A 72,089-nucleotide genomic window follows, 5' to 3' on the forward strand; every position below is an offset into this window, starting at 1 on the left:
CCACGGGTGACCCTGTACATATGATGACAAGGATTTAGTTGCCAGTAATGGGAAAGGACAGACACTAACATTTACTAACAGTGCACTACTTGGCCAGGACCTAGTCCTACATTTTCCCCATTTAATGCCCAGAAAGTCCATGAGGTGGGTATTACTTTTCTTTCTGCACATGAGGAGATGGGGAGGAATTCAGCAAGCAAGTTGTCTATGGCCACTCTTTCCACTACAGCACGTGCAGATAAAGCTATCCCAGAAAACTAGCTGCACAGAGGCAGAGCAATGCTGAACGAAAAAAATCTAAGTAGTTGCCATAATAATAAGTAGTTGCCATAATAATATTATTATTGTTTAGTATTACCTAATGATTTGTTTGGTTTGCAATACCAATATAACTGTTATTATAGTTTTATATATCTATATATAAAACACATTATAGTTATATGTAAGTATGATGAACACATCATAGTTATGTGTAACTATGACATAACCAGTATAACTATTATCAAAACAGAGCTATTATGGCAATTTTGAGTCAGAAATAAAATAATGAAGAAAATCAATAAAACAGGGGCGCCTGGGTGGCTCAGTGGGTTAAGCCTCTGCCTTCGGCTCAGGTCATGATCTCAAGGTCCTCCGACAGAGTCCCGCATTGGGCTCTCTGCTCAGTGGGGAGCCTGCTTCCCCCCCCCTCTCTCTGTTTGCCTCTCTGCCTATTTGTGATCTCTGTCAAATAAATAAATAAAAGCTTTTAATTAAAAAAAAATCAATAAAACAAAAAAACCCTGAGACCAAGAGAGAATTCTGAAGCCAGTAACATTTATTAAAGGCATTCTGTTTATAACATTTCTTATCAGTGCACATGATTCTAAGAGCAAATATATTTTCATCATTTGTTTGAATACTGTATAACAATTTACTTAAAAGTATAAATATATATGTATATACAAAAATTACAAAGACATTAATAATAGGTTTTTGACCAATGAAGTCATGAATTTTGAAAGCAGGAAGTAAAGACTAAGTACCAAACATTAACATGTTTAAACTCTTTAAACTACTGTATTGACACTTTGGAAAGTTCCTCAAAGAAGTACAATCTGCAGGCAAAGTTCTATGTACATTGACACTTCATGAAACTTGATAGCAAAAGTGCCACTTGGCAGAGCGTTGACTATTAAAAATACTTAGCAAACTCAACACCCAAAGAACAAATAATCCAATCAAGAAATGGGCAGAAGACATGAACAGACATTTCTGCAAAGAAGACATCCAGATGGCGAACAGACACATGAAAAAGTGCTCCATATCACTCGGCATCAGGGAAATACAAATCAAAACCACAATGAGATATCACCTCACACCAGTCAGAATGGCTAAAATCAACAAGTCAGGAAATGACAGATGCTGGCGAGGATGCGGAGAAAGGGGAACCCTCCTACACTGTTGGTGGGAATGCAAGCTGGTGCAGCCACTCTGGAAAACAGCATGGAGGTTCCTCAAAATGTTGAAAATAGAACTGCCCTATGACCCAGCAATTGCACTATTGGGTATTTACCCTAAAGATACAAATGTAGTGATCCAAAGGGACACATGCACCCGAATGTTTATAGCAGCAATGTCCACAATAGCCAAACTATGGAAAGAACCTAGATGTCCATCAACAGATGAATGGATCAAGAAGATGTGGTATATATACACAATGGAATACTATGCAGCCATCAAAAGAAATGAAATCTTGCCATTTGCAACAACATGGATGGAACTAGAGCGTATCATGCTTAGCGAAATAAGTCAAGCAGAGAAAGACAACTATCATATGATCTCCCTGATATGAGGAAGTGGTGATGCAACATGGAGGCTTAAGTGGGTAGAAGAATAAATGAAACAAGATGGGATTGGGAGGGAGACAAACCATAAGTGACTCTTAATCTCACAAAACAAACTGAGGGTTGCCGGGGGGAGGGGGTTGGGGAGAAGGGGGTGGGATTATGACATTGGGGAGGGTATGTGATTTGGTGAGTGCTGTGAAGTGTGTAAACCTGGTGATTCACAGACCTGGGGATAAAAATATATGTATATAAAAAATATATGTTTATAAAAAATAAAAAATTTAAAAAAAAAAATACTTTTAGAACTTCAGAAAGAATACAAGCTCAAATGCCAGAAAGAAGAGAAAAAAAGAAAAAGAAAATTAAAGCAAATTTGCTGCACTGCACCATTTTAAAGCACCTGGCAATACTGCACATGGTTTATTAACATTGTTCTGGCTACAGTAACCAGTAGTAGTTACAATCTCTTCCCAAAAAGGAAATTACTGAACTTATTCATGGTACTAATATCCAATTTTCACTTCTCAGGCAAAAGTGGTATTTGCAAGTGAAAGGGGCACATGAAAGGATCAGTTTATTTAAAAGAATCATTCTCCAGGAACTGCTCAATATCACTCAAACAGAATCACTAAGTATCTTTCCAGATTCCACATATGCCTGTGGTCAAAATGTCAAACTATTTCCTTAATGAAAGGTCCCAAAAGGAGAATATTGTCTTTATTACCTGATTGCAGATCAACTGTGAGATATAATAAGGATCTTTAACCTTTACCAAATCACGTACAAACTCTTTCATTACACCTTAACAAAACAAGCATTATCAAGAAAAGGTCCAGCCTCTGATTTCTTAACCCCATTCAAAAGATGATTCTGGCACTATTTTATTGGTTTTAAACTATATTCATACAGCTCCCATTAATAGATAATATAGTCAACTATTATACCAGCAAGCCATTTTATTAATATATATTCAAGTAACTATTTCTATTTGGAAAGAAAAGGAAACTGCCCTTGAACACACTGTTCAAAAAGATAACCAGTTAACCTTTCAAGAAAACAGTTTTAGATCTAACAATGTAAGTTAAGCTGCCTTAGTAACACCTACAATTGGCAATTTCACCATAAACCTCATTGTAGCTATTTGCAGAGGAGAGAAGGCACAGGCATAAAGGTAACTGATTATTTGTGTGTTTCCACTCATGAGAAAATAACTTAATAGTAACTATAGTAACCATTTACAAACAAGCTGAAGAACCAACCAGAAATAGTATATCAATGTGAAAAATAAACATTTAAAATAGTATATCAATGTGAAAAATAAACATTTAAAATTAAAGGCAATGAGAAACTGGAGAAATGACCATTCACTTGTTTTCGAACTCCTAATTTCATTATCTTGCCACCATGTTCCAATACGGTGAATGCCTATTTAAAATTATCTGCCAAGAAACTCCTAAATGCACATTCTGAAATCAGAATTCCATAATGCTTATACTCTCCATTCCCAATGGAAGGCCATCAAACAGATGTGGACTTCTTTGAAACATTTATGCTGACTTCCGGCTTTTTATATTCTCCTACATAAGGAAAATTGCCTACCCAGTGTTCTCTCTCTTTCATGGATGGTCATAAAGTGCCTACATATCAGAATTCACACCCACTGAATCCTACTGGGCATGCTGTCCTCTGAGGTCACTGCTGGGGACGAGCCATGGAGTTCAAAGACACGCTTTGGTACACCTTTATTCCTAATGGAGTCGGTCCTGCTTGATTTAGATTGCCGTCCTTCTTCTCTGGTATTTTGATTACAAGTTTCCCAGGGATTCAACAAATCAGCTCTTTCCTCTGATTCAAAACATAAGAGGAGTGACTTGGCTAGAGATTCTAGTCCCCCATGGCCAACTCGAGGTAGTCTCTTCTCACAGCTGTCAAGAGAAGTAGAGCACATGCTCAAATCATCATGAAAATCCTTGGCCAAGTTGCAAAGACTTTCAACACAATTCTTGAGAATATTTTTGTCCATGTGGCATCCTATGCAAGAAGAAGAAAAAGTTAATTAACGTTTTAATTTTTCATGAGGTATTTATTACTCTTATATGACTCTACATATCTTTCAGGTCAAAGTAACCCTGTCAAGATAAATCTAAATGACTTAAGATTACTCAGCTTATCTGCTAATTAAACACCTGGGTTTTTAGGATCTAATTATTTAGGCAAAGTACTTAGATATATTAAGTAAGAATATGACCATACAAGTTTCTATAATTAGTGTCAAAGAAGTAGCATTAATTAGACTTTAGTTAATGAATTAGACTAGAAATGAAAAGATATCTGAGAGTTCTTAAACTATTAAATTTTGATTAATTACAAATCCATCTGGAGTATATACCTCTCAGTGCAGAAATAATAATTTGAATAGTTTGCTCCAAGCAATGTTTTAACTTCAGGAATTCCTGTGCAAGATTAATCGTCTTCTTCAAATCTTGGTATCCAGGACCTTCTTGTTGTAGTTCAGTTCTAAAACTTTTCTGTAAATAAAGTTAATATTTTTAAAGATACATAATAGGCTACATGACAGTAAGGCTTAGTCAATATAATTTTAATCACCAGAGTCTTATCTTCAGGAAAGAAAATGAGTTTACTTTCCTCACCAGTGCTTAGTTCTGTTTCCACAAGTAAGACCAACATACAATATTCTACAAGCAAGACAACATACAATAATACAATTAAAAACAGTAATTACTGTTTTTAAAAGAAATAAGAATTTTAAATTAATTTTATTTTTTAAATTAAAAGAATTTTTTAAAACTAAGCTTTATGCCCAATATGGACTTGAACTCACAACCCTGAGTTCAAGAGTTGCATGCCCTTCTAACTGAGCCAGCCAGGAGCCCCAAGAATTTTAAATTAATTTTAAATCAAAGTACAATCATCATATTACATGGGAATGAAATAAAACAACAGTACCCTTTATTATCCAATATCATAAAAGATAAATTTAATTTTTTAGAGTTCAACATTATATATCTCCCATTTATTTTTATTTAAATAAAAATTTTCGAGCCATAGCTATTTCTCTCCTATTTGACACATTGATATACACTTAATTTATATTTTGTTATTTACTTGTGATTTGAAAATAATTTGTCTAATTCACCTATATTTTAAAATCTTCAAGCATATTGATTATTAAACACAATTTTTTAGCCAGTAACTATCTCAGGAAAAGCTGATAGTTACTAAACTAGTAGCAGAAAGAAACAGATAAAACACTATTAATCAATTTCTATACATTATCTTATCTCTTTCTTAAAAAATTAGTTATGATGTCCAAGAGGAAGTAGCTAGAAAACTATGACACATGCTGCAACTAACCAGGCACAAAGGAATTATCTGGCTAAGGATGAAAACTGAAATAAACATATCATAATACTTCGGTTGAACGAAATGCTAAAATACACCAAACCAAAGTAAACATTAAAGCTTCTCTTACTGTTTTCCACTCAGCAAACATGTTTTCAAGACATCCAATCAATCCCATGGCTTTACCTTTCATCTGTTTGGTAACCTATATAGAATATGAACATATTTTACTATATAAATAATTATTTAGAGGTTTAAAAATCCTAGAACTCTATGAGACGAGACAAGCAAGAATTTTAGTCTAAGAAGTCAAAAGACTTGAGTTCTATTATTGGGACTGCAATTAAACAGCCAGTGTACCTAAATATGTAGGCAGAATTTCTTTCAAAATAAATTGCATGTTGATTCTATTTTAACTATAGATACACTCTGATGTTTGTGATAATAACAGCATTTTGTGTTTTTTTTTTTTATTTTTTTTTTTATTTTTTATAAACATATATTTTTTATATACATATATTTTTATCCCATTTAAATATTTATAGGGATGAACTTTCCAAGCCTTCCCTTGAAGAGGGTGAGGTAACTAATTTATCAAGCAGATATTTATGCTCAAAGAACTACATATACATTTTCACAGCAATATAGTTGACATATAATGCTGTATTAGTTTAAAACTGTACAACATAATGATTCAATATGCTGCAAAACCACCGCCACAAGAAGTTTAGTTAACATCCATTACCTCACAGTTACAATTTTTTTTCTTGCAATGAGAACTTTTAAGTTCTACTCTCTTAGCAACTTCCAAATATATAACATAGTAGGTATCATTAACTACTGTCAGTACTTGCCTTCCTATATCTGAGTGATTTCCCTTACATGTTTTATTATATGCTTCTCAATTATAATTCTATGCTGCATATGCAACTGTCTTCATTTTTACAAATATGAAAACAGATTCCAAGCTCCTAAGACTCAGAACCAAGGTGGGAACCCCAGTCTCGGTTTAAAGCCTTTGCTTTTGTACTGCTCAATGCTGCCCCCATGAGGTACCTTTTCACTTAATTTCTGCCGGGGATGGTGTGAGAAGAATTTAATTGGCTTCACCCACACAGCTCTTCCCAAAGTCTAACTTAAAGTTTCTCTATGTGGTTTAAAGAAAAAAAAAAAAAAGGCACACACAAATTCTTTTTTCCCCTGGCTCCAGCTTTACAGTTATAAATCCAATGCCTTATGTTTGAACCCATTTTCCAGTTCTTTGGATTCTTTGTTTTCCTTCCACAGGTTCTTGAGTTTTAACTTAAGAGAATATGACGAGCTAAAATCCCACCATGACTATACAGCGAGGGCATACAGACTATGAGAGAAAGTAATTAAGAGAAAGGGAAGGAGGGGTGCCTGGTTTGTTCCGTGGGTTAAAGCCTCTGCCTTTGGTTCAGGTCATGATCTCAGGGTCCTGGGATCGAGCTGGCTTTCTGTTTAGCGGGGAGCCTGATTCCCCCTCTCTCTCTCTCTGTCTGCCTCTCTGCCTACATTTGATCTCTGTCTGTCAAATAAATAAATAAAATCTTCAAAAAACAAAAAAAAAGAGGAAGGGAGGGAGAAGTTTGCCTGAAAATGCCAATAATACGAATTGTATGCAAAATGGGCCTGACCGTTTTGCTATGCATTTCCTGCAAACTGCAGCCAAGCTGACGTCTGCGCCCCGCCCTACTACTCGAAGCACATTCGGGTGAGCTTACTTCTCATCTACTTTTCATTAATTGACTCCAGGCCCCTTGCACTTACGCCAGTGGATACTATACTTTGCAAACAAGGACAGAGAAAGTGTTTTGGGGACAAATGGTGCTATAGCTGAGCACAACCAAGCTGAAGATGTGGGCAGTGGGCGGTACGAGTCCACTGCCTTCATTCGAAGTTGCGTTACAGAACTGAAACCAGCCTCATGTCTCCTAGGACTAGGCCCATGTATTTTGATTTAGTGACAAAATGAGCTCCTTTTGAATGTGTTTGTATTTTAAAAGCAAAATAACACAAAATGGGAAAGGCAAACATACAGCGAGAGCAAGCGCGAGCCAAGTGAGGCAGGTAAGACCTGCGGGGTAACTGTGTTTAGCATTTCTGTCCACTGTTCTTCATGGCACAAAATCCTCAGAACAATCTTAGGGCATTCGTATGCTCATCCTCACTTTTTAAATGCAACACGTGAGGGGCCCAGGTGAGCAGCTCAAGGCTACACAGGAAACAGGAGAGCAATTTAATGTTCAATGTTTCTTCCAGTTCTGAGCCAGTTTGGGCAGAGATGATAGCCCTTTAGAACCCATGTAGCCTTTTAGTCTGAGGAGGGTTGGAGAGCCCCTCTAGCTTACATGGACAATTTCTCTCCTGATAAGGAAGCTAGACATGCATTAATGAAAAGGTTTTTCTAAAAGGAAAGAAAAAAAACTAACTTACTTGATGCCTTCCTGGAAATGGGCCACAGGGGTGGACGCTAAGGGTCCTCTACCTAATTGTCTTTCCTAGATCAAACAGTATGTATGTAAATGAGTACCTTCCTCCTGGGGGTGAGCTCAGCAAACACAACATCCCCAGGCAGCTCCATCCCAGCTGACTGACTCCAGAAAAAGAAAGGAAATGGACAGAGATGGTTTTAACAAGAAATTGTTACAAGATTCTAGAACTGACAGAGCTCCGAGATTTCACTGCTGTAAAGATTAGAACTTATCTCCTGAGTCCCCACTTCACTAATAATAACTCCCAATAATGAAAATTAACGTGCGTGAACAACGATTTACAAACCTTAGTTTTGTAGCCTGTGGAGTTTAGGTGTCCCATAGGTAGAATATAAAACCCTGGCTCGGATGACTGGACGAGGTCCTCCAGCTCCGTAAAACCCAAGTAATTCCACCCTTGCAAAGTGGGGAGGTTCACCCCTATTCTAAGGAGAGCACCTAGTCCCATACTTGCACTGGGAAATAATTTAGTAAATAAATGACTCACAATCTAGGACATAAGTATTATTACAGTCAACAGGTGAAGGAACAGTCAGAGCATGGACTTGATAAATGATTGCTAAAAACTGAGACTGGTTTTAAACAGTGCCACCTCTAAGACAGCTACTGGGTTCATGTTTAACGTCAGTTAGCTAAAGAAGGTGCTGGGGAAGCATATTTTTGGAAGTCACTCAAATCTTCATTGATTTTGTATCTTGATATGAAATAACAGATATGAATGCTTTTGGCAAAATATTTAGTTTAAAATATGGCATTAGTAAGTGGTAGTTTCTATTCTTAGGTGGAAAAGCAGAGACCTAAACAAGGATCAGGAAGAAAGAGACCAGCAGAAAGTGAACACTAGATGTCACTGCCAGACTCCATTCTGCTCTGGAGTTAATACACAGTGGGTTCACTGACAATAACTGACATAATGATCACATCATTATGTGATCAATAAAAATAAAAAAAAAAAAATTCAACACTAATTAAAGCACATAAATTTATAAGAATCCAATTTAGTTGAATTAAACTATTTTCTAAAAATCAACTTTATAGGCCATCTGGTACTATATAGAATGTACTTTTGTTCCTCTTACCTCATTTTGGGTACACTGACTTAAGAGTTCATGCTGAAGTTCTTTTGCTTTTTCTAGTCCAGAATCTAATAGAATCTTCATTCCTAAGCCTACACCATCACAAAGAGCATCCATGAAGTCCTCCTAGAAAAAGTTTTTAAGCATTAAGTAGAAAATTCGGTGTTTTGTTTTTAAGTTATAAAATAATTATTATATTTTCTGCTTATTTTAGGACTACAGTAAGTTCCTAGTTTATTAAATTCAACTAAAGCTGGAATAAAAACGGTCTGTAAGAAAATCTATCATTTACTATTCCACATATAACATGTAATAAATTTAGCAAATCTCTAATTTAACATTCCACATATAACAGTTAATAAGGAATATTTGTCTGAGGAGGTGGGTAGAGGATGGGTTAGATGGGTGATGGGTATTAAGTGATGAACCACTGAGTTCTACTCCAGAAGCCAATATTGCACTCTATGTTAACTAAGGAAAATTTAAGTTAAAAATAAAGTCATCTTAGAACGCTGTGTTGCTATAACACAGTAACATTCTAATATAATACTGCTCTTAATTGCATGAATACTTAGAGCAAGCAAATACAAATTTTCTAGAATTATGTAGTTCTGTATGTGTTGATTGGCTGTGCAAACCCTCCAGAGTAGGTATGCATCATCAAAGCAAAAATCCAAAAAGCAAAGTGAAGATTCCAGAATTATCCAGTACATTTAACTAATTTAGATTGAAACAGTTTTAAATATTGCCAAACTATGCAGCCCTGGAATAAATCCCACTTGGTCGTGGTGAATAATCCTTTTAATGTACTGTTGAATCCTATTGGCTAGTATTTTGTTGAGTATTTTCGCATCTGTGCTCATCAAGGATATCGGTCTATAGCTCTCTTTTTTGGTGGGATCCTTGTCTGGTTTTGGGATCAAGGTGATGCTGGCCTCATAAAATGAGTTTGGAAGTTTTCCTTCCATTTCTATTTTTTGGAACAGTTTCAGGAGAATAGGAATTAGTTCTTCTTTAAATGTTTGGTAGAATTCCCCCGGGAAGCCGTCTGGCCCTGGGCTTTTGTTTGTTTGGAGATTTTTAATGACTGTTTCAATCTCCTTACTGGTTATGGGTCTGTTCAGGCTTTCTATTTCTTCCTGGCTCAGTTGTGGTAGTTTATATGTTTCTAGGAATGCATCCATTTCTTCCAGATTGTCAAATTTATTGCCGTAGAGTTGCTCATAGTATGTTCTTATAATAGTTTGTATTTCTTTGGTGTTAGTTGTGATCTCTCCTCTTTCATTCATGATTTTATTTATTTGGGTCCTTTCTCTTTTCTTTTTGATAAGTCGGGCCAGGCTATTAAAAGTATGAACTATTTTAAAAGAAAAACAACTTATCCTGTTTAGTTGATACTATTATCAGAAGACTACTGTTCCTCAGATGAAGTCTTCCAAAACTAATATTACCAAATTACCTGAATACCGGCAGCCTTATTGCTACTATTTTCCAGAAAATGCAGCTTGCTCCCTTTAAGAACTGCTAACTGTCCCACATACTTTACAGCTTGTTGTACAATTCGGATTATTTTCGTTTGAGCCTCTTTTACCATTGATGAGATATCTGAACAACATCCCTATAAAACAAAAATGGATCAGTACATCAGATACATGAGATTATAAACAGAGGTAAAGAAAAGACAAGAAAAGCAATTTGAAGAAAATAAATTCTGCGTTCATTCATATCGTGACTATGCTTCATAAAAGTCTCACTCAGAATCAAAAAACATGCAACCCTGTAGCTACTAACGATGATAAAATCACTTGGATACAGCCTCTATGCCCAAAGACCCTACATGCTAATAGGAGACATAAGACAAGTATGCAGTGAACTAAATAGAAGACAGAAGCAATGAGTGAATGCCCCCCACACCAAAAAAGGGAACAAAATGAGGCTCTTTTTTGCCTTTGAATTTTTCCTGTCCCATTAGCCATCTGACAGATGGTTAATAAAGATACTTTCTCTTATCACGGGAGAAGGAAGAGGAAAGGGAAGTGAAAGGGGGAAAACAACCCTTCAAACAAAAGGCTTCTACACCAGAGTACACATGCCCAAGAAGAATGAAGCGTGCCTCCCCTCTGCACCGAGATCTTCTCTTTCTTTCTTTCTTTCTTTTTTTTTTTTTTTTTTAAAGATTCTATTTATTTTCTTCATAGAGAGAGACACAGCAAGAGAGGGCACACAAGTAGGGGAGTGGGAGAGGGAGAAGCTGGATTCCCACTGAGCAGGGAATCGATCCCAGGATCCTGGGATCATGACCTGAGCAGTAGGCAGTTGATTAACAGCTGAGGCACCCAGGCGCCCCCAAGATTTTCTTTCTTTTACCTGCCAACTGCAGTGATTCTTCAGCATACTCCTCTTGGCTTGCTTTCTAGGCCATGCTTATAATACTGCTACAAGGTAAGAATTCTCAAACCACACTTAGGTAGGAAGTATAGTCACTAAATTCAGTTTTGCCAATTTAACATAAGTCTTTCCTGAGCTTGGTCTAATCTCTCCTTCGAGTCACCTGTTCTCTCCATCCTTGATTCTTTACATAAAACCTTTCCCATAGGGCTATAGGTCACAACTCCTAAGTTAAGTTCAAAGTGTTCTTCCTAGAGAATGAGAAGAAGGAAAGAAACTACACACCAGTTACTCTCACAGGCACTTTCTTGTCCATCCATCTGATCCTCATAGCAACCGTGTCAGATAGGCGCTGTTATTTTTGTTTTCCCAAAGAGAAAATGGGGACCTTAAAAATTTAAGCAATTTGCCAAAGGACATAGAACTAATTTAGCATGGGTTCAAACACTGGGTTTCCAAATGCCAATAATGGGTTTGGGGTTTTTTTCTTGTTCCTGAACTGCATCTAAAATCCAAGTGCCAACTAAGTATATCTCACACTCTCTTCCCACCACAACCCTTCGACTAGCTTCCTTCTCCAGGCTCAAGCATAAGCCAGACTCTCGGGCTTTGGCTCCCCAGCTTTGCTCTCTGGCCAGCCTTCATCTTCATGGCTCTGTGCTATCAGAACGTTTCCTTCCTCTGTTACTTCACCCATACTGGTTTGAGGCCCACCTCTCTGTCCTAGGGTCGTTCTGTTTCCTCACTGCTTATATCCAAAGTGATCCTTCATCCAGTGTGAATTTATAATTAATTCAATAACAAGTATCCAACTGAGCATCTTTCATATGAGGAGTCCTTGTGAGAAAAAGACACCTAAGCCACTTTAACTGCCCAAAGCTAACTGCCCATGGAAGTGTATGGGCTTACAGAAATGTTATATTAAAAGGCAAAACAGGGGCGCCTGAGTGGCTCAGTGGGTTAAAGCCTCTGCCTTCGGCTCAGGTCATGATCCCAGGGTCCTGGGATCGAGCCCCGCATCAGGTTCTCTGCTCAGCAAGGAGCCTGCTTCTTCCTCTTTCTCTCTCTGCCTGCCTCTCTGCCTGCTTGTGATCTCGATCTGTCAAATAAATAAATAAAATCTTTTAAAAAAAAAACATAAAAAAATAAAGGTTTATTTCAATTTGACTAGTGAGATTACTTAATCAAACAAACATTTCCAAATCCTATCAAGTAAATAGCCCCTCAGGAAGTATTTGATACAACTAACTTCTACCACAATAATAGAATGTAGAAAGTCTCTTGGTGGGCATAATAACGTAAGTTTTGTTCAACATTTTAGAACATTTTGTTATGAATCTAAGTCACCCATTAAAAACACTGAAACCTATCCCTTTTGATATTTTTATATCTGTTCCCCTCATATATTCAAGGAATTCTTTTTTATTTTTTAAGATTTTATTTATTTAGAGAGAAAGAGCACATGCATATATGCACAAGCAGGGGGAGGGCAGAGGGAGAGAGAGAGAGAATCCTAAGCAGACTCTACACTAAACACAGAGCCTGACACAAGGCTTGATCCAATGACCCTGAGATCATAAAATAAGCTGAAATTGAGAGTTGGATGCTTAACTGGCTCAGCCACCCAGGCACCCCTACTCAAAGAATTCTTACGGAGGAGTTCACTGAAATGGTGGGTGACTAGGTATTATCCAATATCAAATTCCCCACTTCTTTTGTAGTAATAGAATTCTTGATTTTTCCACTAGGTACATATCTGTCCAGAAAAAAAGTACATTTCCCAATAATACTTGTAGCTAGATATGGTCATGTAATGAAGTTCTGACCAAAGATACATAAAGAGAAATGTCATAGGGAAATTTCTAGAAACTTCCCTTAAAGGAAGTTTGGCCTTTCTCTTCTTTGTCACTTCTTCCATCCCACTGCACTGAACTCAGACAGAGCTCCACCACTCTGGTGGACCATGAAATAAAGGGCCATGATTTGGCTTGGTAGAAAGGTATGTTGGAAGGAGCTTGGATCTCAAGGAGTGGAGTAGAGCCACCATGCCTACCCCCAGATTTTATATGACAGAGAGTAAGCTTTTAGCTTACTACTTCTTCAGAGCCAAGTCTAATCTCACTTGATATAAGGTAAACAGAAAAAAAATTATTTTCCTTGCCTGTGCATCGCTGGGCTTGTGACTAATCTAACAAACAACCAAAGCAAGACTTTGCCTTTTTCCCCATAGCCATTACTAAGGGTTAGCATAGTAGAATATGCATAGTAAAGAGCATGAACTCTGGGCCCAAGCCTGCCCGGGTTCAGATCCTAATTCCATCACTTACCGGCTACGCCTATAACACTGGATAAGCTACATACCCTGTACCTCCATTGCTTCATTTATAAAATGGTGATTAATAACAGTGCCCACTTCTGAAGTTGTTAAGAGATTTAAATGAGTTAATATTTGTAAATCACTGAGAACTCTCAGTGCCTGGCACAGAAGCCATAATTAATAGACAATCATAGATAACCACAGTTTCAGAATTATAAAGCAGAAATCACTTCTGAACATTCTACAGATCTAATTTTGGGGAAGATGCAGACAGTAGGTCAATAAATACTTGCTGAATAAATGAATTCTTCAAATGATAATCAGCAAAGCAATTTACCTGTAAAAATAACTGTATGTAGCCTCCTAGTTTTTTGATCTCTTGTCTCAATTCATCCTCAAGCCTTGCTGTGCTGATACAAGGCAGAATTTCATTCAGCCAGTGTTTGATTAGCACCACGAGCTGCTCAAAAGCACAGGTGACCTGGATTGTAAGTGACTGGGTTGTTCGATCAGAAGAGAACACTTTGAAAAAAGAAGGAGAATTACTGGAAGAAATAATCTCCAGATAAAAGAACTCATATATGATCACCATTAAGGTCAGAAAATGCATGCAAAATATTCCTTCAAAAGAATATGTAATGCGCAGAAAATAATCATTCATGTAAGTTAATAAAAGCTGTAAGTTTGCTTACAGTTTTCTTGACTTTCTTCATCTTGTTCTTCATGAGCTTTGGAAATGGCAAATAGTCCGTGATAAATTTTAAGAAAATTATCCATCAGACTGTCAGCCATGGTTTTTTCTTCATCATAACTCTGTCCAAGAAAACTTAAGGATGACCCAATCAATTCTTTGCAAATTCCAGGAAGAAAAGATTCTGCTGAACTTGAGTAAATAGGGCTCGATTTCTCCAGTAATCCTGTATCGGTAGAAAATAGCCATCTTAAGCCTACTTTTCAGGCACAATACTTTCAAATAAATGTATTAACACAAGCATATTATAGACTCATTTGTCAGTAAATTCAAAGTAGGCTGTTCTTATTTCAATGCATTTTTACTTCAATAAGCCTAATTGAAAACACAATTTTATAAAGGAGTCAATTCATCTCTCAGTGTAGTCAATCCATAGGTTAGTAGTTCCTCAACCACAACACAAATAATAGACAATGCAAATCAACTAAGCAACCACTGGTTTACTCTCCTTCCTTATTGACTTTTGGGGAACACCTAAGAAACTCTGAAATTAGTGAAAACAATGGTATTTACACAAAAAATAATATAAATAGAATAAATATAAATATCATAATATAAATTAATTAAATTAATTCGTGAGCTGAAAGTGTAGGCAATACTAAAACAAACTATTAAAAGGAATGTCTCATTAGCTCTACTTTATATCAGTTCCTTATCTAGGCATACTATAATTAAAATAGGCTAAAGCCAATTATTATGTACAGTTAATATATCACATCTCTGGGAGACAGGCTTTCAGACTAATTTTCTAAGCACTGTCCAAACCAGAAGTAAATGGAAACAGCTTAAAGAGCTAATTTGGAACCTCTGGTAATAACTTTATACTGGAATGCTAACTCATGAGTATAATGATTCTCATTTAATAAACAAGGTTATTTTCAGGTTCATAGATGATGAAACACCAAACTAAAAGGAAGGTAGAATAAGGACAAAGGGTGGGGACTATTAAGAGTCTAGGAGAGGGGAACATAGCTGGCTTAGTCATTAGGGCATGTGACTCTTGATCTTGGGGTCATGAGTTCGAGCCCCATGTTTGGGGTATTAAAAAACAAAACAAAATAAAAAGCATTTTTAAAAAAGAGAGTAGGCCTAAGATAAGAATTTGATTTGGGAAGAGAAAAAAGAAAAGCTACAAAATGCAAAGCTCTACCACTTTTTACCATTATTACCAGGATAATAGTGATTATATTCTAGTCATCATGAATAGTTAACAATATATTCTTTGTTCAGTAAGATGATGATGTTAATGCATTCTAAAATCCAACATCAACACTTTACAAAGCATTGCAAAACTCTGGTTTAAAAATACGGCACTTAAGGTGAGAAGTTAGGACACTTGCTCAACTTCCCAGAGCTGCACACTGCACTGTGCCTAGCCCCGTGGCTGCCTGGGCAGGTCCATACTAAAGGCACACATGGTTTGTTTGCCTCTTTGAAAACTGCAAATGAGCAAAGAGCTCTTCATTTTCTTTAATTTTTAAATATGGCCCTTAAAAAGACAGCTTTAATTTACCTGGAAAAATTACTTTTTTTATTTTAAGATTTTATTTATTTATCTGTCAGAGAGACTGCACAAACAGGTAAAGTAATAGGCAGAGGCAGAGAGAGAAGCAGGCTCCCTGTTGAGCAAGGTGCCCGACGTGGGACTCGATCCCAGGACCCTGGGATCATGACCTGAGCTGAAGGCAGCTGCCTAATCAACTGAGCCACCCAGGCATCCTGAAAATTACTTTTGTAAAACATCTTACTCTCAAATAATACTGAATAAACAAGTTGATACACAGATATATAACATTTTATTGTGCTGGTAAACAATAAGCCTTGATACTTTTCTCAGTATACAAGAAAATGTGATGAAAAAATACCTGATGAATGGGAAGAATGCAAATCCTGAATTGGGTGGGCTTGTATGTCATGTAAACAACCAGAAATTCTTCTATTCTTCATCAAGCTCCTGCTCCTAAAAAAAGATAAACCATAAGATCAGTGGTTATATACTACATGGAATAACAATATTAAGAATATTCTTGGAGCACCTGGCTCAATCAGTTAAGTGCCTGCCTTCAGCTCAGGTCATGATCCCAGGGTCCTAGGATGGAGCCCCAAGCAGGGCTCCTTGCTCAGTGAAGAGTCTGTTTCTTCTTCTCCTTCTGCCCCTCTCCCAACTCACGTGTATGCTCTCTCCCTTTCTCTCAAATAAATAAATAAATAAATCTTTAAAAAAATATTCTTGGGGCACCTGGGTGGCTCAGTCGGTTAAGCTTCTGCCTTCAGCTCAGGTCATCATCCCAGGGTCCTGGATTCGAGTCCCGCAATGCATTCCCTGCTCAGCAGGGAGCCTGCTTCTCTTTCTCCCTTTGCCCTGCCCCCTGACTTGTGCTCTCTCTCTCTCCTGCTCTCTCTTAAATTAATAAATAAAATCTCAAACAAAATATTCTTAATTCTCTAAAGAAAATGGGTATGCAGGTGTGTGTTTTCTGTGGAAACATTTTCATCAATAAATAGTTAAATTCATTTGGTTTATGAAGCAAGAACTTTACTATTTATAGGTATCATTCTAAGCATATAATTAAGTAAATGGAACACATATTTATAGAGTAACAGGTTCTAAATACTGTGTTTAAACACAGGAAACATGGTTTTTGGGCTCATGAACTTAAGGTCCATAGGAAAAGAGAGAAATTAGGCAAATAATTACAGTACAGTGATATGCCATGAAAGCAGAGCATGCTCTGCTGGAGAAGAACTTGACCTGGCCCAAGGAGTCAGTGGGGAGGGGGGAGGGGCTCCTGGGACCATGACCTTGAAGGACACATAGGAGTTAGCCCAACAGGGAGGCAGGCTTGGGAAGGAGGGAACGAACAGTGGTTCAGACACAGGCACCAGGATGTGGGAAGCCCCAGTGATCAAAGAATGCACCTTGCATGGTGCATTCAAGGACAGAGTGAGATTCTGAAGGACTGCAGTAGGACAGTGGAGAGGAGCAAGGGAGACGCTAGGGGGTGCGAAGATGCCAGCCTGAGGCTGACCGTAATGCCAATCAAGGAAGCTTGGATTTTATGCTGAGATTAGCGAGGATTCTAAACAAGGAGAAGATCTACATAAAAAAACATTCGAGTAAGCACTTGCTACACAGTGTGAAAAGCAGAATGCCTGTGAAGTGCAGCAGTAACACAAACGGAGGGAATGACTCTATCTTCACTCTCTCTTTCCGCTGCCTCTTTCCCCTCAGCCTATAAAACCACTCTGATCTCTGCCTGGAGTATGACTGGCTGTCTGGCTGTTACTCATTTTTCTTAACTGCTACTGGAAAAAGCAGCCTACTTCCACATTGCCATTCATCTGCCCATTTTTTAAACCACATTGTCAACTCCAGCCCTCGTTGTATCAGTGAATCCTCGAGCTGTGACCTGGATCTAAATCTAGGGGATCCTTTGAAGTCTTTTTCCTAACAGAACTCTCTACCACTGCCGGCCAGAGAAAAATACTGTTTGTTGAAAAGATCATTAAACAAAAACATATTCCATCTGGAGTCATCTAAATGTTTCAAATATATTTTTCCCCATGAATTCCTACAAGAAAAACACAGAAATACAACTCATAACAGGGAAAGGAAATATCAAACCTCAATATGACTGATAATAGGAATAAGAAATACCTCAAAGGTAACAGTTTTTGGTATTTAGGGATAAAAGGGAAGGGTACATTACAGTAAGTCTAAACCAGGGAAATTTATTCTTCTAACACTATCATAGTTAAACAATGTTTAAACTCAAACAAAATGCCTGTCACATTCCCTTCAAAGAATTTTTACTTAACCTCAGGAGAAGTTTTACTTTTGACTGTCCACAGAACAAATCACAATTTATGGGCATCCAAACCAGTCTATTTCATTGCAGAGCGGCTATGGCATTTCGCTGCCAGGTAACGGTTCCATAATTAAGAATCTGTCAGTGTTTCCATTACCCGCAGGCATTCTCAGAGTTTGCAATTCTGTCATAAACATTCTTACAAGGCTGAAACTTCATATACAAGGTCTCTGACCAAGAGCAATTCATTTTTTAAGAAAAATATGATAGTTTTAAATATTAGAAGTTCTCAAGAAAACATCTCTACCACATGAAAACGCCTAATTTCAAAATATCAAAAGAAGTTTTAATTTCCTGGTAATAATTTAAACTTTTGTTGCTTCCCTAGTTATTAACCTAGGGGTTAGCAGACAATAAGATGTAGATCACCAACTTTCAATAAGCTAAAATTTTATGTTCTTTATACATTTTTAATTAATTAAAAAAATTCAAGTATAATTAACATGTAGTGTGTTATATTAGTTTCAAGTGTACAATATAGTTAAATACAGTGATTCAACAATTCTATATATTCCTCAGTGGTCATCACAATAAATGTACCCTTAATTCTCTTCACCTTTTTCACTCATCTCGTTGCTCACTAATGTTCATTAATTATACTGTGATCCATAATTCTAAGTACACCAATGTGTATCTGTTTATAATAAAATACAGTAAGAAACCAATATTATAAAATCTAAATTCATCTCTGATGAATTTGTAGTTCTGGTCTGAATTTGGGGGAGGCTTATGTTACTTTAGGTTACCTTACATACCCTAAGGCCTTCTGCCCAATTTGCTCCATAGGCCATCTTTAGCTCATTTTGGAGAACCCAACACTGTTCTAAAATCCTCAAGATAAATCACCTGAAGATACCACTTAAAGATATCACTGGTATTAAATCAGAAATAAGATCATCGGGGCGCCTGGGTGGCTCAGTGGGTTAAAGCCTCTGCCTTCAGCTTGGGCCATGGTCCCAGGGTCCTGGATAGAGCCCTGCATCTGGCTCTCTGCTCAGCGGGTAGCCTGTTTCCTCTCTCTCTCTGCCTGCCTCTCTGCCTACTTGTGATCTCTCTCTCTGTCAAATAAATAAAATCTTAAAAAAAAAAAAAAATATCATCTCTGTATTCCAAGATTTAATCTTATTTAGCACATATAAACATCCAATATTAAGAACTGCCATTTATTCAACACCTATCCACTGTGGTGAAAGTTCTACATACTTTATCTCGAATCCTTACAACTACTTCACGACATCATCATCAGTCCCACGGTGGTCATTGCAGAAGTAGCGGAAGAAACAATTGTTTTTATATATGACCTCACTTAAACTTAGCAATAGGTGCTGTAGAAATGCATTACTGTCTCCATCTTAGAGATGAGGAAACTGAAGGCTAAAGATGTAATGTCACTTGCCCCTGGGTACACTCGGCATAAATCACTCTATTACACACCTGAAACTAATATGATACTGTATGCTAACTATACTGGAATTGAAATTAAAAACTTAATGAAAAAAGTTAGAACCCAGGACACTGACATGAGCCTGTGACTTTTTCATTATAGTACATTATAAGGGATACAGATATATATCCTGTGCTCAAGAAACTCAGAATCTGTTTAAAGGACGTGCTTTGATTTCTTTCAGCTTGAAATACACAGCTGGTATGTATGTAACACATAAGATAAGATGTATCAATTCTTGTTTCTTGGCTATTTCCAACTGTAGCTTAGCAGTTACCATATAGCAAATAGAAGAGAAGTAACAGGAGGAAGAAATCTTTCTAAAGTAGTTCCATCTCTTTGAAATTTTTAAAATGAGTTTAAAATAATCATAGTCAAAAACAAGAAAGGCCTGAAAAGGTCTGGAAACCCAAATGGATTCTGAGCTGCAGCTGAAGGTGATGAAGTGGGCGGGGTGGGGGAAAAAAGAAATTAACCAGAAAGATTCTGCTCTTTCATATGCAACAGAGCGGCAATGTGGCACAGTGGTCAAGAAAAATCAGGATCTTCAGAGTCACTCAAACATGGATTTGAGGGCCGGCTCTTCCTTTATCAGCTCTGTGAGTTTGGACAACTTATAACCTCTTTAAATCTTCAGCCTCTTCATCTGTAAAAGGTGGGTAATGACAGCACTGATCTCATAGTTTTGTGTAAGAACCACCTGAGATAATACTCAGCAAGCACTAAGTAAATGTTCTTGACAATGATGATGCTTCTGTTGGATGGAGAATGCCATGGACTCTAACATCCTGAAAATTCTTAAATCCTTCCTTCCGTGTTTTAGATCTGAATGTATACACTTGGATGCTCCCTGGGAATCTCAAACTCATTGTGTTCAAAAATAAGTTAATCTGGGATGCCTGGGTGGCTGAGTTGGTTAAGCGGCTGCCTTCGGCTCAGGTCATGATCCCAGCATCCTGGGATCCAGTCCCGCATCAGGCTTCCTGCTCAGCAGGGAGCCTGCTTCTCCCTCTGCCTCTGCCTGCCACTCTGTCTGCCTGTGCTCACTCACTCTGACAAATAAATAAATAAAATCTTAAAAAAAAAAATAAGTTAATCTGACCCTCCATGTCTGGGAACACCACCTTCCTTTAGCCAGTTACCCCTGTGAGACTAGGATTCATCCTTGAGCCCTTTATCACCCTCAACCCCACAGCTAGCCAAATCCTTATTCAATCTTCCTCTTGAATATGCATAAAACCATACTTTCCTCTCCAGTTCTTCTGCCTGACCTGATTCTGGGTCTTTATCAACTGTTCTTCTAGTCTCTTCAATTCTTGTTCTTTGGGGACAAGACAGTATTTTTTTATTCATCTTTGTATCCTCAAGACATAGCAGACAGTAGTCTTGTTTAAAAACCAAATGAAGAAGTATTTGTTTAAAAAGAAGTCTTTGTTTAAAAACCAAACTAAGCAGCTAAATTGGTTCCAAGACCACGACCATTCTATTATACCATTTTGCTCCTCTGTAATCTAAGCATCTGAGGTCTAAACAGAACTAGTTTTTCCTTGAAAAACATCTATTCACTGTGGAAGTCTTTTATGGTTTTAGTTAATAAGCAGAATTTGTCACACATATAAGTTCTCTATCACCATATTTATTCTTCTGTGGTGCTCATACTAACTTGACAGCATTTAAAGTTCTATAACTTACAATAAAATATCATAGAACATGCCAAGTTCTTGAAGAAGGGTAATTTAAAAGTAATAAACACTATTCGTTTTTTATAGGAAATTAGATTTATTCTATTCTCAGTCACTCTTAAGACTTACCTGGTGAGATGCTGACCATTTTTTTCCCATTCTTAGTGACCGATAAACAATTTAATGCCCCAAGTGCTGTAATTTGATCACTAACATACTATATCTCTTATATTACTCAGTCTCTCACAGACATATCCATTATGACAATAGATAGTTCCTTTAAAATAAGGAAATGTCTTTCTTTCTTTCTTTCTATCTATAAATATATACCCAGAACAACAACAATAACAAAAAACAGTAACAAAATGTCTTTACCTCCTTCTAGAAAAGGAAGAAACCGGTGCATTTGTAATGTCAGGTTCCCATTCATCTTCAGGATCACAAAAGACATCATCACTCTTGTTATTATTATTACTCTAAGAAAAATAAAATATATGGTTTCTATTAGTTTACGTTAAAAAATATTTAGCAACTAGGACATCTGGGTGGCTCATGGGGTTAAGCATCTGCCTTCAGCTCAGGTCATGATCCCAGGATCCTGGGATCAAGCCTTACATTGGGCTCCCCACTCAGCGGAGAGTCTGCTTCTCCCTTTCCCTCTCTGTCCCTTCACCTGCTCATGTTCTCTCTCTCTAATACATAAATAAAATCCTTTAAAACATGTTCAGCAACTAAAAGAAAACAAAAATTTAAATTTGTTATATTTTAAATTAAAAATTACAAAATTACAGGTTATCTGACAGAAGTCTAAAAATAACACATTCCTGGGGCCCCTGGGTGGCTCAGACAGTTAAGCATCCAACTCTTCATTTCAGCTCAGGTAATGATCTCAGTGGCCTGGGACTGAGCGCCACACTGGGCTCTGTGTTCAGCAGGAAGTCTGCTTGAGGATTCTTTCACTCCCTCTCCCTGCGTCCCTCTCCCACTCCCACTCTGTCAAATAAATGAAGTCTTAAAAATATCACATTCTTAACAAAACAAAAAATCAAGCACATGATGCTAGAAATTATATTGAAAGAGTGCTATCACAGAAAAAGCACAGAAATCATTAAATGATTCAAAAACATAAACTTGGGAGTTAGAAGACAGTAAAAACAAAAAAGATAAATCCTCAGTAGAAAAATAAAAGAATACTCTGACAACATTAAGATTCAATCACTCCTTGGTTGACTATATGAATCATGATAATAACCTGAATTTTAAGTATTTAGAGTAATACTAATTAAAGTTCAAGCAAAATACTATACATATAGAACTTGATTCAAAAATAGTATAGTTATATAGAAAAATAGTCAAAGAATATTTCAACAGTTGAAAGTAGGATCTAGGATAGTAACGGAGGTAACTCATCTACCATATTTTAATGTATATGACAAGGCAAGAATGATCAAATGACTTCAGTACAGTGCTTTTGTAAGATATTAAAAACCAATATGTGCTGGGATATTTTTAGTCCTATTAAAATAGAAAACAACTGATAATACCAAAAAGCACAGCAATGGGAAAATATAATTATGTAAAAATATACATTATAGGCATTAAAGATAATGACAAATGATGCAAAGTGCTTTATGTCTATCAAATTTTTTCTTCTCTTAAGCTTAAATGCAAAATTTTGAAAACACACAAGTGTAACTGTGGACAGATTCAGCACTAAATTTCTCTATTACAGGTATACCTATATTAAAATGAATTATATAAAACCCCATCTATTATAGGCAAAAGTAAAGTAAACATACATAATTGTTACTATTGATTGGTTTGGGTAATGTAAATTGCCTTTTCCTTTATTTGCCAAAGTTTCTTTACTAAGAACACATCACTTGTATATTTTTTTATTTCAAAAATTTTACAAAGGTTTTAATAATATTCCAAACCTCATAAAGTTCTTTCATTGCTGCAAGCTTAGATTCAAACTTTTCCAGACTCCAGAAAGTTGAGATCCCTAGTTGTAGGTTACGAACCCGAACATAAGTGTCAGAATTACTTCCTTTATCTGATACATCATGTCTGAAAGAAAGATCAAAGAAAAATGCTTATCCTAAAACATACATACCCATTTATAAGAGTTTTCTGAATTAAAACAACTTCCATAAAAATTCAGTCCACTGATAAATCTTCCATTGTTAAGCATTTTTATTATAGTAAAAAAATCATGACTAATATATACTATATAAAAATAACTTATTATATAGGAATTTTAAAAATCATATTCTAATTAGGTATATTTCTTTCCAAACATGTAATATTAGTAAGTTTGTAACTCAAAAGAAAATCAGTAAAGTCCTAAAACACCTAAAATTATTGTTTATAAAATATACTTATATTAACAAATAAGTATTTTATAAACATACTTAGTGTATTTAGTATGGTATGCTAATTATTGAAAGTCTTTTACTCCCGAGTGAGCTCTGAAAGGGGAGTCCAAATGTGTCACTGGGAATTCTGATACTGATCTCTCCTAGAAAGATCATATAGATACTATGTCTTTGCAGAAACTAAATTTAGAAAGCAATCCTATGAAGGTCAGTTAGTTTAAAACAAAGAACTACTTTATAATTAGGCTAAGAAATTGCTCACCTGCTAAAAACATAACATTTTTTAAATTTGTGGCTGATGGCATTGGCTTCCTGAATCATCATTGAGAGTTTCATGGAGCTCCAATTTGTCTGAACTAGTAGAAAACACACAGAGATGATCAAAAAACACATATGAGCCCTGACTTATATCACTAGGCAGAACTCCTGAAAAAAAAATTGATTTTAAATAAATAGTTTTAACTATTACAGAAAGTAAGGGCAATGTTTGAGTAACTTTTCCTCAAGCCTGAACTAAAGTATTCTTCATAGCAAATGATGTCTTTCACCTCTGGAGACACAGAAAAAAACTGAAAGTGATATAGAAAGTTGATACAGAAAAGATTTCATAAGAGAGGAAATGCCAAAGACAATGCTTTGTCTTCTAATATCTTTAAAGATTTTTTTCCTGATTTATTAATTTTGTTTTAAAGGAGTCATCCATCATCCAACCCAATGTGTACATTAAGATACTGGTTCTCAATTTTTTTTTTTAAAAGATTATTTATTTATTTATTTCACAAAGAGTGAGATCACAAGCAGGCAGAGAGAGAGAGATAGGGAAGCAGACTCCCTGCTGAGCAGATAGCCTAATGCGGGGCTTGATCCCAGAACCCTAAGATCATGACCTGAGCCAAAGGCAGAGGCTTAACCCACTGAGCCACCCAAGAACCCCTCTGATTTTTTTTTTTGAATTTATAATTTGTTTAAAGTATTGGGTAAAGCATACTACAGCCTTACTTATATAAAACCACAATCTTTCTTTATTTTGCCTGAAAATTTAAACATATATTTCAGGATATCAGAACAAAAAAGGGAAATAGTGTAGGCCACAATTCCATTTTCCTAATTTAAAATTAAGATCTTATCATATTTTCTTTATCACCCAAACTTATCACCAATCTTCCATTAGAACACTTTTTTGAAAGGATAAAATTCATTATATGCATGGTAAAAAAGCCAGATATTCATTGCAAGTTCTTATTTTTAGGCTCTAAGAAGAATAAAAAGATGTATTAGTCAATGTACTTATTTACTTCTCCCAACAGATATAACAAGCATTAATAGCTTCAAATGTATTTCAAAATAGAAGCTATAGAAAATATACAACACAACTACCAGGTAATTCTTGCTAAAAAATTGAATCTGAATCTGATAGGCCTGAAGAAATAGCCACCATTGTGTAGGGAATATAGGGGCAGAGGAACCTGTTAAGCAACACCATAGAGATACAAGAGCAAGATCCAGAATGTAGGACACTATAGGACAAATAAACTGATTTTTTCAAAAAGCAAATTACAAGGAGAAAGAGACAAGAAAAGCAAATTTATGGGTTAAGAGACTTAAAAAGGGGCACCTGGGTGGCTCAGTGCATTAAGCATCCCACTCTCGGTTTTGGCTCAGGCCATGATCTCATGGGTCATGGATCTGTCGCTTTGGGCTCTGCACTCAGCAGGGAGTCTGCTTGGGCATTCTGTCCCTCTGTCCCTCCCACTACTCACATGTGCTCTTGCTCTCTCTTTAAAATAAATAAATAAATAAATAAATCTATCTTTTTTTAAATGGGGGTGCCTCGCTGGCTCAGCAGGTAGAGCATGTGACTCTTGATCTCAGGGTTGTAAGTTTAAGCCCCACTTTGGACGTGGAGACTACTTAATAAAAATGAAAAATAAATGTAAATAAAAGAGACCTGGGGCACGAGGGTGACTTAGGCGGTTAAGAATGTCTGACTCTTGATTTTGGCTCGGGTTGTGATCTCAGAGGCCTGAGATTGAGCCATGAGTCAAGCTCTGGTTTAGCTCAGAGTCTGCTTGAGATTCTCTCTCTCCCTCTGCTCCATCCCCCACACCAGCTCACGCATTCTCCCTCTCTAAAAAAAAAAATAAATAAATCTTAAAAAATAATAAAAATAGAATAAGACTTATAAGGCATATCTACCAAACACAATGTGTGAGGATCATGTTTGTATCTTGATTCAAACCAACAAGATATTAAAAAAAAATTATGACACAATCCAGGAAATTTGAATGTAGACTAGAAATCTAATGAGTAGAAGAAATTATTATTAATATTTTTAGGTTTGCTAACAATATCATGGTTATGCTTAAAGAGTGACAAAGAAAGAGAGAAGAAAGTTCTTATCTAATGCAGAGATATATAGTGAAGTATTTACAAATCAAATGGAATGATGTCTTGGAGTTGCTTCACAACAGTCCAGGGAGGCAGGCGGGCTAAGTACAACCAGAACAAGACCAAACATGTGTTAGAAATTGCTGAAGTTGGATGATAAATGTATGAGTCTGTTGTAGCAATCTCTCTACTTTTATAAATTGTTCAAAATTTTCCATAATGAGAAAAAGTCATTGAAAACATGCCATGTTCCATTACAGCAATGTAGAAGTATACACAAAAAATAAGATTCAAGTGAAAAAGAAGAGGAAGTACCCAATGCCCAGTCTAGATGTAAGACCTAAAAAATTAGAATAAGAGACTGCATTTTTAGGGGCACCTGGGTGGCTCAGTCATTAAGCATCTGCCTTTGGCTCAGGTTATGATCCCTGGGTCTTGAGATCGAGCCCCACATCGGGCTCTCTGCTCAGCGGAAAGCCTGCTTCTCCCTCTCCCTCTGCTTATGTTCCCTCTCTCACTGTCTCTCTCTGTCAAATAAATAAAATCTTAAAAAAAATATTTTTTTTAAAAAAGAGATTGCACTTTTAAAAACACGTTACACATTAAAATATCACTTGAAATTTTATTTACTATTTGCTTATGTAACTAAATATTCTAAAAACTAAAAATTCTGCAAATTTATTTAGATCCAAAAAAGCAACATCCAAAATAAATCATTTTTAATATACAAAGACAACCAACTCTAACATTTTAGCAATTACATCATATGAAATAACACACGTAAAACTTTAGAAAATGCCCACTAAAATCATTATATACTCACTTAAAAAAGTTTTATCTCTATTACTTTGATTTTGCTGCAGTATTTGTACTTCTTTAGCAATTTTTTGCTTCTCAGTTTCTAAAGCTTCCAGAATTCTTGCATGGCGGATGCTATGATCTTCTAAAGCCTAATTGATAGTCATTCACATAGACCCATACATGAAAATACACAAAGAGAGAAATTATAATTGATAACATAACACAGCATAATTGAATTTCATTTTACAGTATGTTTTATTAAGTATATATGTTTTATAGGTTTTATTAAGCATAAAAGGCCTTTAAAAAGTGATTTATAAAATATCTGTATAAAATTTGACTCCATAACAAAATCATTAGAATTTTTTATGACATAAATTAATCTTATTCTTCCCATTGATAGGAAGTAAAAAAACCTTTTGGGGAAAAAAAAAAAGAAAAAACTGCTCAGAAGAGCCCACATTCAAGAACATTTGATGACCAAATAAAGTTAAATTTAAAAGATACCACAAAAACCTTATTTGCCACAAATACTTTATAACAGCCCATTAATAATTACTGTTTTCAAGATTTAAACAGTTGTTTGTTTGTTTTTTTTTTCTAAAATTCTCAGGTGGTTCACTAGCTACTTTGTGTCCTAGAATTGACTAGTCACACGTTATCACTGTATTATAGTACCAGAACTTTTGGGTTACTAGAGGTGTTTTCTTCTACCAACACTCTCATTATATAACTTGGAAAAAAAGAAAAAGAAAATTGCTCCTTCAAGGACAAATTTTGAGGTTAAGATGTAAGGAATCAAAGCAGAGATGGAAAACCATGCTGCTCAAACTTTAGTATTTGTCAAAATTCCACGTAAAACTTGTTAGAATAGATCTGGGCCTCACCTCTAGAGTTTCTAATTTTAGGAGTTCTGGGGTCTACGACACATTTCTAACAGTAATGCTGATGTTGCTGGACTAAAGACCGTATTTTAACAACCACTAACATAAGGAGAAAGAATACTCCAAATGGTTGATAAAAAGGGTACTCAAGATATTAAAATACTGACAGTCTGGTTTTATACCGCAGTCCTCAGAACTTGATTAATATGAGTCAGCCCTGAAGATGTCTCTGCCCTCACTCAGATGATAAAAGCTTCAGGGCCTGAGCTCATATGACTGGGGTTATGAACGCCCTCCTGTGAGTTCTCTTAGGAGTCACTCAGGCGAGTAGACTGCTGGTCACACTTTCCATGGATGAATAATGCTTCATTCTGACATGAGGATACAATCCAGTGTAAGAGCTGTGCCTTTCTTCCTTCTACACATTGAACCCTAGCACTATTTCATTCATTTACATTATTTGGGCTGATGGATCACAGGACAATTGTGGAGGCATAAAAAGGGAAAGCTGTATGGAACCAGCTCAAAATAAGAGCTCTGTGTCTTTCAAAATGTTTGTGTGATGATGTGTGAGCAGAGCTGTGAGCATTACCAGGTTGTAAGCTTTCAGGCAAGAAGAGCCCTTTTCATTAAAAAAAAAGAAGAAGAAGCAGGGCTCTGTAGCTCAGAGATTAGAGCACTGGTCTTGTAAAAAAAAAAAAAGAAAATCAAACAAAATGATCTCAACCCCCCCACCCCCCCAAAAGAGAAAAAAAAAAAAAAGAAGAAAAAGTAGAGCCCTTTTCATCAGGAGACCCAGATTCAGCCATCTCCTCTTAGGTACCGTGAGTTCATTTAAAAAAAAAAAAAAAATTTCCAGCTGTTGCTCAGAACAGAGCCAACTACTTACAAAATGAAATTACCTGTTTTGCAGCCAAAGTCTCCATTTCTAATCGCTTTTTGTTGACATAGATTTCCTGCTCAAGTTGCTGTTTTGCCTTTTCTAATTCCTCAATTTTGTCATTAGCCTTCTGGTTATTTATTTCCTGCATTTTCTTCCTTTGAGCCTCTTCCTTCTTTAAAGAACAATAAAAAAAAGTAATGGGCAAAAACACATAATTTTTTTTCAAAAACAATATAAAAAATGTACAAGAGTCCATTTCTTTAATCAATGTATAAGAAATTGACTCATCAATAGAAAAGTTGCCCTGTAGTTTTTCTATCTCATTCAGCTTTATTAATCTAACCTAAAATAAGTATCACCAGTCAAACCTTCTAGAGCACTCTCCTCTAAAATGGGCTGTGGGAATGCAAGATGACCAAGAAACCAGAGAGAGAGCCATGGGCTCAAGTAGGTAGAAGATAGAAGCTTCTCTATTTTTCTTCTTCCAACAGCTATTTGTCTACTACTAACTTGCTTCCTGAAGTAAAATTAAAGAAGGCTGAGACTCACTTGGCTTTGACTCTCTAATCTTTGATATTCCTTCAGTTTCCTTCTAGGGATATACTCAATTTTATAGGCAATATATCACTTAGGGTACACAAGCAGAGAAAGAAAAAAACAGTTCTGCCATTTACCAGTTCTGCTTCCAATGTTTTTATTTTGCTTTCATATGTAGCTTTTTGAGAAGAAAGCTCTTGTTGAGCCATTTTTTTTGCAATTTGGATTCCTTGCATCATTTCTTCCTTTGCTCTCAATTGTGCCTCTTTTATTTCTGCTTCAAGTCTACAAAGTAGCAAAAGAGTCACAGGACACATAGTCAAGAATCCTTTATATACCATAGTAGTTATATAAAAATATGATGCCATAGTGAAAGTTGAAGTAAACATTATAGTTGACATTAGTAAACATATAGTTGACATTGTAGTAAACAATATAGTTGACATTATAGAAAACACAAAATAAAGGTTTTTTGTTTTGTTTTGTTAGGTTTTTGAGAGAGAGCGAGAGAACACACGCACGCATGCGCAGTGTGGTAGCGGCTGAGGGAGAGAGTGAGAGAAAATGTCAAGCAGACTCCGACTGAGCCAGAGCCCAACACGGGGCTCAGTCTCATAATCCTGAGGTCATAACCTGAGCTAAAATCAAGAGTTGGATACTTAACCAATTAAGCCACCCAGATGTCCCCCAAATAAGGGTATTTTATGATTAACAATAATTAGAGCAAAAATTATATTTCATATATCAATAACTTTTAATTCACATTTAGGTCACAGGTTAGGGAAAACATTGAAATAATTCTAAAAATGTTATGAGAGCTAATAAAATAGGTTGTATATTTTCAACCATCTATAATAATTTGACATTTGGTAAGTTAAAACATTAAATTAGCTTTGTCATCTTTCAATATACAAGGGAAAAGCATCAAGGAGTATAAAAAACTGAAAGCTGCTTTCTTCTCAATAAAATCAATGCTCTAGAGGCACCTGAGTGGCTCAGTCAGTTAAGCATCACTTTGGCTCAGATCATGATCCCAGGGTCCTGGAATGGAACCCCACGCCAGGCTCCCGGCTCAGTGGGGAGCCTGCTTCTCCTTCTTGCTTGTTTTCTCTCTTGCTGTCTCTGTCTCTCTCTCTCTCAAATAAATTAAAAAAATCCTTAAAAATAATAAAATCAAGGCTTTAGCAACTACATTGTATAGAAATTTTCTTTCTCAATTTCACTGAAAAAAGAATTATCAAAAGAAGGAAGGCTAACGGTAACCAGGGCCTGGCGGGTAGGATAACAAGACCAGGGATTATGGGGAGTCACAGCTGAATGGCAACAGAGTTTCAGTTTGGGAAGATAAAAAAGTTCTGGAGTTGAATACTTTGATGGTTGTACACACTGTCAATATACTTAACATCCTTGAGATGTATATTTTAAAGTGGTTAAAATAGTGAATTTTATGTTACAGATATTGTACCATAATTTTTAAAAAAAAAACACCAGAAGCAAGTTCAGAATTTTTAAAAGATAAAATAGGATTAGCCCAGTCCATACTAGTTATTCTGACTCCTCATCCCTTCATACTCTTTGGTCGTCAAGTGTGGTTGGTTCTTTCTCCGTAATACTCTCTCCGACCTAACCACGCTGTGCTTCCACTTCAACAATCTCTGACTGGCATTTGCAAGCTATACTTGCTCCACCTCTCTTCTGTTCTCCGGACTTGGGTCATGTTGAGCTCAAAAACTGTGATTTTGTCAGGTCTCTCTCTTGTCTGCCTAAAATTTTTAATGATTCTGTATCCTTTAAGATAAAATCCTAACTCTTTACATATACTTTACCAATTAATTGGTAATGATATTGCTTAAATCAGAAATCCTACAATATTGCATGAGCTAAAAATGGGGCAAAGAAAACAAAAAGTATTCACACCCCTGTTCTGCTGGCTAACTGCTAACAGCTTCTTGGGACTCCATTCCAGGGGATGTCTTCTTGTCCCTTAGAAAACTTTGCTGATTCCTGGTCGGGCCTACGAGTCACCCCTCACTCCATAAACAGTACATACTGCAGGATTCTGTCATGGCACTCTGGTACAACCGCGTGTCAGCCCCACGAGATGATAAATTCCTCCAGTATAGTAGCTAAATTTCAGTTATTCTTTGTATTCCTAGTATAGTGACAGATACATAATATCAGCTCAATTAATGTCTGCTGAATGAATGAATGTACCAAGAGAAAAGATCACATCACTAGACACTAGCACCCAAAGAATTAACTGGCGGAGACTAGCACGATATGGTTAACTCTTGTAGACCTCTCTCATATTCTTACTATTTCATATCAACAAGAATACTTACTGTGATCTCTGTGCAATGAGCAACTCATTTTTTGCAAATTCAAAGTCTTTTGGACCCTCGCTTATAAGAGTATCTCTACCGGATGGTCTTTTTCCTTTCTGGACTTCTACTGGATGATTAAATCTAAAATAATGATCTCCACCAAGAATCACCCGATCACCCTAAAGCACACAAAAAATGTACTACTTGAGGTGAGTCTGAATCAAAAACTTTCATGGGACAAATAATTAAGCTCAGAAATTCAATACAGTCTAATATCAGTAAAAATAAACATTAAAAATCATAGAAACTAACATTTATTAAATATTTTCTATATGCCAATCACTGTGTTAAACACTATATATATATACGTGATCTCATTTATATCTCACAAAAACCCAGTGAGATAAGACTATTATCTAGATTTTAGGAATGAGGAAGTTAAAGAGCACAGAGCTTGATAATAAAAATAGGCATTCACTGAGCGTACAATTTGCAGACATTGTGTTAAGAACTATAGACAGATTATTTTATTTAATCCTCCCCTCCCCCGAAAGGTAGGATATGTATGAAGTGACCAACAGTCTTGGTTTGCCTATAACAGACTCATTTTTGCCTGTTCTCCCAATGTAATTTTTTTTAAGTTTTATTTATTTATGTAATCTCTACACCCAGCATGGGGCTCAAACTCAAGACCCCAAGATCAAGAGTTACATGTTTTCCAACTGAGCCAGCCAGGTGCCCTTCTCCCAATATAATTATTACAAATGCTCTCAACAGTATCCTGACTTCAGTGATATACAATCACCCTAATTAAATAACTTTTTTCAAAAGTCACATAGCAAATAACGAGGATGCTTTTCGAGCTCTTTACTGGACACATAATGGTGCTGTCAGTGGTCAGCTCTTCAGGTACTAGTTTACAGTGATATAACTTTTGTCTTTGCATGAATGAAGGTAATTAATGAATTAATAGAAAAGAGAATTTTACAACTGTATAGTCTTTAATCTAGTTCACTACCTTATCTTACAGAGGAGAAAATTGAGACTCACATAAATTAAACAACTTGCCCAAAGTCAAACAATTTGTTAGATTTTAGCACTGGCTAACTTACATGATGTAATACTGTGGATTCCAAAATGTGTTTTCCATTTATATATGTCTTTGCTTCTCCAACTGGGATGATACTCACTATTCCATCAAAATTTTTTATAGTACTGTTAAGATAAGAAGTACATTGTTATAATTACAGCATAAATGAAAAAGAAAAAGGCAATACAAAATAATCCTGCTGGGATTATTCCCTTGCTGTTAAGATTCATATCAATTTGTGACAAAAATAACTTAAAATTCTTTTATTTTCGTCCAACTACATTTTGAAGTTTTGGCAAAAAAAGCCTGAGCAATTCCATCCTATCAGTGGTGGGAAGGATTTTCATTGTATGTAATTTAACTATAACTACTTAAAAAAAAAAACAAAAAAAAAAACCAACCTTCTCCTCAAAAATAAAGTAAAATGAAATGAATTCAAGGAAAAAACATTAGAATATTGACAATGGTTACCTATGAATGAAACACTTTTAAGTGTTTTATTTTTTAATTTCTGGTTTTATGTATGAGTTTTAAAGATGAAGAGAAAAACAAACATTTTCCTCTCATGAAAAGTAGGGTTATACAGAAGAAGGAAAAGCATGGAGATTAAAAACACACTCCTTAGTCGTCTAATTAGCTAGACCCTGATACTATGAAAATCAGCTATAAATGCTACATATTCCTTAAAGTCTTTTTATTTCAAGAATAGGAAAGACACTCCAAAGTCCAATTCATCTTTAGATTAACTTAACAGAGAGAGAAAAAGCTACAGAAAAAGCTGAGTTCCAACCCAAAACCTCTAGCTGTTGATTAGGCTCCAAGATCTATAATTAAAGAGTAACGGTTCAGTTGTAGCACCTAGAGAAAACAATCTGGAAAGAATAGCTCACCCCTTGCCAGTATGTCCCTCCCACCAGTGTTTTAACCAGGTAAAGGTTTCAACAGGATCTACTTGTTCCGATTCCTTCTCTCTCCTAGCTCTATCAAAACTCCTTGGCCTGGCATTCTGAAACCTCCACAATCTGGCTTCACCACCAACATTCTTTATCCATGACTATTTCCTTGTGAGAACATCATCTTACTCTTAATTCAGTACCTTGAATTTGCCTTGACATCAGCTTCTCTCTTTTGAGCCTTTTCTCCAACATAGGAAGAATGTTATCTCTCTTATCCTTCAATGCCCATCTTAAATGCTGGAAGATTATCTTTTTGGCTCAAGCTAGAGGTGAGTTTTACTTCTAAGCATTAAGAATGCAAGTCTTGTGGCTCTGGGTGGCTCAGTAGTTAAGTGTCTGCCTTTTGCTCAGGTCATGATCCCAGCGTCCTGGGATCGAGCCCCAAGTCAGGCTCCTTGCTCAGCCTGCTCTTCCCCTCTGCCTCTGCTTCCCCTACTTGTGCTCTCTCTTTCTGTCAAATAAATAAATAAAATCTTTTAAAAAAATGAATAAAATCTTTAAAAAATAGAATGCCAAGTCCCACGTAACATTAATATACATTGATAGGTACTGAAGTTCTTTTCTTCATTAAGCCCCCATGTGCCAGATAGGTCCCGGCAACGAAGACAGACATGAAACCAAGGCTCACAAAGTTCATGGTGTAGTGAGTAAGACAATAGTGATGAATGTACTAAAAGGGGAAATACAGAGTGCCAGGCAAGTAGGGGACTTCCTACTCCCCTACTGGACTCCTAACACTTTGGGATTATGTCACGTATCTTTGACACTGGTGTAAATAGTACTACAAATTTGTTATAGAAAACTGTTAACTAATAGAACAAAAGGACCTGAAGAAGAAAGAGATATACATACCAGATATAAAGACATTATAAAACTCAAATAATTAAGACTACAGAGTACTAGTGAGAAGAAAAAGACTCTTTTGGGAAATTTTTTGTATGAACAATTCAGATCACAAAAGAAGCTATTTAATATATGATACTAGCAGAATTACTTATTCACATGAGAAATAAATGAATTCAGACCCCTATTTCACACCAAACAAAAAATTCCAGACTACTTAAAAGCTCAAATATGAAAACAAAACTTTAAAACATCTAGAAGAAAAGTTAAAAGAACATCTCTATGACCTCAGTGCGGAAAGGATTTCTTAAAAAAGACCACAACTGTTGTAATGGAAAAGGACTCATGCTATGTACTACAATAAAACAAAGAGCTTCGATCCATCATAAGGCACTAAAAGAGAGTGAAAAGAAGCCACACATTGGAAAAAAGATTCTTACAATACATAAAACAAAGAGCTGGCAATCAGAATATATAGAGATCTCTTATACATTACTAAGAAAAGCCAAGTAATCCAACTGAAACATGGATAAAATACATGAACAGTCAAGTCCTAGAAGAGCAAACTAAAATAACCAATAAATACATGAAGAGATTATTCATCAAAGAAATGCAAAATGAATCTGCAATGAGATACCATATCATGTTCTCTAGACTGGCATAAATTAAAGTCTGCCAGTACCAAGTTTTGACAAGGATATGGAGTAATAGATACTCTCAATGCCAGTGGAAGTAAAAATTCATAATCATTTTGGAAAACAATGTGAAATTACCAAGTAAAGTTGGATAAGAACATATCCTACAATCTAATAGCTCAGGTAGTTTTAGATATAATTTAAGAGTGTTTCCTAGGGGCACCTGGGTGGCTCAGTGGGTTAAGCCTCTGCCTTCGGCTCAGGTCATGATCTCAGGGTCCTGGGATTGAGCCCCACATGGGGCTCTCTGCTCAGCAGGGAGCCTGCTTCCTCCTCTCTCTGCCTACTTATGTTCTCTGTCAAATAAATAAACAAAATCTTAAAAAAAAAAAAAAGTGTTTCCCAAGCTTTAAAAAGTATTATTGTTTATATATTGTTAATAATAAATACATTGTTATAGCATAATTAGAAAATCATAATATTTATATAGCAGATTGCGATAAATAGAAAGGCTGTGTCTTTCTAGTCTGGTAGGTTAGGCCTCCTAAGTTCTTATGGCTAAAACTTAAGGACTCATATCTCAGTTTATCATTTGGGAAACTCACTCCAGAGAAAGTCTTCACATTTGTACCAAGAGATATGTGTAAGAATATGCATAGCAATATTATGATACCAAAAAATTAAGAACAACCCATATATCTATCAACAAAAGAGAAAGATAGTAATAGTATAAAAGGTAAATAAATGTACACAATAAGATACTTCACAGCAGGGGTGCCTGGGTGGCTCAGTGGGTTAAGCCTCTGCCTTCAGCTCAGGTCATGATCCCAGGGGTTTAGGATCGAGCCCTGCATCAGGTCTCTGCTTAGCAGGGAGCCTGCTTCCTCCTCTCTCTCTATCTCTTTCTGCCTGCTTCTCTACCTGCTTGTGATCTCTGTCAAATAAATAAGTAAAATCTTTAAAAAAAAAAATTCTAGAGTATTTGCCAAAAAAAGTTGTGACATTTAAAAAATAAAATAAAATAAAATAAATGATCCCTCAACCAACAGATCAGATACACCAAAACAGAAATACCATTACACTAATCCTCATATTGATAGTAATTAACCTATCTTCCTTACAAGACACTCAGAATGTCTGCTTTTCCTGGCTACAAGATGCATTTGAAAGATTACACCAAAGAATCAGTACAAATGAATGCCTCATGTGAAGGAAACCATACTCATCAAGATATGGAAGCCTACTAAAAAAATGAACAGGAGCCTTTTCTTTCTAGAAGAATAACATACCAATGATCATCAGCAATCAGTACCCCAGATAATTGAATGTCATGGCTTGAGTTTGGTTTATACTTTCCCACTGTTGTCGTTCCTTCTTTTATCATATATAACAGCATCTCTGATAATTGAGGATCTTCATTGAGATTGACGAGGTTTGGCAAATGGTTGTCCATTTGAAATGTAATTCCTGCTTTCTAGTGGAAGTCAGAAAATAAATTAACATTAACAAAAGGCAGCAAATTACTAAATCCACCTAAAATAAGTGGTCTATGTTAAACATTAATATTGCTGTACGTGAAGTCTCAGTAAAGGTTTCTTAGAATCTCTCTTTCATGGTTCCCCCATGACTGTTACCATCACACATCTTAGACTTTCAGAGTTATGTTGGCCTTTTTTTGACCTTCACCATGCTGAGCCCTCTCATGCATCAATCTGTCACCCTCAAATGTACCTTTTCTTACTGACTGATTGTCTTTAGAATGGATCAGTTCCTTTTGTTGCATCTTTGCTGTCCTCACCTTAGTTCAGATCCTTATTACCTCATACTTGAACTACTGCAGCAGCTGCCTGATTGCCCTGTCAACAATTTCTCTTGTTTTCAGTTCATCTTACATCCTATGCTAAATCAATTCTCCTGAAAGGGTATTCTCAAAATGTCAACACCCCAGTCAAACATTCTCAATCACTTCCCACTTCCTACAAGATAAAAGTCAAATTACTTAGCCTGAAAATCAATAAACTAACCATAATATATCCTTCCCATTTTATCTCCTTATGACCACATACAAACTGCTGCTCCAATAAAACTGATCCACACACCTTCTTCTGAGCATACCTTCAACTTTTGTACCTTTACTCTCATACAATTTTCCTTTCCTAGAATGCACTCTTCCTTTTTTCTACCTAACAAAATCTTACCCAGGCTTCAAAGCCAAATTTTCAAAACTCAAATCAAGCCTCTTCTATGAAGCTGGACTCACCTTCCCAAGGAATATTCTCCCCTTCCTCCCAATTCTTACAGTTCTTTGCCTACCAGTCATTTGAAATATTTTCTTTACAGCCAATACCTTTGCCCTTGACCCATACTCTCCAATCTCTTTTAGAACCTCATTCCATTAAGGAGTTTTGATTCCTATAAAAAAGTTCAAGTGTCTTCCCTCCTTTAAAGAAACAAAACCAAAATGAACAAACAAAACTTCTCCAGGATCTCACAGCCCCTTTCTCTGACTTCTCACTTAAGGTTTTCAGTGTTTACCTGTATAGCCCTATCTCCTTAGTCACTCCTCAACCCATTATCATCTGGCTTCTTTCACCACTACAGTGACTTCATGATTTTACAGTGCAATGCACCCATCTCAGAAACCTGGGCATCATTCTTGACTTTTCCATTTTTTCAGCATACACACACATCCAAAACACACTCTGAGTCTATGAATTGTACCTCCTTTCTATCTTTTGAACCCAACTCCTCCACTAGCCATTCCCACTGCCACTGCCTTACTTGAGCTCTCACCACTTCTTACCTTCACCATGGTAACAGACTCCTAGATGAATAACCTTCCCAGCCAGCATGAGTCTTTCCTCCCTCAAATCCACCATTACCAGAAGACCCTATTTAAAACAGAAGTCTGCTCATGTCACTTCCTTTCCATTCAAACACTTCACTGGCTCCCAGTCACCTAAATTCAATGTCATGATCTGAATCTTGCATTACTCTCCAGCCCAATCTCTGCCACCAGCATTAATATACAAGTTCTGAATTCTGTGGACATCCAAGCTATGTTGTCCTTCCATGTTTCTGAACATGGGATTCCTTGCTTAGAAATCTTGACTTTGCGGGGCACCTGGGTGGCTCAATGGGTTAAGCCTCTGCCTTCGGCTCAGGTCATGGTCTCAGGGTCCTGGGATCAAGGCCTGCATCAGGCTCTCTGCTCAGCGGGGAGCCTGCTTCCCCTTCTCTCTCTGCCTGCTGCTATGCCTACTTCTGATCTCTTTGTCAAATAAATAATATCTTTAAAAACATAAAAAATAGGGGCACCTGAGTGGCTCAGTGGGTTAAAGCCTCTGCCTTCGGCTCAGGTCATGATCCCAGGTTCCTGGGATCGAGTCCCGCATTGGGCTGTCTGCTCAGCGGGAAGCCTGCTTCTCCCTCTCTCTCTGCCTGCCTCTCTGCCTACTTGTGATCTCTCTCTCTGTCAAATAAATAAATAAAATCTTTAAAAAAAAATAAAAAAATTAAAAAAAAAAGAAATCTTGACTTTGGTAGCCTAACAAAATCTTGCTTAGTTGTCCTTTTCTTTTTGAAGTCCCCCTTAACAACCACCCTCATCAAAGTTAATTACTCCCTCCAGTCTCCTGCTTCTCTTCCTTTTACATGCTTTTCATTGCCTTAGGTTGAACCGTATGACACTGCCGGTGTTCATTTCTTACCTAAAAAATGGCAGTATCATATGGTTCAACCTAGTCAGATCACACTGCCTTTCAGTCACCTATTTACATTGTAAATATTCCTTTAAATTACATGCTCTTTGAGGGCCAAAACTACATTTTATTCACGTTGGCCTCCCCCAGGCCTGGCACAGAAAAAAACATTTAACCGAAGTGAACAGAATTAGATGGTTTATATTTTAATTTTCCAACATAATTATGGGCTCTAAGTATATCAGGGTCTTGATCTCAGCACTTTCTTATACTATTTCTCTTTATGGTATTGCTTGCCATATAGAGTCAGTATGCAATGAATATTTGAGAAATTCCATTTCCATATTTACTGTCATCTTCATTTAATTTTCAAATCAGTTTAGAAAGTTGAAATGATACCTGTAATGCCTTTGTTTCTTGAAGTTTTCTTCTTTCAGCTTGTTCAAATTTTTCTTTCCATGCTCTTTCCAAAGACAAACAGAATAATACAGTTAAAAATATCCAGATGCATAAGATTGAGAATTAAAGATAATAAATAAAGATTAAGAAACTACTTAGGAATATTTAAAATATTTAAAATATATAAAATATTTAAAATATGATGGTCTGGGATGGACTCCTCTATTCATACAGAAAGTATGAAAACAGAGCCACAGATCCTTCCTAAAGTCCTCCCTCTCCACCAATCCCACCACCCATCCAATGATTTCAAGTAACACACAGACATCTAAAATATTGGCTATATTCCACCTTTGCATTTCTGCTATGTCTCTCTCCTGTTGGTGCAGTTTCATTCTTAAGGATGTTATTTCTTGCCGGCATAGCCTATATCGTTCAGGGTCAATATTCCGACTGTTCCTTTGAGCAGCTTTTAGCTTTTCAATTTCTGCTTTCAATTCTAAATATGTAAAAAGGTGCATGATTAATAACATTTGATATATAATCACTACCACAGTAGGTTTAATCCTCCAATTTTCTTATTTCAAGTTTTAAATATTACTAAATAAAATAGAATATTTACGGAAATCAATTTTATTTTACTTACATTACGTATACATTTCTACTTAGCCTTAACCTGAAAAAGTGCTCCCATCTTAATGAATTTCCCCCCTTATAAGTAGTATGGCCATATCATGTATGGTCCAAAGAGGGACACTTTTGAGAAGCACATTGTTAATCACACTAATGCAGGAGACATGAACCAGGATTGTCCCAAGGCAAACCTTACTCATAAAGAAGTGTTGGATAAAAATCAAAGATTTTTCAAGCTGGAGTTCAGAATACTTATTTTTAATGAATGTAGTAGCCCTATTTGTGAAAGAGGGAATCCAAAAGGGAGACAATGGACCATGGTAACAGTAAATTCATTCTTCTCTGGTCTGCTCCTCTGAAGTAACCATTCATCCTCTGCAGCTCAAAAGGGCCAGAGGACAAAGGACTATGAAAAGATGGTAACTCCACATAAGCAAAGAGAAAACTGCACAAACCAAGGTTCCGTGCAGGTGCTCAAGTTCATCCTAAGCAGGATTCCCAGGGGATACAGAAAAAGTAGCACTGAGCATAAATGAAATTAGGCCTATGCTAGAAACTCAAGCCTTTAGATCACTATCCTTTAGATCAATGAACTAAGCAATAGTAGAGCTGATAAACAGAATGACAATGGAGGAAAGGTTGTAGGAGGAAAAGTAATAAATCATGGTATTATTCTGCTGCACACATCTATGACTCAGTCTGTAAGATTATTTTTCTATGTTTGCTCTTTCCCCTTTACCCACTCTCTATTTTCTTTTTCTGTTTGTTTTCCCCTTCCTAATTCTATTTCCCATCGTCCTTCCACCTCTCTTCCACCATCATTGTAGAATGAGGTCTTGCGTCTATTATAAGTAGGTATGAAAGAAAAATCTTTAGTTTTCTTAAATTGCATATTTTCATGACTGAAACAATATTTGAGATTTAGCTGTTATAAAATAATTAAATGTTTAGAGATATCTTCACCTCTAATTAACTTAGCATTCATATCTTCATTTACTTTGGCAATATTGACTATCATACGGGCTTGGCTGGCATATCTCAGTGTGCTTAAAGTTTCTTCAATGTTGTTGGCAGCGGGACTGACAGTAGCGATCATTGCAGTTTTTGAATTTCCACCCAAACTTTCTTTTAACAGCCTTCAAGGAAAATAAATCATAATTAGACTTTGTTTCTACAACCTAATAGCAGTACTTATGTAGAAAGAACAAAACAAACTAATAGCATATATAATACAGTATTATATTTTTCACTCATATACCATTCAGGACTTTTATTTGTTTATTTTTAAAGTAACCTCTACACCCAGTGTGGGGCTCGAACTCACGATCCTGAGATCAGGAGTCACATGCTCTATGGACTGAGCCCACCATGAGCACTACCATTCAGAACTTTTGTGGTATTTGTAGTTATTTTTAGATCTCATGAACATTGTTTTCTCGTATACTTTTTATATTGTTTCATGAAACAGTAACTGGGGAAAAGACTTAAATTATGGTTAACCGTCAAATATTTAGTGAGATACCACTTCCCACTTCCCAGACTAGACTGTGAGCTATACTTCAGGAAAGAAAGTATGTGTATTGGCCATCTCTGTATTTCCAATGCTGCCACAACCTTTAGGAACAAGTGTTCAATAAATACTGAAAATGATGAATGGGCATATAAACAAAATTGTTGTTTTCTACTATATGCAAAAGCCTTCTTTTAGAGGAAAAAAAAGATAGTATGAGACTAAATCACTTTTCTTTATTAATGCAGAATGAATTTCACTATTCTTAGTTTCCAAAAGGCACCAAAAAAAAAAAAAAAAATCAGATTTTCCCTTAAATGTTTTCAGGTGACAACTACATTCCTATAAACCAATTATAAAGACACACAGCAGTCTGGGGGCCTGGGTGACTCAGTCGGTTAACCATCGACTCTTGATTTGGCTCTGGTCATGATCTCAGGGTCCTGAGATCAAGCCCTGCATCGGGGCTGTCAAGTAGAGAGGCAGCCCTTATCAGAGTTATATATCAATGCTTATCACAATTGGATATTAAATCTATACAGATGCAACTTGAATGTAATGTATCTCATTAATGAAAACATACTCATTAACAAAATGTTTATTGAACACTTAAATGCTAGTCAGTGGGTACCACACAAAACAGTTTCACTTTTTACACACAGCAATATGTTTGGTGGTATCATATATGCTCAAACATGAAGCACTAAAAACAGTGAGGGTAGTACCAGCTGCTTATACTAATACAGCACATACTACGTGTTAACAGTTTTATAGTAATTATTTAATCTTCACTATAACCTTACAAGGGAGATATTGTTATTATACTCATTTTACAGGTGGAGAAACAGACTAGAACATTAAATGATTTGCCTGAAGTTGCAGAGCTTATAGGATGCAGAACCAAGATTCAATCCGCATAGTCTGGTCTTGGGAGTCACACGGCTAACCACTTCTCGGTCCCAAGGCTACATGAAGTCAGTCTATCATTCTTTTCCCCAGAGTGTTCACTATGTTTTATACAATTCTTTGTATTTCCAAAGATACTTGCCATGTAAGAACAGATTCACGGTAAGGAATAAATACTCTCTTTCGGTTTGCTTGTTCAGAAAGAGCCGATATGACCTTTCCCAGCACGAGCAAAGACTTATTAATACTCCCACCTTCCTGTGTACAAGAAAAAACATCTAATTTAAAATAACTGCTCAGCAATCCATTCATTTCACAAAATACATTCCTTCCCTCATATAATTACTAAGTCAATATTTTCTTCCATAAACTACCAACTTCCTTACAATTCAAACTTTACTAATTTTCTTTGAAAAGCAAACACGACCACAAAAGTAAAGATCTCTCTTTAAACCACAGCAGTGTCGTCTATAAACTGCAGATAGACAGTTTTTGTTTTTGTTTGTTGTTGTTAAGTATATTTAGTTTGCAAACTCCTACAAATAATGCCCTGGGGAATTAAAAGTTAATTAAGTTTCATTAAAATGAGAAAAGCCTCTTATATATTTTTTAAAGATTGTATTTATTCGAGTAATCTCTACACCCAGCGTCAGTTTGAGCTCACAACTTTGAGAACAAGAGTCACATGCTCCACTGACTGAGCCAGCCAGGTGCCCCAGAAAAGCCTCATATTTACCTTCAGTCGATCTCCGCTAGTTTGAGCTGTGGAGCAGCGCTCACTGCCCGCCAGATCTATCAGGTTTATCCGACTCATTATTCTGTGATCATGTTCTTCCCCTTCTACAGATTCTGTCTGTAGCAAGACATTAAAATAATAGGTCATAAGTTCTTCCATGACTTGCTATCAATGTAAGTCTTGAAATGAAAGGTTAGACAAGATTACAAACCACTCATTTATTTTTGAAACTGTCCTCTCACAAAAGTGTGATCATTAATAACTTATAATAAACATTCAAGAATACATGGAGCAATGCCTGCATTATGCCAAAATAAATGACTTTAAAGAGATAAAAACTCACAACTACCTAATTATATTGACAAAACAACCATAAATAGAGCAAAAGCTTAATGTACAAAGGTGTTATTTATCACAGCATGAAAAAAGCAAGGTGTTTATTTATTTCTTTAAGTAATCTCTCCACCCAACCCGGGACTTGAACTCATGATCCCAAGATCAAGAATCACATGCTCTTCTGACTGAGCCAGCCAGGCATCCCAAAGGAGCAAAGCACTCAAAAGCAACATAAATGTCCAACAGCAGAGAAACTGGAATCGTTTGTGGAATATTATACAGCTATGAAAAATTACAGTTGATAAAGAATTTTAATGGCATAAAATTATTGAAGATTTTGTAAATTTGTTTAAGAGTGATTGTAAAACAACTAAAATATTATATATTAAAATATTGAGAGGGGCTTTATTTGAATAGTGGAACCTATGGCTTAAATTTTAAAAATCTCTGACTTTCTGATACATTTTTCCAAATACCATATAAATACCATGTATTATAAACATATTATATCATACATTAATATTCTTATCATATTAATATCAGATATCATAAATTAATAATTATACATTATTGATTTTTCAAACAGTAAAATAAAAATACTGCCATCTATACAAAAGTCATTCTGTTATTGTGTATACTAAAATCCAATTATGTTATATATTTATATTACCATACTCTTACTTTTGATTTAAAGAATAAAATAATCAATAAAAAGAATACCTTGGTCTGGGTCATTACCAGGGTGAAAACCGAATGCGATCGGGAGCTTTTATCATTCATACCAGTAGCAGCAGTTGCCCTTTGTTTATTTCCCAATTCTAGCCAACTCTTAGAAGAAAGAAGAGAGGGAGGTCAGAACAGCAAACTAAAATTTATTGGAACAAATTAAGAAACAACAAAATTAAGTAAGTGCATTTGGCAACATATACACACTTTATAAACTGTTTATAAAATGAAATTAATAAATGTTTGTAATTTAATAATTTGTATTCCCATTTTCAACTCTGCCTCCAACACAAATACTTAAATCAGGAAATTACACCTTTAAAAGACTATTTCAATAACACTAAGCTGCTATGATAGTCAATTTTTATTTTTACTTCAGAAGAGTAATTCCTCTGATTGAAGTTTAACAAACAAAATCAGCTCATAATGAATTAACAAGATTTACTTATGCAAGTAGCAGTTAAGGAGAAATATTCTTATGAATACTTATGATTATGATCTTTCTATGTAACAGAAAGAAGATAAAATACAATCAATCTTACCTGGATGTCAGAGTAAGAACTGACAACATTCCTATTTTAAAAAGGAAAAAGACAAAATTGTTTTTACTGATAATTACCTTCTTATTCTCATTAAATAATAATAATGTTTAAATTACGTAATTACTTTCTGAAGACCACAATTGAATAATTCATAGATATTATTATACTGGCTCTCACACAATCTTTCACTGTCTCCATTCTTAAAGGATAGCAAATGTTTTAATTTTACCAAAAAGTATGGTTTTTATTAATGAAGCAGTTTAGCTCTTAATATTATAATATTCAAGTCTAAATCGTGAGACCAAAACCTATACTTGGCATACGTGGGGGAGGGTATGCTAGTATGTATAGGTTGCGACATAATCCCAAAATTATTGAATGGAGCCGAATCCATACCTATGCAATTTCCCTTTTCTTTAAGAAGGCATCTGGGGTGTTGAAAGATAAAGTAAATGACTCTTAGCATGTCTCACACTCTCAACACTAAACTCATCTTAGCACCTTCTCCCCTCTTCAGCTTAAAGTAATAGAAAAAGCAGCTAGAAAGGGAAGGCTTAACTTAATGGGGAAAGGGGATAAGGGGAGAAAAATCAAATATCTCACACACAGTATAACTAACACTCCATGCCAGGCACTTTACAGGTGCTGCAAAAGATATGAACAAACACAAAAACAAGCAGCTAATGCTGTAGCTGGAAAGAGAGGAAAAATTAAAGGAATAATATTAAGGGTGAATGTTAAATAGTTATCCAGTGTTTCAAAGTCGGGAAGGCAAATGAGAACAACATTTGTTCTATTCATTACTTGTCTCCTCCTTGTTTTCACTGAACCAAACACTTACATTGACAGAGCTTCGACATACGGCCCAGAGACAGGATGCTCCCTTACTCTCAGCTAATAGAAGCAAACATTAGCATTATTAAGGGCATAACAAATATTTCATATAAAACACAATTTTAAATGGTCTTTTCTTGTGTATGTGGAGTTTAAGGCAAAGAGATTTGCCTTTACTTGACCCAGAGATAAATATAAAGGTTCTCACAAACACAAATCTGTAAGGCATTAAGATACTGCTTCAGTATCACAAACTATTAACAAGATGCCACAGTTCACTGTAGCATCAAATATCTTACGAGTTCTTTATTCTTAAGACCTGCAGTAGCTATTATCTCTATGCTCTTAAATATCTCTTTAAAATAAAATACATTCAGCAAATTTCAGTTAATTTTTTTCCAGGTTTACATTATGTTTTAAACTTTGTAACCAGAAATTTAAAATACATTTAAGTCAAAGAAGAAAAACCAAGTTTAAGATTCTTGATGTTACCAACAGCATAGCCACAATGACTTTGAATGACTTGACTTTGAAAGTCAAGTGACCTCTTTTGATTTTACTTTCTTGCTCTCCAAGGTCCTTTTCAAAATTAAAAATTTTTACATTCTTTTAAAGAAAGGACTTTATTTATTTATTTGAGAAAGAGAGCATGTGCAAGATAGAGGGTGAGGTGCAAAGGCAGAGAGAGTCTCCAGCAGACTCTGCTCTGCAGAGCTCAGAGCCCAATGAAGGGCTCAATCCCAAGAGATCCATTGAGATCATGACCTGAATCAAAATCAAGAGTTGGAGGCTTAATCAACTGAGCCATCCAGGTACTCCTCAAATTTTATATTTTGATAGCAGTTTTTTAAAAAAAATTATGTATTTGTGGAACTTATTATTTCACAGAAAATATAATGTACAAGATACCAATTTACTAAATAACCCAATAAGATACATATTCTATAATAACAAAACAATTTTTAAACTTCTACTGCTTTTTGGCTTTAGGGATTTAGTGTTTGATTTAAGGGGTCTAACGAAATCTTGAAACACATATTTTATCTTAAATTTTGATACAATATTTGTTTTAAAAGAGGCTAAATTTAATAATGAATTTAATTCCTATTAGCAACAATGTTTAGTTTATTTACTATTTATTTACTCATTTAGACTGTAGATCCCAAGCATTTGCTACCATATAATAGCAATTTTGGTAAAAATGCAAGCCATATAGATCATGTTGAGTACTAGCATAACCATATGCATTTATAAAAGCAAATTAAAAACAGGTCATAAATTGTTTTAATCTTACTGGTTGCTTTCTCTGCCCGTTTTCTCCTTTACAAACCAGAAGGTCATGAATTTTTTCATTATACACTTCAAAAAAGCTCATTTCAAGGTGGTAGCTGACCTAGTAGGACAAATAGAAACACAACATGCAACTTATTTTAAAAATCCTTGCATTTTTTGCAAATTATGTAACAGATAAGGTTCTAGGATCCAGAATATATAAAGGACACTTACAACCCAACAGCAAAAAGACAAACAACCCAATTTAAAAACAGGCAAAGGACTTGAATTGACATTTCTCCAAAGAAAATAAGCTCTACTTACTAAGATCTCTCAAATGTTCAATTCTACAGTCACTACCTGAATCTAGACCCTGTCATGCCTTCCTTACAGTTTACAAGTCCCACAACTGGTCTCTTTGCATCCAGTTTTACTTCTTTCAATCCATTTTCAACACTGCAGCCAGAGCTATCTTTTTTTTTTTTTTTTTTTTTTGAAGAGGAAAGGTGATCATTTGATTTCCCTGCTTAAAATCCTTCCTTCCATAGCTTTCTAAATTCCTAGATGCAGGGGTCATAAAGTCATTCACAAGCTGAGTTTTGCCTGCCTCTCTTATCACCCTCCACTCTCAAATTCCATGCTTAAAGCAAAGTAAACAATTTATAGATTCCCAAAGGCTCCCTACTTTCTTCCTTTCAAAGCTTTGCACATGCTGCTCCCACTGCCTGGAATGTCCTTCCGCCTCTTCACCAAGCTAGTAACTGCTCTGTTTCCCTAAAAAATAAGCTCAGTTGTCCCTCATTGAAGAACACGTGGCTTCCTCTAGTCTTAAATATTCTCAAAGCACTCTGTTCTTACACTATTATAGTATGTGCTTTCATTTATTTAGCATTAAGTTGATTGTGCTTGGCTATTTACTGACTCATTTTTCCATTATACTCTCTTAAATACAGAAACTGGGACTTTTAACTACATATTCCCAAATCTTGCACAGCATTTCTCCAATTTCCCTTATCATAAGAATCACTAGGTATAGTGTAGTAAGAAAACTATAAATTACCAGCTGTAGCCCAGATCAACTAAATCAGAATCTCCTAAAGAGATTTTCTTAGCACGTGTACACACACACACACACATACACACACACGTGCACACACATGCGTGTGCACACACACACACACATATACTATCACACATGATCAAACACATAAGTGAAAATCTGCCCCTGACACATTCCTGGTAATTCTTATGATGAAGCAAATTTGGGGAAAAATGATCTAATGGAATGCTCGGCAAACAGCCGATATCCAGTAAATACTGGCTGCATGTATGAATGAATAAGAAAAAAGGGAAGCTAGTACCAATTTTCAGGTGTAGGGCAGTGTAAAGAGCATGGTATTTGAAGCTGAATCTGGGTTTAAACTCCAGCTTCACTACTCTCTGCTTTATGTTGTTCTGAAGTTTCTACCTACTGTCCTTAGTTGAGTCTGTGTATCTGCCTGACTACAAACATGTAATGGTACATAACTGCCACATTATAAGCCACTACACATACATAAAAGTAATATAGCTGAAAAAGCTAGAGAAGACAGAAGAGATGATCCTTCTATCACTGCCCATCGAGGGGAATTCATTCCAAAGTTTTAAATCTCCAACCTCTCTTCCATACCACTGTTTCAAAAGAGAATGAGTTAGAACTTAAAATTGCATCTTTCATTATTTCCTTAGAGGTGATGACTCTGATTTTAATTTGATTTGACTGTTTCCTAGTCTAACATGAAGGCTTACAAAAGAGAACGCACCTCCTGAGTTTGTTTTTTGGCTACTTGAGCAAAAAGGTCTTCACAAAACCTTGGAATTATTCCTGGTTCTTCACTAAGTCCCATCATCCTGGAAAATACATAATAAATGGCAGGGGTGAATAGGGATAAAACTAATTAGTGTTTTTTAAAAATTCTTCTGGGGAAATGGGTTGGGGAATGAATGGGAAACAAGCTAATTAAACCACATTATAAATATCTAATAACCTAGTCTCTGAAGTCAGATCTTCCTGAGTTCAAATCTTGATCTCACCACTTATTAGCTCTGTGACCTTAAACAAGGTACGTAACCCCAGAAAATCTCAATTTCCTCTTCTATAAAATGCAAATAAATAAAAGGTATCTAATTCAGAGAGTTGTGAGAAAGTACAAGCAGAGCCTTTAATATACATATACCATTTATTAGTTTACTACTTTTTTTTTTTTAATTTTTTATTTATTCGATAGACAGATCACAAGTAGGCAGAGAGGCAGGCAGAGAGAGAGAGAGGAGGAAGCAGGCTCCCTGCTGAGCAGAGAACCCGATGTGGGGCTCGATCCCAGGACCCTGAGATCATGACCCGAGCCGAAGGCAGTGGCTCAACCCACTGAGCCACCCAGGCACCCCTAGTTTACTACTTTTAATTCTCACAATCATATTTACAAAATAACCTCTCCAGATTTGGGTTTACACAAGACATATGTACAGTAAAATGGGCCAATGGCACTTACAAAGTAAATAGTGTCTCCTGCATAAGCTGAAGCTCAGAGGTTACATACATGCCCAAGTTTGCAGAACCAGTATATAAAATGGATGAGATTTGAGCCCAGACCTGTGTAGTTTCAAAACTACATTCTTTCTATCAACACTACACTGTTTCTCACCAAAGAGTTTGACATTTTCAATAACTGTACTTGGAAAAATACTTACGTATATGATTTTCCTGAGCCAGTCTGACCATAAGCGAACAGACAGGTATTATAGCCTTCAAAGGCGCATTCTAGGAGGGGTACAGCTAGCATCTCATAAACAGTTGTCTGGCTAGCATAGTTGGGATGACATTCATCAAAAGACCAGAATGTAAGATCATAAATAAAATTATAAACTTGTTTCATGTCAGGATGTTCCACAACTATTTCTTCCCCATTCATGAAGACCACCTGGGATGCCTTTTCAACCTTCTCTCTTTATGAAGAAGCACAAAGAAAAATATTAAGTTACTGTGATTATTTTGAGTATTATTCCATAGAATATAACAAGAACCTCCAAACAAGTTAAACACAACATACCTCCAGAGCAAGATAATTCTTTAGTTTTATGTGGAAAATGTAGACCAGCTAACATGTATTTCCAAATACATACTCCCTACAGTTCCAGGGTCACTCCTTAGAGGGAAAATGGAGTCCCAGATCTGTTGTCTGAAAAATCACCCTACTTTTACAGGATTTTCCATCTTTTTCCTTTTCCTCTGGAGCTCTCCCTTCACCCATCCGACCATTATAATCTATCTATACTCTTCAGTCCAAATCTAGGAACTTTTTAATATATTATAGAGAAGTTTCAGAGATGCAGATCTACATAAAGCTGATGTGAAATGCAAACAGAATTTCAACAAACTCAGTTAAGTATAAGTCTCAATCATAAATCTCTTTGGGCTACTGCCTATTGTTACTGTTAATACAAAGCTCCCCCCTCTGTTAGATGATCTCCCTTAAAATCATGGATTTTCATGTGCATGCTTCTTCCATCAGACTTAAGTGGAAACCTTTCACTTACTCTGCATCTGCAGAAAAACATTAACAGTCCTTGCCTGGCTCCAGATGTCCCTTTTTGCCCCTAACTCTGCTTTAGATCAGAATTTATCCTGGAATCAACCTGCTTCTTCAATGTGACAAGTGTTCCACCGCCCCTGCCATCAGCCCAGTTTACATGGCTTGTCTGATGAGTCTGGACTCAGGCACTTGGCCCCTTACTAAGTTCTCTTCAGAACTTAGTCGTCATCCATCGTGGGTAGTCGTCTGTCGTGGAGTTTGCTCCTACCACCTCTGTTCCTTCTGTTGCCTCTCGTCCTATCATGAACCTTGAGGCCTGTCTTTGAGGTTTCCCCATTCTCTCCAGCCAACTCACTCTCAGTTTTTCTCTCTGGCCAACTCACTCTCAGTTTTCTCACTTATCACAAACCGCGCATCTTCATTAACAGGCTTTAAAGCACCCTATAACTTGCTTTTAATTACTGACCCTTTAGGTTCGAACTAGGGGTTCCTTCCCCCACAGCAGGGGTCACCATATCCTGTCACATCTTGCTTAGATATACAACAGAGTTAACAACTAACTTTGAAGGTTTTTTGCAGTCACCTCACAAAATATCCAAAAATAATTAAATGCCACATTCACATTTTGTCATGTTCATTTTTCTCATCCCTACCTGTAATATGGGACTATCTCACCCACAACCACTTTGGAGAGAGATTTTTTACTATCAACCTCAAATCTAATACATCACTGCATTTATTAGATATCTATAGCTGATATATAACTATCTATAACATTTATTATATATATATATATATATCTGATAGATAACTACTATCTATCAGAGAAGACGATGGGAATGATAATATGCTGGACAGGATTTTGGAAGGACCTCTTTGTGGAATAAGTGACCTAATAAGTGCTCTTTTTAAGGGAAACACAGAAGAGCCCACCATACATCGCAGATGTGAAAGCAGACTGCATTAGACACTTAAGTCATTCCAACGTTTTCAAAGCAGCAGATCTAAAGAAATTTACATTTACAGAAGATGGTGATTTCCATGTTTTAATTTTATATGCAATCATCAAAAATAATGAGGGTTCCACAACTAAATCAAAAGTTCTCTCTACATAGAAATGCCAGTGCCAAGCTTGAAGATGCATGAATGCACTCACTTTCCAAAGGCAGAGAGGAATGAGACACATTACATGTCGGAAGTTTGGCCTTAGATTTTAAAAGGTGTAACATACCTTTTGCTGAAAGGCCTCACACGTATTGCCACTGTCACTTGACTGTTCTCTACTTTTAGGGGGTCTGCTTCTATAGAAGTGTTCCGACCTGCCATTTCCTCTTCAAGAGGGAGTGTATTTTCTTGTGACCTTTCCCTTTCATTTGCTAGAAGAGAACCTCTTGGCTTTTGTTGAACTTGGAGGCCAGGCACCCTATTTTTCGGTGTCGATGCTGCTGGGCTCATAAGCTGTGGCGTGCCACACTTTGGTGTCCATTTGTGTCCTATGATGTATTTCGTAGGTGTTCTCTTTTCTAAGCTTTCAAATTTATTTGAATTTTTTGCCATATCCTTCCCAGTACTTCGCTGATGTAAGTTTCCTGTTCCTGACACTTTGATACTCAACTTGCTCTGAAGAGGCTTTGTTGCCAAGTGTCTGGATGGAACAACTTTAGTCTGACTCTGGGTATCAGTGGGTGCTCTATTACTTAAGTATTGAAGTGCAACATGTTCATTTGCCCCAAGAAGGGCAGAAGACGTTTCTTTGTGTTTTTCATCATTCATCATTTCAACATCTTTGGGGCCTTCTGCTAAAGGTACAAAAGGTGCAACAGAAGAGTCTTTATCATTATTTACAACTGTTACCTTTCTCCTCACTTCCAGGGAAGCACAATCGTTTTCTGTTGGGCTTCCCACATTCTGTGTTGTTTTCCACTTTTTTACACAATCTGTTTGAGCTGTTTTCCCCTTTTCCACAGAATCCGTTTGAGTTGTTCTCCACTTTCCCACAGATCCTGTTTTAGCACGACGCTGTAATGTAAGACGTGTCTCTGCAGTTTTTTCGGTTGAGTCTCCCAACTCACTGCCATGTGAAGATGATTCTTTGTTCCTTGTAACTCTTCTCTGAAGTGTCAATCTACCTATAGGGTCAGGGGTAAGAGGAACCTCTCCTGTTTTTTTACAGGCTGAAATCACGTAAGTACAATTTATGTCTCTGATTTTACTTGCAGATCTCAATAACGGATCATCATTTTCACATTCTGACATATCCGAATTCAAATGCAGCTTACGTCTGCTACTATGGGTGAGGACATTCAGTGATGAACTCTTTTGGGAAGAAGGTATACCAAGGATATCCCTGTTATTTCTACTATGTGTGGTGTATACTGACATTGTGGCAGCAAGTTGTTTTAAAAAAGTGTTGGGGAAGAAGCGAAGCTCTTTTTTAGATGTTCATTTGACTTCCAGCCATATCTTAGGTGTAAGTTTCCAATTATCTGCTAAACTGTTAAAAAAAAAAAAATTAGATTGTAAGACTATAAACAGACATTAAAAAATATGAGAACTCTCCACTGTGAAAATAATTTCCCAAAGGAATATGTTAGAATAAATCACAATCTCCTCCTCCGATACTGCTCCTAAGCAACTTCACACAAATCTCTGCCTTCAAAGAGCTTATAATCATTATGTAACAAATATTTACTGAGTCCCTATTACATGCCAGGCCCTCTGATAGATACTATTGACAAGACCCTGTTCCCATTTCCTTAGTCTAGAAGAAATATACAGTTTTCCATGATATCAGGATAAAGATACTAAGTGACTTAAAAGATATAAACAGTACATATCAAAGAAGGTATTTAGCCAATAAGCACATAAGAAGATGTTCAACATCACTAATCATTAGGGAAAAGCAAATCAAAACTACAATGAGATACCACATCACACCCATTAGGCTGGCTACTAACAAAAAAAAACAAGTATTGGTGAGGATGTGGAGAAATTGGTACCCTTGTGTGCTACTGGCGGAAACGTGAAATAGTGCAGCCACTGTGGAAAACAGCATGGAAGTTCCTCAAAAAACTAAAAATAGAATTACAATATGACCGAGGGATTCTACTTCTGGATATCTAACCAAAAGAACTAAAATCGGGGTCTTGAAGAGACATCTGTACACCCATGTTCATAGCAGTATTATTTGCTGTACCTAAAATATGGAAGCAACCCAAGTGTCCATGGACGGATGAAGGGCTCACCAAAATGTGGTATTTACAGACACTGAAATATTATGCAGCCTTAAAAAGAAATTCTACAATATGCTATAACATGGATGAACCTTAAAGACATAAAGCTAAATGAGATAAATCACAAAAAGCCAAATACTGGAGGATTCCACTCACAGGAGGGACTTGGAGTAGTTAAAAATCATAAAGACAGAAAGTATAATGGTGGTTGCCAGGGGCTGGAGCCAGGGGAAAATGAAGGGTTGTTGTTTAATAAGTACAGAGTTTCAGATTTACAGTATGACAAAGGATTAGGGAATGGATGTTAGTGACAGCTGAACAACACGAATGTATTTAAGGATATACACTTTAAAATGTATACGTAAAAGAAGGTAAGAGGATACATGTTACGTGTCTTTTAACACAGTAAGATGGGAGGGAGGAACCTGCATGTCACAAAGATTTTTAGTTGAGTACTCCCTGTTTGCAGATTAGGAGAGGGACTAACAGAAACCCTGGCACCTAAATCCAAGACTGGATAAAGCATTTCCATAACACCTGTTGAATGTATGTTAATTACAGGGATGCCTCGTGGAGATTAGTTTGAGAGGGGTCGCAAAACAGAGTATTCCCAAATAAATAACTACAACAAGTAAATTAATTGCTTCTGTTGAGAAAAATTATGCAAGATTAGGTAAATAGACAGCTTGCCCTCTAGCAGTTAGACAACAAAGCAGACAGGTGTGTCGGTAAATATGTCAACAATATGCAGCACTAATGGTTTAAAAGAAAAAGAACTGCTGTGACAGCTAAAAGGCCTGGCTTCTCGACAACTCTGCACCGAACTGTGTACTACTGATGTAAACAAGTCTTTAACTTTGCACGCTTGGTTCTCACTTGTAAAATGACACTTGCTCAAACTATTCCATAGATACGGCTATGCAGGGATAAAATAATAGAAGTTAACTTTTAAGTAAGTCTTTTAAAGTTTTACATAAGTAATGATCATTACCACCACCGCCGCCGCCCCCAAAAAAGAGAAAACAAAAACAAAAACAAAACCGCCAGGATATAAGCATCTTCCTTCAACATTTTAACTAAAAGTACAGAACGTTCCTTTTATGGAAGTAAATTTAAAGGCAAGACAAGATTCTGGAAATTCTACCGCAGCTAAAAACTATTTGCTACTTACGCAAACAGGTGGGGCTTCTTGTTTGGGACGTTTTGCCACCGGAGTTTAAAGAGGAGTGGAACGAACAGAAAGAAGGAAATTAAGTCACAACCACAAGCGAAAGATCCCGGTGGATGGTTCTCCCCGCTAGCCACTCCGAGGGCTACGACAGCGAGTGTACCTCTTAATGCCAACCGACTGGGCGAGACTTCAGTGGGTGAGGCCCGGGCCGAGGGGCCCTGACGTCCGGCTTCCGGGTCCCCACAGAGGAGCCGCCCGCGCGCGTCCTTCGGGGACCCCCTGGCCGCCGACCGGGATTCGGGGGCCGGTGGGAGACCCCGCGCTATAAGGCCTCCGCTCGCACCTCAGCGGTCACCGGTACGGAAGGCGCCCGCACGCCCCTACAGCATGGATACTTCGCCCCTCTGAAGGGTTCCCCACTCGCGAAGACCTCCCCAACAACGTCCACACCACTCACAACCCGCACCGCCGGCTCCCTCTGCGGCCGCAATTTGAATGGGCGCCCTGCTTTCTGATTGGCTGCTGGACGTCGCGTCGGGCGCCGCGCCCTCGCCTCCTCCCGCCTCCAGGAAGTGCCCGTCTACTGGTAGCAAAGATTCTGAACTCCAGACCCGCCCCCCATCTCCTAGGCAACGGGGCCCGCCCCTCCCCGGGCTGCGCTGAGGCTTGGAGCTTGGGCACCTCTAAGAGTGACAGTGACGGGGCGCCTGGGTGGCTCAGTGGGTTAAGCCGCTGCCTTAGGCTCAGGTCATGATCTCAGGGTCCTGGGATTGAGTGACAGTGACGCTTTCGTCGATGCTCAGTATAGAAAAATCGTGGTCTATCCACCTTACAGTGAAGTTGTAAAAATGGCTATTTGTCCTCAAGCTAAGCATAATAATTAATACGATTCTAGCATTTCCTATGCAAAGCGTGGAGATAGAAAGTGTGCTAAATGGCTTTACGTGGAATTTTTCCATTTAATTTTAAAAAATTTAACGAGGCAGATATTCATATTATCCCCAAGCTTAGAGTTAAACTGGTGAACAAGCAACCAGCAAGTGGTATAACTAGAATTCTGAAGTCGCGTCATAAGATTAATCAGTTTCAATATATATTCCAGTAAGATTTTGAAACACAGAAAAAGTAGCAAAAATACATTCTGAAATATAACGAGATCAATGAGAGACTCTAGTCAAACATGTTATAAGGCAACAGTATTTTTATTTTTATTTTTGTTTAATTTTTTTATTTTTTAAATTATTTTGAGCAACAGTGTTTTTTAAAGGGCAAAAGTGCAGGTAATGGAAATGTGTTCAATGGTATACGAAAGGAAACCAGAAGTGGCTCCAACTGTATAGAAAAACCTGAATGGATGATAAAGTACTTATTCTAAAACTCACTCTAAAATTCATTCTAAAATTAATGATGATTAAATGATGCAAAAGATATGGCAAAGGGAAAGACTGACAATCTCAAATACATAAAAATTTTAAACATGTGTAGTTGGAAGTAATAATGAAATGATAAGGGTGCCTGGGTGGCTCAATGGGTTAAGCTGCTGCCTTCGGCTCAGGTCATGATCTCAGGGTCCTGGGATCGAGTCCCACATCGGCTCTCTGCTCAGCGGGGAGCCTGCTTCCCTCTCTCTCTCTGCCTGCCTCTCTGCCTACTTGTGATCTCTGTCTGTCAAGTAAATAAATAAAATCTTTAAAAAAAAATGAAATGATAAAATATAAGCTAACAAGAAAAATATATTAAATATGACAGATGAAAACATTTCTTTCAATTTTACAAGGAAAATAAGTTTATAAGTGGAATAAGAAAATAAACAGAATTTTAAAATGGACAATGATATTTCACATAAAAAAGAATCAACCTACAGACAAAAATAATTTATATAAAAATAGAACATAAACACCCAATCATTAAATGCAAGTGTAAAAAGAAAAATAGGTATAAATTTTAAAAATGTTATTTTACACTTAGGTCCTGGTGATTTGACATCAAAATTAAATGTATAAGGGCATCTGGCTGGCCTAGTTTATAGAGCATGCAACTCCTGATCTTGGGGTCATGAGTGTGAGCTCTGCTTTGGGAAGTTGGGTATAGAGATGACATTAAAAAATAATAAAATCTAAAGGCGCCTGGATTGCTTAGTCAGTTAAGCGTCTGCCTTTGGCTCAAGTAATGATCCCAGGGTCCTGGGATGGAGCCCCGGGTCAGGCTCCCTGCTCAGCAGGGAGTCTTCTCCTTCTGCCCCTCCCCCTGCTTGTGCTTTCTCCTCTCTCTCAAATAAATGAAATCTCAAAAAATAATAATAAATTTTTTTTAAACTTTTGACTGGTGGAGAGAGGTAGATGGAGAGAGAGAATGTTTAGCAGCCTCCATACCCAGCCAGAGCCCTACTCAGGGCTCCATCTCACAACCCTGAGATCGTGACTTCAGCCAAAATTATGAGTCAAGTGTTTAACCAACAGAGCCACAGAGGCACCCCAGAGATAAAATCTTTAAAAAAATTTAGAAGTATATATTTTTAGTGACAGAAATTGTTACACTTCTTGAAGGCAGGGACCATATTCGTTCACAGTATATCTCTAGTGTTTAATATAAAGCTCGATATATTGTAGATGCTTAATAAATATGTTGTGCAAATCACAAATCGTTCTAGAAAGCAACATGATAATGTGTTGAAAGAACCATAAAGATATTCATACTCTTTGACCTAGGAACTGTTCTGCAAAAATTTATTCTAAGAAAATGTTTCAGGGGCGCTTGGATGGCTCTGTTGTTAAGCACCTGCCTTTGGTTTGGGTCATGATTCCAGGTTCCTGGGATTGAGCCCCTCATCAGGCTCCCTGCTCAGAGGGAAGCCTGCTTCTCCCTCTCCCACTCCCCCTGCTTGTGTTCCCTCTCTCGCTGTGTCTCTCTCTGTCAAATAAATAAATAAAATCTTTTTTAAAAATATTTCAGTAGATACCAAAAAGTGTGCAGGAAAATTGTGTATCCATATTGGCCCCAAACTGGAAAAATTCTCAATGCCAACTCTGAAAGATGCTTTAAGTGGTTAAAGATGAGAAATAAATAAATCTTATTAACACTATTAAGTGCCAGGGAGCCTGGGTAGCTCAGTCAGTTAAGCATCCGATGCTTGATTTCACCTTATAATTTCAGGGATGTGGGATGATTTCAGGGATGTGGCATGGAGCCCCATCAGGCTCCATGCTCAGCACGGCATCTGCTTCTCTCCCTCCCTCGCCTTTTGCCCCTCCCCCCACTCATGCTCGCGTTCTCTCTCTAAAATAAATAAATAAATCTTAAAAAAAAAACAAAACACACACAGCTAAGTGTCCATTAAGGTTATAGTTATGAGTCCAATAAGACCAGACAATGCCTGGCCTATATCATAATCTGCCCAAGACTGTGAGCTCAAAATGGAGCAGGACCTTGTCTGTCTCACTTTTGCCTCCCCAAGTGCTCTGCCCGAACTGTCAGAAGACCTTCTTCTAACACTAAACTAACCATATTTCCCTCTTCTTTCTGCCTTTAGAAGCTCCCAGTTTATTTCCAACCATACGAATAACACTCCACAGGACCAAGGGCTACCTGTGAGCCATCTCCAGGTTACCCAAGAGGAATTTTGATCTTTTATTTATTACACTGAGATATACTTCTCCAAATCCTGTCCACAACTGACCAGAAGAGAAAGTCATTTAAACTCTGATTGCCTCAGCTCATATGGAAATTGCAGATGATAATGCTACCTTCCCTAAAACGTCCTAATGAGGATTAAATGAGATAATGTATGCAAAGTGCTTAGCTCAGAGCCTGTTGGAGGATTAATGCTCAATAAACGTAAGCTACTAAAATGCATAGCTGAATATAACTCTCCAAAACACGGAAAAGCCCTATTCAAGGCTAGTGATGAGAAACTGGGATCATGCATTTTAGAAGCTCTCTGTTATAGTAATGACACAACTTATTTTATAAAGGATGAGGATTATGATTTAATCCCTAGAAATAACTACAAGAGGAAATAGTGAGTCTCGTTTTGTAAAGGACTCCCTATACTCTTAGAAATCAAAAGAGCAATGAAAACCTAGCTCCAAGAGGGAGCAGTGGCAATCTCAATTTTGCTCCAATTTGATTATTTTTTTTTTTTTTAGAACTTCAGATTTTGTAGGCGTTTTGAAAGAAGATAAGAAAAGGGAATTCAGGAGCTCCTGGCTGGCTCAGTTCCTGGAGTGTTTGAAGCTTGGTCTCCCAGTTGTGAGTTTGAGCCCCATGTTGTATGTAGAGATTATTTATAGATAAAACCTTAAAAAAGATGGGCACCTGGGTTGCTCAGACCGTTAGGCCTCTGCCTTCAGCTCAGGTCATGGTCCTGGGGTCCTGGGTTAGAGCCCTGAGGCAGGCTCTTTACTCAGCGGGGAGCCTATTTCCTCCTCTCTCTGCCTGCCTCTCTGCCTACTTGTGATCTCTCTCATTCTCTGTCAAATAAATAAATAAAATCCTTTAAAAAAAAAAAAAAAAAAGGAGAGAGAGAAAGAGAGGAAGGAAGAAAGAAAAAAAGGGAAAAGAAGGAAAGAAAAAGGAATCTAGAAAATGCAGACTTGGCCAAAATAAGGTTCATAGGGTGAACAAGTTGAATGAACCTCATTCCATTTCAAGACTCCGTTTTCAGGGGCACCTGGGTGGCTCAGTGGGTTAAAGCCTCTGCCTTCGGCTTGGCTCAGGTCATGGTCCCAGGGTCCCGGGATCCAACCCACACTGGGCTCTCTGCTCTGTGGGGAGCCTGCTTTCCCCTCCTCTCTCTGCCTGCCTCTCTGCCTGCTTGTGATTGCTCTCTGTCAAATAAATAAATAAAATCTTTATAAAGACTCAGTTTTCTGAGTCAGTGGCTAGCATCTGCCTGATTTAGGGCATAAGGCCCTCTCCAACATCCAAACGCATCTGCCCGTGTCAGAGCCCTGTTCTCTATTTCAGGCAGAATGCTTTGTTACTGCCAAAACAGCAGCCCTTAAAAATGCCTTATGTTTTCAAATTTGACTCACTAAAATAATAGTTCTTTTGGGAGATTAAGGTCATAAAACCTGCTGTCACTCAAATTATTTTACCTCCCTTTGAACCTTGGCTTCTTTAACTGTAAAATGAGGAGACAATGTATCAATGGTCGCTAGAAGAATCAAATTAGATAATACACGTGAAATGATTTGATAAATGTGACACATTACCGTATATAAATTTAAATCGATATGTTTCAACTATATGCAGTTAATCGTCAGGTATTTAGGAGAATTAAAATGGACCATGCATATGAAAATTGCAAGCACATTACATGGAACCTGAGTTCTGAGCTCAGTTGGAGCTAATTACATCTTCAGTCATCTAAGACAACCCTACTGATATTTTTTCTAAGTTTCCGATCGCATTTGTCACCAGCTGCAAACTTATCCTTCCTTTGAGCCCTCGTTTAGCTCTGGTTTCAGAGAAACTGGTGTCCTTCCTGGATCCTGGATTCATTTTCTCCACCACTAGGGGCCTCCCTACATCAGTTATCCTGTCTTCCATCTTCACATTTCTCTCATCCCAAAGAGAAGAGAAAATAGAAGAGAAGAATGTTCTACCCCCACACCCCTTCTTGTCCTCTGGCTCCTTTTCTACCTTTCCATCCCTCCTCATGTCAGTGCTCCCTTAGGAAGGGGCATAGCAGATGTAGAGGTGTATGAGGCATGTCGAATTCATGCGGAAGAGGCTGCTTTCAGCCAGGGCTGTTGGACAGGGCAGCTACAAGGGGTAGAAGCCAGAAAGAGAACACAAGATGGCATCCAAAAGAAAATACTGAGAAATTAAGACTCATTAAAATCAAGAAACAATACAGAAGAAATCCCCATGAAGACTTTGAACATGAAGACTTGTGTATGTTTCTGTATTACCCATGACGGCGGAATTCTAACATATTCCGTGTGACGGAGTCCTTCCCGCACCACACACCTGTCCCCTACACACACGGAAGGGGTTTTCTTCAGGGGCACATAGGATTTGCTGCTTTGGGTTCACAGTTGGAAAGGGGGTGATTCCTCAGGGCACTTGGCGCCTCACAGGAGCTCCCGCGCAGCCACGGGGAGGGCAGGCTGCACCTCTGCTCACTTCTGCACTTGCACAACGTGGAAGTGATTTCAGTGGCAGATTTATATATCATTCTGTGGCCTTTTCAGACTTGTTTGAGATGTCTTGAAGGTATGTGTTAAATATTTCTGCTACCTGGATTTTCCTGGGTAATTTAATGGAATATTTAAAGTTTAAGTAAATTAGAACAATAAATAAATTTTCTCTCAGATAAAAAAAAAAAAATCAAGAAAGAAGCAGGGCTGTTAAGGCCCCAAATAATCAGGTTTCCAGGAATAGTGCTAAAGGTTAAGAACCAAGGTCCAAATAGAGTAAGAGAGTCTGGGACTTTTCCATGGACACAACTGAGATGTCCACAACTCATCCATCCTTCCTTCCTTTCTTCCTCTCTCTCTCTTTCTTTCTTTCTTTCTTCTTTTTGGGGTGGGGGAAAGAGTGAGCAGAAGACTGAGCAGAAGGGAAGGGAAGACAGGGCTGAGAGAGAGAATCTAAAGTAGGTTCCAGGTTCAGCGGTCGGGGGTGGGGGAGGTGTAGAGGGCAAACGCTAGGCTTGATCTAAAATCATGACCTGAGCCAAAATCAAGAGTCAGAGCCACCCAAGCACTCCTCCACAACTCTTTCTGATTGGAAGTTAACCTCACAGTATGAGGTTGGATCAACCATGACAGGGATAAGCACAGGATACTCCTCTCTTCATATGAATTTCTTGAAGGCCAATACTCCCTTTCTCTATTCCTTTACTGCTCCCTTCACTTCTCATTTCAACTATCTTCTACCCCCACTATCCCACCATTATGATAATAATGAGAGGCAATTCTAGCCCATGAACTTCAACACTGAACAGGGCTCTGCTCTAGGAAAAATGTGTAGACACACCTCTCCCAAGCTCACCAGTCACCTTACTGTCAGCTCTCATAAAAAGCTGACCCTCCAGGGGTTCCTGGGAGCCTCAGTCAGTCTGCCTTCAAGTCTGCCTTCTGCTCGGCTTGTGATCCCCGTCAGGTTCCCTGCTCAGAGAAGTGCCTGCTTCTCCCTCTTCCTCTGCTTCTCCCCACAAGCTTCCTCCGCCCCCGTGCTCATGCTCTCTCTCAAATAAATAAATAAAATATTTAAAGAAAAATAAAATCCTTCATTAAAAAAAAAGAATCCTGACCTTCAGACCTGTATGTCTTAACTCTCTACAGCATTTAGCATGATTAGTCACACTACATTTTGTTTTATTTTATTTTATTTCAGTAATATCTACACCGAATATGAGGCTGGAACTCACGACACAGTGATCAAGAGTCACATGCTCCATGCTCCACCAACCAAACCAGCTAGCCTCCCCTCACCACTCAATTTTAAAACACTCTTCTCTTGTTTGCTGAACTCTCTCTCAGCTCAAGTCTCCTACATCTCCTTCTCAGTCTCATTTTATTGTTCTTTCTTCTAGTGAGAGAGGGAGCTAGAGAACCAAAGGAAAGCACTAGTTTGGGGGTAGAAATCAGTTAATTTATTTTCTGGGAAAATTGAGTCTGAAGTGCAAATATAGATGGCCAATTAGATAAATGTATACAATAGCTGGAGCTCTGGCAACCATTTTGGACCATGAGGAGAAAAGCCACACGCTGTGGTTGGAGGAGGTAGAAAGAACCTGGATCTCTATTGATGGGGAGCTCCATACCAAACTACCTACTTCCTGATTTGTTTTATATAGACAGAATTTCACTTTCGTTTTCTAAAAGCTACTTATTTGAATTTTTGTTTTTTGCAGCCTAATCCTAATCAATACAACTCTCATTACTTAAAAACTAAATTCAAACATAACTTTAAGAAACCCTGTGATTTGGTCCTGTTTACTCTTCCACTCCATCCTTACCACAGTCTTTCCTTCCGAATTGCTTGTGCTTTTTCCTCAGCCATTTCAAACAACTTGCCACTTCTCTGAACACGCTTTTGTGTCTTTGCATGTGCTACTTAGAGCTTGTGTAGGTGGCAGAAAGCAAACGCCCCTTGGACTCTTTCTACCCCCTTTGAATTAGAGTCTCTGCAGACTCCCACCCAGGCAACACAGTATTCTAGGAGTTTCACAACATGAACCAGGCTGACAATAGTGAACTCTCTTAACTTGTCAAAACCTATCCCAAACAATCCATAGTCACTGAAAATAAAAGCAAGTATTTTTTTAAGATCCACTAGAGGGAGACAAACTGAAAGAAAACGTAAAAAGAATTCAGAAGTAAAGCAAGCATATTTGAAGCCTTCTAGATTAAGATTTCTCTTACTAATGTACAGTCTCTTAGAATTCAAACCTGTTACAATTTAGTCAATTTCATAACTTTTTAATCATTAAAATTCAAGTTGTATTTTCCTGTTTTGTAGGTGTTTGCATTTAGTTCCATTTGGGATCCATAACAAAAAAGGGTAATAAAACTATAAAAATGAGTAATTTTAAAGTCCAGAAGACAAAGTGGATGCTGAGGACAGTGCTAAGAGCACAGCCCTTGGATTCCAGCTGTGGCTTCATCACAACCATGATAGGACCAGACCAGTTTCTTCGCTGCAGTTCTCTAGCCTGAGAAACAGGTGAGTTCAATGACTGCATCAAATAATCATAACTACCAATTATTGAGTCCCTTCTTTGGGCAAGATACATACATTATCTCATTTAATCTCCATAACCCTATAAGCTCAGTAACATTACTGTGACTATCACTATTCTATAGATAAGGGGAAACAGTTTCCAGGAGGTTCAATAACTTGCCTGATATCATATACTTATTTAGTCACAGAGCCAAGTTCAGGACTCCGGAAATTGGGCGCCATTGCCTGTGTTCCACACCACTGCTCTGTACTGCTGTTTCTACAATGATGCTTTCTGGTGCTCAAGTTTCTATGACTTTTTGATAAGCCTAGAGTTAAACAAATATAGATAGTTAAAAATCTGTCATATTTTGTATTTTCCTTCTAAATTCTAATACATGTTAGACCACGAGCCTCAGAAGTATGTATTATATAATATGCTTGTACTTTTTAATACATCCTGTTGATGAAATCTGTATGAATTCAGTTGCGATCACTCAGTGACACATTCTGAATAAATTTAGCATTACTACCAGTAATCTAAAAAGAAACAATTACATTAAGCTAGTAATCCTTTTTTAATATAAAAAGAAAAGAACTCAGGGATTAGCAAACGTTCCAGCCTCTCTTTGCTCTTTGAATCATGCTGGTTTCATTCCAGAGAAGATTAGTAAGATTTAAAAACCATTGTCAGCCCCAAAGCCTGCCGGGTAACCAATTTTTATATAAAGAAAGCTCTAGGGTTTGCTTAGGAAGAAAATTTTTTTTAAAAAAAGGCCAATTTGGGGGCACCTGGGTGAATCAGTCTGTTAAGCGGCTGCCTTTGGCTCAGGTCCTGGTCCCAGGGTCCTAGAACAGAGCCCTGCGTTGGGCTCCCTGCTCTGCGAGGAGTCTGCTTCTCCTCCTCCCTCTGCTGCTTCCCCTTGCTTGTGCTCTCTTTCTCTTTCTGTAGAATAAATAAGTAAAAATCTTCAGAAAAAAATAAAAAAAAAATTAAAATGCTAATTTTGACCTTTTGTTGGGAGTCTTCTTCCCATGGTGCTTTGCCAACACGGCCCAAGGTCATTGTTTATACTGTGTTGAAAATGTTGCTGACTATTCCAAGTAGAATTTGAAGGAGTTCAGGACAAGCAGAATGTCCCACTTTGGCATGCGCATTTTTTGTTAAGATTTATGTATTTATTTGAGCGGGGAGGGGCAGAGGGAGAAGGAGAGGAGAGAGACTCTCACGCAGAGTCCCCGCTGGGGGATGGGGAGAAACTTGATCTCAAGACCCAGAGATCATGACCTGAGTGGACATTAAGAGTCAGATGCTTAACCTACCGATCCACCCAGGTGCCCCTACACATGGATTATTTTGAGGTAAAGGCAATCAAGACCTTGCTGGTTCAATAGAAACTTTTGTCTCTCTCTTAACTACACAGAAAAATCTAAAGGCGGGGTTGGGGGGGCAGGTCTTTCCAGAATAAGGGTTATTACCAGAGATAAATCTTGTCTGAGTAACCATCATATGGCAGGGCAAACATCTAATTACCAAACCTCTCCTCTTCTCCTGATTACCCTGTAAATTGCATTCTTTTCTTTCTCTCCTTTTTTTCTTCCTTTCCTCCTACCTCTCTTTCCTTCTCTCTTTCTTTCTCCTTTCTTTTTCTTTCTTTCTTCTGTTTTTAAGATTTTATTTATTATTTTTTTTGAGAGATGGAGAGAACACAGGGAGAGAGTGAGAGGGAGAAGCAGACTCCCTACTGAGAAGCGAGCCCTATATGATGCGGGCTCGATCCCAGGACCCTGAGATCATAATCTGAGCCAAACACAGCCACTTAACCAACTGAGCCACCCAGTTGTCCCGCATTCCTTTCTTTGAAACCACAGACCCTTAGCCCCTTTTCCTTGGTACAAGATAACAGATACACTTCATTTAGCCTGATTGTCCTTGGAATTTTCATGTCTATGTACATCCTTCGTTTATGTAGATTCTCCATATATATGCTCTTCAATTTGATTATCTCCTGTTCATCTGTCTCATATCAATTTGGTTCTTAGTCCAGCTAAAAAGACCTTTAAAGAAACTCCCCAAACAGGGGACAAGACATTCTTGCTCCCCAGAACTGTAGATGCTTTCCCAAAAGGAATGAAAAATAAGACTAACTTATCTTTCAACCAGTATAAAAAGTGATTAGGTCTCACTAAGGATATTAAATGTGTATAAATCACTCAGCTGTCCATATTAACCCCAAAATAGTTTAAAATCCCATTTCTTTTATTGGTTCAATTGCAATGGTAGTACTGTCCAGAATGCTGAGAATGGTCTAGAATGACATAATCACTCTTCAGTTCGTGTGGTCTCATAAATCAGTTTTCCCATTTAAAAAACAGCATAAAAAGGATTGTGCCAAGTGATTGCTTCTCAGGGTTGCAGTTTTAAAAGACCAGCTGCCAAGTAAGCAGGTCACCTGGATTAAGAGAATCATCTACATCCTCAGTCTTTCCAGAGGGGAGAAGAGGGAGTGTCTCTCCAGCTTTGTAGCTTCATGAATAATTCCACACCCATCCACATGCCCTTACCCGTATGCATAAGGCTTATTTTTAAAATTTTTTCTTTTTCTTTTTTTTTTTTTAGTTTAGACCACAGTCTGTTCTCTGACTCACTCAGGAAAAAAAGAAATCCACCAACAGAAAGAGTTCTACAAGGTTTTTTTGTTTGTTTGTTTGTTTGTTTGTTTTCAGATGCAATGATCTGGGGTACAACAGAGAGTTTAGTGTTCTATTTGGATTAACATTTTCTCAGTCTCCTCTAGTGTACAAAGATGAGTAAAGGATGGCATTTTGCTGTCTTCTGTGAAGAACAGTGTTTCACAAGCCATGGTGAAGGTTTAGATGGACTTTATGAGTTTAATTCACATGGAATTATGCCCAAATAGTCTTGTTCACTGTGCCCTTTATTTCTGCCCAGCTGCATTTCTTAAATATTATTAATTAAATTTCTGTACCATGAGGCTTTCATTGGCCCCAAACATCTACTCTAACTGACAACAGTTCGGCCTGAGCACTTTGAGATTATATTCCTGAGAAAAGAAAATGAAATCAGACTCCTCATTCGTTTATCAGCTTGCTCCCCCCTCTCCAGAAATCTAACAAGGGGAATGCAAACTGCTACCCTAGACGTCTGTTTCACTGCTTGAAAATCTAAAGCAGGCTGTCCCATATAGTATAAACTACATGCGAATTTTAAATTCTTTAATAGCCATTAATTCATTTTAATGAATTATTAATGAGTAATTCATTTTAATAATACATTTTATTTAACCCCACATATCAGACTTATCACTCAAATACACAGTCCACATAAAAATTATTTTTTTGAAGGTTTAAATGTTTATTTTCATACATAAAAATTATTAAAGTAATTGTGCTAGCTTCGGCAGCGCATATACTAAAAAGCTATTAATGAAATTATGTCCTTTTCTGACATCCAGTGTGTATTTCCCACTTATGGGAGCCACATTGGAGTGCCCAACAGCCAGCATACAGGACAGGGCAAGTCTAAGGAATTTCTCTTTCTCTCATTGCATATAGGAATGAGAGAGCAGGGCTTTAAAACGTGGGTTCAGATTTTATTTATTCAATCATAAGACAATTGCACTCTAACCGGATGAAAAGGGACAGAATTCTATGGCTCCCCATCTCTCTGGTCACATCTTCATGGCCTCTCTCTTCCTCTCCCTGGGACTTCGTTGGTCCCTGCTGGTGATAGGTCTGTGCTTAGAGGCTGTTTCTGGTTTCACAAAGTTGTAGCTCACTCTGCACTCATGTGTTCTTGACTGTGCTCAAATAATGCTAACTTCAAAATTATTCCATTTCCTTTTTCTCTGCTCAAAACTCCTGCTCTCTCCCTGCAATAAATTTAGAATCCTTATCTCAAAAATACACAACAAAGTACCGAGTCAGCGAAAGAGTGAGGACAAAGCATGAAAAGAATTGTGGGGATGCCTATCCAAAACTCCAGACATCTGAACCAAAGTTTATTTATTTTTATTTTTATTCTTTTATTGAGTAAACTCTATGCCCAACATAGAGCTTGAGCTCACAACCTGAGGTCAAGAGTCACATGTTCCACCAAATGCCCAGCCAGACACCCTCTAAGCCCTGAACCAAAGTTTAAAGATTCTTCCTGCACTCAGCTCAGGAAAGGAGTGAAACAGTCCTTTTAAAATTATTATGGCACATTCCTGAGCTCCAGATCAACCTTTCCCATTGTTTCCCTCCCCCTGCAACCCCCACCCCGCTGGCCTTTTTTTTTTTTTTTAACACAGTGTTCATTTTGGCATAGCTACAAGCTCAGGATTGCACCCAGGATTCTAAATGAGATATAAGAGACTCATTTACGTAGACGAACCATTGCTTCCTCTGCTCTGTGAGGAAATCCCCTGTTTGTAACTAGACTCTTGATGATTTTTTATCTAGCCCTGGGATCCTTTCCTCATTATTGCCAGCAATTCTACCGATTAAGGCTTCATTTAAATATATTACGGATTCTACTTTAATGCATGATCTTCCAGCTTTGCGAGACTGAATTTCATTAGCCTCGTTTCTGCCCATTCCCCTAAACTGTTTGAATCTTCAGTAATCTGGCCCATTCCTGGAATGTAGCAACTGATACTCCTTCATCACAGGTTCATCTGTAAATTAGCCTTCTAGCCTGAGCACACAATGCACTCAGTTCTCCCATTGTGTTAAAAGGCACCTAGCACGGGGTAATGAGAATGCCACACAGGGGCCCTGATTTTTGGGGAGGTGGTGTGTGTGTGAGGGCTGAATGTGGGGTACCTGGTCCGGGCCCTCCGAGCTGTGCTGCCTACCTCTCCCCACTCTGCACCTGGGAGTTGTAAACGGGGAGAGGGGCCCCGCTTTTCACACTGGCAAGTACTCCCTTAATTCCAGTCTCTCCGCCCTGCTATAACCCTCAGCGCTGGCCACACTTTCATTTCTGCTTCCATTTCTAGGAAGGGGAGAGGTTTTCATTGAGAAATTAAACAGAGGCACTGGGTGTGGGGATTCCCTCTCTCTTGGCTATCCCTCCCAGCCCCTCCCTGGCCCTCCCACTTCCCCCCACCCCTAAATGTACTCAGAGGGAGGGCAGAAATGCCAGCTCTAATGATGGCTGCTTATGCCTCTGGGGATGGAGTTTGAGGTTGGTTGGCCCGGGTGCTCTGGGCTGGTGCTTTGTCCGCCCCAGTCCCCAGGGCTGAGCTTTAAACCGGGGTGCTGGTCTCACCATCCTTCTCCCCCATTTTGTGTTGAGCCACAATGGCTGAGTCTGTTTGGTGACAGAACAGCAAAACCGAAATTCAAATCCAGGCCTTTGGGCTCCAGGCTTGTGCTGAGATCAGACCCAGGCTTTGAAGAAGATGAGCAGACAAGCGTGTGATTGTGAGCTGTGGGCAGGAGCCCGGGGTTGGCGGGGGTGGCCGAGGCAGGCGTGCCACGGAAGGTCACTGTGTCCGTTCAGTTGGGAGGTAATGATGAGCCTGGTTGACAGCGGGGGTGGGAACCAAGCCAGCGGTGGATGAGACGTCCTGAGCTTGAGGATCAATAGGATTTGGGAACAGGTTATATGGAGAGAAGTAGGAAAGAGGGGGTGAACAGCTGACACTTTAAGATCACTGGACAGATCGTCGGGAAATGCCAGGAGGCCCAACCAAATCCATTAAACCTGTTCTATTCTGTTTCATCAGTTGTAAACTGAAGGGGTTAGACAAACTATCTCTCAGTTACTTTCTAAAGCTAGAGCTCTTTGGCTTGAATAGATGTCTGTACACCTGGGCTCTCCTCAAAAAACATTAAGCATGAAGCAGTGTCCATCTTGTAAGCTTTTTTTTTTTTTTTTTTTTTTTTTTTAAGATTTTTATTTATTTGTCAAAGAGAGACAGAGAGCGGATGCCCAAGCCGGGAGAGCAGCCAGCAGAGGGAGAAGAAGGATCCCTGCTGAGCGAGGAGCCCTGGTGGGACTCGATCCCAGGACCTTGTGGTTATGACCCGAGCTGAAGGCAGATGCTTAACTAACTGAGCCATCCAGGCATCCTGTCATCACATAAGCTTTGTTCTCAAGAAACCGGCCAGTCTTCAAGAAGATGTAAGCCTCATCTAAGTGATATGGTCCGTGGGCTTCCAGGAAGCGCTCACACAAGAGGTATCTCCTGCCCCTTCCTTTCTTCTTCCCTACCCTTCTTCCTTCCTTCCTTTCTTTGGTTAAAGATTTCCTTATTTATTTGAGAGAGAGAGAGAGAACACATACAAGTGGGTGAAGAGGCAGAGGAAGAGAGTATCTCAAGCAGACTCCCTGCTGAGCACAGAGCTCTACTGTTGGCTCAATCCCAGGACCCTGAGATCATGACCTGAGCCCAAACCAAGAGTCAGACGCTTAACTGACTGAGTCACCCAGGCGCCCCTTGCCTCTCTCCCAGTAGATGTTAGGAGTGAAGCTCAAAAGCTACTTAGATCTGGGCACCATAATTAACTCCAATGTGCCTCAGTTTTCATCATCTGTAAAATGGACGTGATAATAATAGGGACTCCCATAGTGGGCTGTTATAAGGATCAAATGAATAAATATGTTTGCCTGGCACACAGCATTCCATACATTTAGTTATTGTCATTTCATGTTTCTTGGTCCCTGAGATCCCACGATTTACAGTCTATCCAGATATGTTTAACTGTTCCTTCAAGGTGGGGGGGGGGCAGGAAAAAAAAAATAACATAAGCCGTTTTCCTGAAATCACAGCATGCATTAACTCATTAGAGTCCTTCTGATGGGAGCTAGAGCAAATCTTGATCGCAGGGAAGCCGGAATGATGGATGTGGGGCACTGGTGTTGCTCGGGCAACAGCAGGAGAGCAGCAGCCTCCGAGGAGAGAGGGAGGTCGGAAGTAGCACTACAAGGAGAGAGAGGGTACAAAGGGACCTTTGCTTCTCACACACCAGCCAGGGTGTAAGAAGGTGTGTGGAGAAACGGTCGCAGCTCTTAGAAAGCCGGGGTCTCTGCGGCCTGGCCGCCCCTCCCTCTGTTACTCTGGCTGCTGGAGGACTGGCCAGTGGGGAATGTAACGGGGCCTCTTCTCTCAGTGGCTGTAAAGAGAATGAGAAGGGGCAGTAGTGATAGCAAAGGGAAAAATAAGAGAAAGGGCCCACGTGGCCAACGTCTCTGATAAGCTATGGCCTCCACCTGCCTTCCCCCGCTCCACCCAAAATAAACAGGAATAGATTGAGGGACAACACAGTAACCACACACAGCCCACTTCCGGGCTTCCCCATGAAACTGCTCATCTTTCGAGGGCAGGAAATCGATGTCACAGACTTTGTCAACCACAGCATCCAGAGGCGTCATTGCTGGAACAGGATCTGGCCCAAGATCTCTCCGGATGAATAAAAAAAAATAACTTTCAAGACAATTATATACAGTTCGTCACAATCATTACAGAATAGAATAAACCTTTAGCGTTGCGTTTCTAGAAACTTGGAAACAATCCTTCCAGATGTTTAATTTTTAATTACATCCATTAACAAACACCTCATCTTCTCAGATGTAGCTGCTGGTGTCTTGAATTCTAGCTCATTCCGCTGTCATGAGCCATTTTTAAAATTCTCGTTTTGAGCTTGCAATGTTAAAAACCACGTAAGAACATGTGAGGCAGTAGAGAACAAAAGGCACAGGTTTCATAACCATCCAGAGCGGGGCTTCAGTCCATGCCGTACTATACCAGCTGTGTGATCTTGGAGAAGTTCCTTAACCTCTCTCTGCTCCGTTCCTCACCTACAAAATGGGATAATAATAGTTCCCACCACATGGAGCTGTTGTAAGAATTGCCTGGTCAGTCAGGGTGCCTGGCTGGTGCTCTCCATTAAGCGTGTGACGCTTGGTTTCAGCTCAGGTCCTGATCTCAAGTATTGGGCATCCAGGGCTGTGTCCGACTCCCTGCTCAGCTCAGAGCGTGCTTGGGGTTCTCTATCTTCTCCCTCTGCCCCTTCCACTTGCTCGTGCTCTCTCTCTTTTTTTCCTCTCTCTCAAATAAATAAATAAATCTTAAAAAAAAACAAAAAAACAAACAAAAAAAAAACAAAAAAAACATAATCGCATGGGGCACCTGGGTTGCTCAGTTGGTTAAGCAACTCCCTTTGGCTCAGGTCATGATCTCAGGATCCTGGGATCAAGCCCTGCATTGGGCTCCCTGCTCAGCAGGTAGCCTGCTTCCCCCTCTCCCTCTGCCACTCCCCCTGCTTCTGTGCTTTTCCTCTCTCTCTGTCAAATAAATAAATAAAATCTTTAAACAAAAATAGTCACATGGTCAGTGAAACCATTGGCACATCTTAGGTCGTTAGTAAATGTGATCTCCTTTTTCGACCACCGTACAGGTTCCCACAAATCTCAGGGTTCTATGGCAATAATGTGGTATAACAAACACCTCTAAATTTCAGTGGCTTGAAACAAAAACTCTTCCTTTTCTTGCTCACAGATCTGTAAGTTGTTGAGGTGGCTCTCTCTACCTCAGGCTGCTGGTGAGAATCAGGTCTGGTCTTTGTGCCTCTCTTTCCAGGAATAGGTTGAAGGGATAGTGGCCAGCTCGGGTGCCTCTCACGCTCAATGGCAAGGTCATAAGAGGGCGAGCCAAAAACCAGCAAGCTCATTTAAAACCTCTGCTCTCGTCAAGTGTCAAGTCTGCTCTTGTTCCATTGGCCTAAGCAAGCCACAGAGCCAAGCCCAGAGCAAGCAGGGCAGAAAGGTATATGCCCCACCCCATGAGATAGAGGGGCAGAGAAATGGCTATTTGCTGAATAGCAACCTAATCTACCAAAACTGAGCATTTAATTTTCATAAATTTCTGAATTATATACCA

The 72,089-nt window shown here is 37.9% G+C and overlaps 1 protein-coding gene across 1 annotated transcript; it reads right to left on the bottom strand.

The window, feature by feature from the left end:
- Positions 1-2,124: 2,124 nt before the first annotated feature.
- Positions 2,125-55,002, bottom strand: KIF14 (kinesin family member 14). Its single transcript, XM_059146478.1, has 30 exons — positions 54,526-55,002; positions 51,353-52,615; positions 49,280-49,534; positions 48,352-48,439; positions 46,572-46,670; positions 45,285-45,337; positions 44,444-44,474; positions 43,896-44,003; positions 42,840-42,956; positions 42,246-42,361; positions 40,651-40,823; positions 39,406-39,553; positions 39,055-39,118; positions 36,244-36,428; positions 32,543-32,645; positions 31,449-31,609; positions 29,244-29,391; positions 28,589-28,741; positions 26,825-26,951; positions 23,876-23,969; positions 23,173-23,305; positions 21,611-21,711; positions 16,106-16,200; positions 14,182-14,406; positions 13,827-14,011; positions 10,244-10,402; positions 8,788-8,910; positions 5,323-5,397; positions 4,219-4,357; positions 2,125-3,860 (listed from the first exon to the last, which is right to left on the bottom strand). Exons 2-30 carry the CDS (start codon positions 52,501-52,503, stop codon positions 3,481-3,483), a joined length of 4,989 nt encoding a protein of 1,662 aa, XP_059002461.1. The 5' UTR covers positions 52,504-52,615; positions 54,526-55,002; the 3' UTR covers positions 2,125-3,480.
- Positions 55,003-72,089: the final 17,087 nt, after the last annotated feature.

The sequence above is a fragment of the Mustela lutreola genome, chromosome 14, assembly GCF_030435805.1.
Source record: "Mustela lutreola isolate mMusLut2 chromosome 14, mMusLut2.pri, whole genome shotgun sequence".
In the NCBI taxonomy this organism is placed as follows: Eukaryota; Metazoa; Chordata; class Mammalia; order Carnivora; family Mustelidae; genus Mustela; species Mustela lutreola.

What these genes read in the sequence shown, in the direction of transcription:
- KIF14 (XM_059146478.1), bottom strand. Translation starts at nt 52,503, where the DNA reads ATGTCAGTATACACCACACATAGTAGAAATAACAGGGATATCCTTGGT. An exon ending in CCAAAAAACAAACTCAGGAG is followed by an intron (nt 46,671 to 48,351) that starts GTGCGTTCTCTT and finishes TTGTCCTACTAG; the next exon opens with GTCAGCTACCACCTTGAAAT. An exon ending in CTCATTGCACAGAGATCACA is followed by an intron (nt 29,392 to 31,448) that starts GTAAGTATTCTT and finishes GCTACTTTGTAG; the next exon opens with ACTTGAAGCAGAAATAAAAG.